Here is a 72,089-nt window from a genome sequence, read left to right as displayed (position 1 = left end):
TGGTGATTTCTCTGAGGGATTCTAGGAAACCAGTCTGATTCCTGCTCCTCAAAAGCTAAGTTTTCTGCTCTGCTTTTTGCATTTGTGTTTTGGTTTTGTTTTGCATTGTTTTTTTGGATTTCTGCCACTCCCTGCTGGGGTGAGCTGAATTCCTTTTTGCCTTTTTGCTCTGTCTTCAGAAAATACCTGAGTACTGATATAGTCTTTTTGAAGCCTAGCGTCTTCAGTGCTTTTTTTCCCTATCAGTCTGTTGGCTCATGTTTTGATAGGGTTTTTGTGCGGATTGCAGACAGCAGCTTTTCTATCCTGTCCTATTTAGTTAGCTTGGGCCCCATCATTTGCTCAGCCTATCTTTCTATCTGTGTTAGTGTTTTTTTCATCTTGCTTCACTGTCATTATATGTTGAGGGCTGCCTATTGCTTTGGGGTCTGCTCTGGGGCAGTTTAGATTTCCCTTTCTGTCTTTAGGCTATTTAGCTCTCTGGCTGTGATCGTGGGATCTAGGGCACAGTAGGAACCCCCCACGGCTACTGCTAGTTGTTGTTGATAGGTTCAGGGGTCTGCAATCCGATAGCTGCCAACTTCTCTGGTTTTCTAGACTTAGCTAGTATTTCTGTTTTTGCCTCCTACGGTTACTCATTCATAACACTTCCCGCTCTTTTATGTATTCTCAACTCCACCCGCCTCCCAGCACGTTTAGTGTTCCAAGCAGGGAGCCACCAAAGGTGCTCTGCTACACTCCAAGCAGGGAGCCACAATGTGGCTTTGCTGAACTACTCCGTTGTGTGGGAGGCAGATGTTGGAGCGTGGTCAGTATCCTCCAACTTACCTGGATGGTGGGGCACCACACCTCAGGAGGAGGTGCAGTACCTCTGTGGCAACTGAGCCTCAGGGGTGCCAGAGTACCGCCTATCGTGGCTCTCAGAGCTGTCAGACCATCCTGAAGTGGATGGTGTATGCCACCTAGCAGACCGAGACCTGTGGTGGTACCTATGTGTGCTGCGTCTGCGTCGCTGGGGGGAATATCGGGAATTAGAGGGACGGCGAACATGATTTCGGGAGTCTTCGGAGGAGGATAGGAACCGTCTGCGGCATATATGCCTGCGACTGTCGTGGTTAGGGAATGTGTCGGGGCGGTTATTTCGGGGCTTAGGGGGGGCGTCACGCTGGTCGTGGTGCGTGACAGGGGCTGTGAGGCGTGATGGCGATGTTGGCGCTGGAGCGGGGAGCCAGCCGTGTGGTATGCGATGGAGGGGACTGGGGAGGGCGTAAAGGTGTAGTCAATTTGAGACTGAGTGTTTGGGGGTGTTGGCGGAGCACCGTTTATTATTGGGGTATTTCTGTTGCGTGCGACCATGCACGTGCTTGCTTCGTACTGTATTGGTTGTGGAGCGCGATGGTCGGTCAGGTTGGACCGGTCATTGCGCTCCGCGACCGCGTTGGTGGATGTACGGCTTGACCCTGCTGCCCCCCGTGCAGGCGTTGTGGACACGTCTGCAGGGGGGATGTTGCGGGCTGAGTTGTGGACATCTAGCGGCCTGAGCTGGGGTGGAGACTGGGTGAGTGGGACCTGAGGCCTGCGGGACATGGTTGAGGGGGTCGTGGGACATGGCCTGTGCTGCACCATGCTGGGTGGGAAGGGCGGAGCCCCGCCAGCGCGCTGTGCCCTCAGGTTGGATGCTCTGGCCTGGGGGAGTGGGCCGTAAGATGATGGGCCGGGGTAAGGGGCTTAATAGCGCGGTCTGTGTACGGTCTGATGTAATGGAGTGAAAGTGAGCGGGGCTTCCCTGGCTCGCGCTGCGCTCTGGGTGGCAGCATGTGCCTGCGGGCCGGAAGTGGGGGGGGCCTTCCAGGCTCGCACTGAGCTCTGGGTGATGGTACGGGCCTGAATACCAGAAATGGGTGGGGCTTTCCCCGCACGTGCTGAACGCTGACCAGAAGTGACCGTGGCCCGCACGGCCGAGGAGGAGGGAGCCAGGCGCGAGCGGGCCCAACGGCCAGTAGCGGGGCCCGGCGTAGACCCCGCGGCGTCCGCTGTGTCCCCCAGAGCGGTGCGATGGGCGGCAGAAGGAACACGGCGACTTGGGAGCGCCGGCCCCCCGCCGACACCTAGGCGCTCGAGAGGGCGGGAGGAGCGCGCTGAGCGTCTGCCCGGTGGTAACGCTGCGCCGCTGGCAGTAGGCGCTTCGGTGGCCGAGGATGGGGGCCTCTGCGTGGCGGTGGAGGATCGGTTGCCCATCGCCTCTGCGGTGGATACAGGTGAGTACCCGGCCGGGGGAGGGAGGACTGGTAGTTCAGGAGAGGGGGCCGTGGGAGCAATGGAGATGCTGCCTGTGTGCCCAGAAAAAAAATTGGAGAGGACGGAGCCCCGGAGGACGACGGGGAGGCCCGAGAGGAGGCTAGGGGGTCACGAGAGGGCACAGGAGGGTGAGCATCCAGGCCACATAAGAGGTCTGTAACCCATTGCTCACCTTCCTGTGCTGCTCTCTGCCACAGGGCCGCGATCATGGCTTCGGACATGGTTGTCAGGAGGTCTGGGATGACAACTGCTTCCAAGGGGGGTCAGCCAGGGAGAATGAGGAAGATACAGACCCCGGCGGCTGGGTTTAACCTTTGCAAGCGTGGCCGGATGCCCCTTCCTCTTCCTTCCTGTTGGTCAGCTGGGCGTCCCACCTAAACATCACCTGGGGGAGTAATGGGAGGAGGGAATTGGCACTACCCGGTGTTTCCTCCTAGCTTTGCCATAGGGGCTCCGCAGTCCGAGGCCCGTTCCCTATGCGGAACCGTGCCTGCCAATACGTTAGCTTTAGAAGAGTGATATCTCATAGAGGAGTCCCACAGAAATGCTACACAGCAATACCACCTGAGTCATTTTAATCCTACGCTTGTTTGACCATATTAATTAATTACAATAAAAGTCAAGTTTCAATCATATTCTCCCTTAAGTTGGGTCCATTTACCCTCAGGGTAATCTGTTAGTGTGATTTCTCAGTTTTCTATTTTCTATCATATACTGTAAGCCTCTCAAAGTCACTTCAAAAGTGATGTGGTCCCTAAAAAAATTGGTTTTGTAAATTTTGTTTTAAAAAAATGAGAAGATGCTGATTAAATTTTTACCCTTCTATTTTCCTAACACAACTAAATTATGTTTCAAAAACAATCCTTGTGTAAAGTAGACATATGGGAAATGTTATTTGTTAACTATATTTTGTGATATAACTATAACTATTTTTCCCCAAAAAGGCAAAAAATAATGACCTAAATTTCCCACTAATATAAAGTAAAATGTGACACAAAAAACAGTCTTAGATTCAGTGGGATCAGTTGAACCGTTATCTAATATATAAAGCTCAATGTGGGTGTGTATGAATGTATGTTTGTCCGGGATTGGCATCCGCACCGTCGCAGCTACAGCCACAAAATTTGGCACAGTCACACGTCTGGACCACAAGAGCATCATAGGCTATGTTGTGAGGCGAAATTTTAACCCTGCATGTTCCAATTCACCAAACAATTTTGCCCCTATCTGCATAATGGGGAAAAAGTGAAAGGAAAAGTGTTGGAGGCAAATTGACAGCTGCCAGATGTGAACAAGGGGGACTTAAAGAATGAGAGCGATGGCGCCAAAGAGTATATACCGTACAGTTGCTAAGGTGGGGCCCTGACATGGGATACTCACCACACACGGGGATATGAACACACACACAAAATGCGCCACACACTACCACGTGCTTCAACACATATACCACCCTCAGCACACATTTCACCACACATACACCAACCTTGCTACATAAAAGTTGCCACTCAAAACTCTCCATGCTGTCCCAGAGCTGTTTAAAAGATGAATAATGAGCTGTGATTGGTTGCTATCAGCAACAGTTTTCTTTGTAGACTGTTGTGGTAACTGAGGCCTACTATTCTTATCATTTCTATGGTGTTATCCTCCTTCTGTAAAGCTGGAAATAACACAATTTATTACCGTGCCAACACAGACCATCCTTTGACACAGACTGCAGGGGGAGCTCAGTATCACACAGGATAGGATTAGATACACGGCTCAGCAGTCAGTATCACACAGGATAGGATTAGATACACAGCTCAGCAGTCAGTATCACACAGGAGAGGATTAGACACATGGCTCAGCAGGCAGTATCACACAGGATAGGATTAGATACACAGCTCAGCAGTCAGTATCACACAGAATAGGATTAGATACACGGCTCAGCAGTCAGTATCACACGGGATAGGATTAGATGCACAGTTTTTATGTGCAATATAATCATTATAATTTGCTATAACTAACCACAGTCGGTTACTATGCCCAGGCAACGCCGGGCTCTTCAGCTAGTTACCACATAAAGTGACACTAGTAGTCACAATTGTAAAATTTGGCCTGGTCAGGAAGGTGAAAAAAGGCCTGAGGGTAAAGGGGTTAAAACCATTTGAGAAAACCCCCCAATGCCACCAGGATACCACATAAGATAAAACCGGTCTGTTTCTCATGGATGGTAAAACTCACACACGGATGTGTGAATGTATAATATTTTTCATTAAGTCATGCAGAGTAAAGTTGTTGAAAATTACGCCGAAATGTATTCTTTGTGTTGGATGGACATTCGGTTAAAGGCAAAGTTATCTCTGCTGATGCAACAGAAGTTGAAAACAATGGCCTATTGTATTTTTCTCTGTATTTAGCGCTGTGTAGTAGGCCTGTAATGTATAATGGGGTGGCATCCCACTGAAATCACAAATGCTTTCTGTTCAAAGAATATATTTAGAAGTAAAGGCCAATTAATGGATACTGTCACTTTAAGTGGCACAACACACTCGGTGGTTACATTCACTAACAGGTGGAATTTTGTACTTCAGCAGTTGTGGAACATGAACTCTCACTTACCTTAGCTGTCAGGACTGGAGCCCAGCAGCTATTGTGCACCAGGCAGCAGCTCTTCCCTCCAAGCTGTTCAGCTTGCTGGACACTTCCTTGCTAAACCAGATACTAGTACCTGTGTTGCTCCTGATTTCTCCACCTCGAGTTCCTGATTGGCTCAAACCTGTGATCTCCTGATTAAACACCCTACTTAAACCTGGTACTGCACTTCCTTGTGAGATTATTGAGCATCTAACTTTTAGTCTAGCTTCTTTTCACTTGCTGCTTATCCTCAAAAATCTACTGCTGCTCCGTGTACTGACCGCTATCTATTTCCTGACTATGATATCTGCTTATTTTCCCAACTATCCTGCTACTCCGTGTAACGACCTCTGGCTATTTTGTGATGATGCTACCTGCTGGAGCTGCCCCTACTGTTTGCAATATCACTACTCCAACTCAGGTCAGTCCATAACATTAGCTATCTTAAGTATTAACTTAATTATTGAAACACCAACACATACTGTAAGAGCAACAGTAATAGCACCTTGCTTAAAGGGGTTGTCCTCTGCTGGACAATTTCTTACAAGTAGCCCCAAGGGGCTGCATAATTTAAAAGAAAATATCCATGCTTACCTCTCAGAGTGGTACCATTCCTCCACTCTCAAGCCTGTCTCCCGCCTGTCTCCTGACCTACACATTGTCACGTGACCGCTGCAGCCAATCAGGTGAAACCTTCTCAAATACATCTGAGCAGTAAAATCACTGTTCTACCATATGAAGCCTGCAACTGATCAGTAGTCGCTGACTGGCTGCAACAATCATGTGATATTACAACAGGAGACCAGTGGTGGACAAAGGGCTGCTAGCCAAGGAGCGGCGCCAGTCTGGGAGGTAAGTGTAAATTTTCTTTACTTTTACATTGTGTCATGGGGCTACTAATAAAGAGTTCATTGAATCAGAATGTTAGAGTTTGAAATAACCTCCAGGGTCATCGTGTCCAACCCCCTGCTCAATGCAGGATTCCCTAAATCATCCCAGATAGATGTCTGTCCTGCCTCTAAACACTTCCATTGGAGAGAGAAGTGTGTGAATCCTGATAATTTGCAGTCATCTAGTCCCACCAAAATTGAATATTTTAGCCAATTTTCATCCAATGTGCATGGGCCCCCTTTTGGGACGTGTGATGTATATGTTTTAATTGAACCAATTATTCTCTAGACCTAGAATCATTTCTATATACCTGTGCTATTCTTTTAGTCCATGAGCCAAGAGCCAATTTTGACGATATCGGTACCACCCGGAGTGACTAATTCTCTTTGGTGTTTTTAGGTAGATGCATGTCTGTAGTTTATGTTTTGATATGATAGCCCTTGCACATCAGTAGCTTAACCCCTTCAGGCCTATTTGTACCCAAATGCCTAGGCCATTTTTTGTAAATCTGACCTGTCACTTCATGCGGTAATAACTTTGGGACGCTATCACCTACCCACGCCATTCTGAGATTGTTTTCTCGTGACATATTGTACTTCATGGTAGTGCTAATTGTAAGTCAATAGATTTTACCTTTCTGCATAAAAAATTACAAAATACACGAAAATTTGGGAAAAATTCGCTATTTTTGAACTTTGAAATTCTCTTCTAATGAAATTTTATATTTTTCGGATGTGATAAGGCTCATAGTTTTATACGCAATTTTTATAGTTTACGACTAAATTTCCAAAACCCATTTTTCCAAGGACCAAGTCAGTTCGGACGTCACTTTATGGGTCTTGTATAACAGAACCCACCCATTACCCCATTTTGCAAACTACACCCCTCAAGGTGTCCAAAACGGATTTTCAAAACTTTGTTAACCCCTTAGGTGTTGCACAGGAATTCAAGCAAAATGACAGTGAAATATCAAAATTTCAATTTTTTGGCAGATATTCCATTGTAATCCAATTTTACCTGCAACCCAGCAAGGGTTAACAGCAAACCCAAACCCAAAATTGGTTACCCCAATTCCGCAGTTTATAGAAACACCCCACATGTACACGTAAACTAAATTATGGGCGCGCAAGAGGGCTCAGCACAGAAGGAGAGCTAGGCGGTTTTTGGGATAATAGATTACACTGGAAGAAATCCAGTGGGCCATGTCATATTGGAGAGACCCTGAGGTACCCCCAGAGTGGAAACCCCCAAAAGGTTACCGCATTTTGGAAACTACACCCCCTAAGGCTAGTTTCACACTAGCGTTTTGGAGCGCAGCGACGGCCTGCGCACGGCCGCCGCTAAGCCCCGCCCCCGCCGGTAGCTCCGCCCACCGGCGCATGACGCTGCATGCGCCCTGCGTCCCCTATCTTTATCACAGGGGGCGCAGGCCGTGCGCAGTATGCATTTGGCGGCGCATGCGCCTTTTTGACGGTGCGCCGACCTGCGCCAAACGCAACCTGCTGCATTTTGGTTGCGTCGGCGCACCGTCAAAAAGGCGCATGCGCCGCCAAACGCATACTGCGCATGGCCTGCGCCCCCTGTGATAAAGATAGGGGACGCAGGGCGCATGCAGCGTCATGTGCTGGTGGGCGGAGCTACCGGCGGGGGCGCGGCAGGGGCGGGGCTTAGCGGCGGCCGTGCGCAGGCCGTCGCTGCGCTCCAAAACGCTAGTGTGAAACTAGCCTAAGGAATGTTTTAGGGGGTATAGTAACCACTTTGACCCAACAAGCGCTCCATTGGAATTTCATGCACTTGGTTGAGGAAATTGAAAAGTACGTTTTTTTACCGGAAAAAGTCGCTTTAGTCCCACATTTTTCATTTTGAAAAGGGGGACCAGGAAAAAGTACACCCCACTTTTTATTCCCCATTGTCTCCCGAACACGGCAATACCACAAGTGTTGTCTAAAACCACAGTATTGGCGCATATGGGAGGGGGAGGGGGTGGATGTGTAGTGTAGTGTTTTTTTTTTTTTAACTTTCTTTTACACTTTTTGCCTGCCTGCCCAGACTTGCTGGGACTTGTGGTACCACAAGTTCCAGCGAGTGCAGGCAGGTCCGGCCAGCCTGCACAGTGCAGCGATCGTCCCTGTATGAGACCCTGTGCTGACAGGATCTCATACAGGCAGAGGCGACACTGTCGGCCCTGCTACATCGCTGCTATGGCTAGAACGATGTTCTAGCCAATCGCAGCACAGGGGGAGGAGATCAGACACTGACATCCTCCCCCTGGCCTGTGGAGTGACTGGTAAATGCACCAATCGCTCCACAGGCACGAACCCCTGCAGCGAATCATGCCATGTTTTACAAGGCATGCTGCGATTCGCTGGGCTATATAGCCCAGCGAATCACAGTGATTCTAGCTGCAGGGGGTCGGCACGATGGCCACACACGGCGAGGGGACAAGCCCTGCTGCCGGTAAGTGCGGCCATCTACCCCCGATCCCCGCGCGATTAGCAGCGGGGACGCTAAAGGGGTTGTGCCGTACTAGTACTGCTCTTGTCCTTTGGTCCAGGACGAGAGAGCAGTACTCGTACGGCGCTCGGTGCCAAGGGTTTTAATGTTTTTCTTTGTGTTTGCAGGTGTTTACTGACATATCTAATGGCATGATGGAAGTACCAGCGAGGAAGAAATCACGGATCGACTGTATCATACACTGCTCTAATGATGACAGTGATGATCTGGCATCCCTACAGGATTTGGACTCCTGGAAAACATTGCTTAGGGCTGCAGAGATCAGACAGCATGAATCCGTCCTGGAAGCAGCTAAGGGCCTTGAAGAACGAGAAATACCACACATACAATATCACCGTAAATGTCGTAGTCTCTTTACAATGAAGATGTCACTGGATTCTATCCTTGCCAAGGGTGTCAATGTCGAAACAGCAAGCGAAATCCCCAGGAGGAGGCTACCGAGGGGTACCCCCAGTGATAGCAGGGTGTATGCCAAAGTATGTATGTTCTGCGAGAAGTCAAGCAAGTATCTCAAAGGAGAAAAAACAAGGGAGCCAATCGTCCAGTGTGTTGAGCTACGAGCAGATGAGACGATCCGCAGAGCAGCGATAAGGAAAGGCACACAGAGAATCCTTGGTTTACTTAGCAGAGACCTTGTTGCTTCAGAGGGGCACTACCACAAGTCGTGCTACAAACTATTCACAAAAGATGATTCCCAAGTGGCCTGTAGGTCTGGTGCAGCAGAAAATCAGGAAGAAAGCAAGGAAGTACGCTACGGAGAGGCAGAGAGAGAAGCCCTTGAGGAACTCTTCTTGTATATAAGGACTGAATTGTTCCCAAACCCAGAAGTACTGCCTATGATAAACCTCACATCTAGGCTTCAGAGATGCATGATGTCCTGTGGTATCATCAAACTGAAACCATCGACAAAGAAACATGTTCGCCGAAAACTTGAAACAGAGTTTGGTGAATCACTCCGCTTTCTCTCCGATGAGAAAGGTAAGCTTCTAGTCTATCCATATAGCCTATCAATGGACGACCTTGCCCGGCAAGCACACAGCATGACAAAAGATCTGCAAGAAGCAAGAGCCGCTAACTCTGGAGATGTCGTAACCAAAGCAGCAATGCAGCTGAGGAATGAGATCAAGAAGCAAGATGTGAGTCAGCCATGGCCTCCCGATACAGATCAGAATGTCGTTCCTGCATTAGTCACTCAATTCCTGCAAACCCTGCTTACAGGAGATTGTGAGTGCCAAACTCCCTCTGAAAGAGCTCAACGTCTTGCCACATCCTTCGGCAGTCACTTGGTTTTTGCTGTTACCAATGGAAAGACAAAGCCACCCAAGCACGTACTGCTGTCCTTTGCAATTAAGTCTTTGACCGGCAATACAGAACTGGTTCGAACTCTGAATCGTCTTGGCCACTGTGTGTCATATACAGCCCTTTGTATCCAGAAGTTGGAATGTTCAACGGATGACATCCCAATGCCAGCAAATATCTACCCTGGTGTGTTCACAACCTTGGCCTGGGATAACATTGACAGACTTGAGGAGACACTAAGTGGAGCAGGTACATCTCATAGAGTCAATGGCATCGCTGTTCAGTCCAATGTTGCATGCTCTGTGACAAAAGTCCTGCCAGATGTAACCAAGTCGAAGAAAAGAAGCATAATTCCGACAGAATTAATGCTACCAATATACAATGTTGGGCGGCGGGGAGGACCACCCAGGATTGAGACTGCGAATGTTAACACTACCGAGGAGGTCCAGGATTCAAAAACCAAGAACCATATCTGGCTTCTGGCTAGAATGTCAGACCATGAGGATCAGACCATTAGCAGTTGGACTGGGTTCAACATCCAAATCCGCAGCGACATTGTAGTGGCCCAGGACACTGTAAGCTACCTGCCCACTATCAATGCTCCTGCAACAGCCATGTCCACTGTGAATGAAGTCTTGGAGCAAACACATGCCATCATGCAGACCCTGAAGCTTAACAGAATTGTGTGCGTGTTTGATCAAGCACTCTATGCCAAAGCTGCCGAGGTTATCTGGAAACAGGAGAAGTTCAAGAACATTATAATTAGAATGGGTGTCTTCCACACAATCTGTAGTCTCCGCTCCATCATAGGTAAGAGATTTCAGGATGCAGGCCTTAGAGCTCTGTGTGTTGAATCCGGTGTCATCGCTGAAGGATCAGTGTCTGGAGTGATGGACGGCCGGAGGTACAACAGAGCAGTGAGACTACACAAGCTGGTCTATGAAGCACTTATGAGGCTTGCATGGAAAACTTCCTTCCATGGCTAGAAGAAAACCATGCAAGGGACCTTCACCATCTGGATGAAACACTGAAGAACATCACAAACTTTCGCATCAGTGTGTCGCAGGGATCCTTCAAAAAGTTCTTGGATAATGAATCTTGCACACTTACCCTGAAGCTCTTTCAAGTTTATCTTGAGACCTTCAGAAATGAACAACTCTCAGCATTCTGGATGTCATACTTGGACATGGTCGAGACCATGCTGGCCCTGGTTCGAGCTTCAAGAGAAGGCAACTGGATGCTTCACCTAGGAACAATCCGACAGATGATACCGTGGTGTTTTGCCTATGACAAGGTCAACTATGCCCGATACCTAACCTATTACTATGCTACGATGTCTCGGCTGCCCATAGACCACCCAGAGGTCCATGAATACTTCATGAAAGGTGGCTTTTCGGTCCAGATCGGTAGCAAGAATCCTTTTGGACGGATTCCTGTGGACCAGACCATCGAAGAAACAATCAACAAAGACACCCAGACACCAGGGGGCACAAAAGGCTTCAGCCTCAAAGTTGGAGCTGTCGCCAGATTCTACCTGACATCGGAGTACCGCAGCATGTACTTGAGGCAGCTGAGGGCCCTAGTAGGCCAACAATATACTGACTTCAGTCATTCAGACCTACAGGTGTCCAGGATTAGAAGAGATGAAGCCGATGTCCGATCTTTTGTTGAACTGCTGGAGACTGGTTGGTTGAACCCCTTCAACAAAGAGCATAATGGTGAACTTATCAGTTTATCAACAGCGACTGCAGCACCACCAGATGTAGCCAAAGACCTTCTAGGGGCATACAGTATAGGAGAGGATGCATATCACACATTCAAGGATGAGCGTTTGGGTACCGATACGCCAACTACACTGTTTCATGACAAGATGACGAAAAACAATCTTAAAACGTTCTCTAACATCAGAATGAAGACACACAGACAAGGCCTTGGCAAGGAGGTAATTTTGAAGGCTGACAGGAACCTATTTGGCCAGATGATACTTGTAGCTGAGGACAGAAAGCTACAAATGAGTGATGTCTTGACTCATCCCCTGGGGCCATTGCCATGGGCACTTGCCAACGGTGATGGGTCTATCCGCAAGACCAACAAGGCTGCCCTAGCAAGGGAGTTGGAGAGGAATGCTCCTCCTGCAGAGGTGATCCCTGAGCCCTCTGCAACCATCATTGATGGGATGAGCCTGGTTCAGAAACTGAAGGGAAACGATGCAACATTTGCCCAGCTAGCAGGCACAGCAATGAGTCGCGCTATCCATGAGGGTGCTAAGAGCAAGCGCATTGATATTGTCTTTGACGTCTACGAGGAGACATCCATCAAAGATACAGAAAGAGTCAACAGATATGAAGGCACAGGGATCCATTTCAAGAACATTCCACATGGGCACAACATCCAGCAGTGGAGAAAGCTACTAAGTAATTCCTCCAACAAGGCAAGTCTCATAAAGTTTCTGGTAGAAGAATGGAAGGCGAAACACCACAGGGAGAAGCTTGAGGAGGAGATGTATGTCACATGTGAGCAGCTCTGCTTTAAGATCACCAAAGAACAGTGGGAAGAGGCTGCTGACCTTAAGTCAAGTCAAGAAGAAGCAGACACACGCCTCCTTCTCCATGCTCTTCATGCAGCAGAATCTGGTTACAAGTCTGTCATCATCACTTCAGAGGATACTGATGTCATGGTCCTGTGTCTGGGCATGTGCCACAAAATCCCATCCCACCTGTTCCAGAAATATGGTACACAGAATCGGACAAGATTCCTGGATATCACCACTCTGAGCAGAACATTGGGAGGCAGCGTGTGTGATTCATTGATTGGTATGCATGCATTTACAGGCTGTGACACAGTCAGTGCATTCGCTGGCCGTGGAAGATGATGACACTCAAGCAGTTGAAGATGAACAAGACATACCAGGATGCCTTTCAGGAAGTTGGTCGTTCATGGGAAGTGTCTCCGAACTCTTTGAGAAGTTACAGGAAATCACCTGCCACATGTACCTGCCAACTACCCAAACAACTGAGGTAAACAGGCTTCGGTATCAGCTGTTCTGTGCCAGACGTGGAGTGGTAGAGTCAAGTCAACTCCCTCCTTGCCAAGATTGCCTTTTCATGCATGCACTGCGTGCAAACTACCAGGCTGCGATCTGGAGGAGAAGTCTGCAGAGCCAGCCATTTGTTGTAAACCCAACAGACTGCGGTTGGATGATAGATAATGACGGAAAGCTTGTTGTCAAGTGGATGCGAGGGGCACCAGCACCAGAAGCTATTATCCAGCTACTGTCCTGCAAGTGTGTGCGGTCATGCAAACTTCCTCAGTGTACTTGCCTCAGCAATGGCCTGAAGTGCACGGACATGTGCAGGTTACAGACATGCCAGAACAAGGGTATTGAAGACGAGCCAGTAGAACAACAGTCAGATTCAGAGTCTGATGTTGAAGATATTATGGAGTAACGTTATATAATTATACATACACACACAATATATATATATATATACATACATACAGTTGTGGCCAAAAGTATTGACACCCCTGCAATTTTGTCAGATAATACTCAGTTTCTTCCTGAAAATGATTGCAAACACAAATTCTTTGGTATTATTATCTTCATTTAATTTGTCTTAAATGAAAAAACACAAAAGAGAATGAAGCAAAAAGCAAACCATTGATCATTTCACACAAAACTCCAAAAATGGGCCAGACAAAAGTATTGGCACCCTCAGCCTAATACTTGGCTGCACAACCTTTAGCCAAATTAACTGCGACCAACCGCTTCCGGTAACCATCAATGAGTTTCTTACAATGCTCTGCTGGAATTTTAGACCATTCTTCTTTGGCAAACTGCTCCAGGTCCCTGATATTTGAAGGGTGCCTTCTCCAAACTGCCATTTTTAGATCTCTCCACAGGTGTTCTATGGGATTCAGGTCTGGACTCATTGCTGGCCACCTTAGAAGTCTCCAGTGCTTTCTCTCAAACCATTTTCTAGTGCTTTTTGAAGTGTGTTTTGGGTCATTGTCCTGCTGGAAGACCCATGACCTCTGAGGGAGACCCAGCTTTCTCACACTGGGCCCTACATTATGCTGCAAAATTTGTTGGTAGTCTTCAGACTTCATAATGCTATGCACATGGTCAAGCAGTCCAGTGCCAGAGGCAGCAAAGCAACCCCAAAACATCAGGGAACCTCCGCCATGTTTGTGACTTCAAATGTGATGTGGTCCGTAAAAATAAAATGGTGTTGCAAAAATGAGAAATCGCTGGTCAAATTTTAACCCTTATAACTTCCTAACAAAAAAAAAATTTGGTTCCAAAATTGTGCTGATGTAAAGTAAACATATGTGAAATGTTATTTATTAAGTATTTTGTGTGCCATATCTCTGTGATTTAAGGGCATAAAAATTCAAAATTGGAAAACTGTGAAATTTTCAAAATTTTCGCCTTATATCCGTTTTTTTCACAAATAAACACAAGTTATTTGAATGAAATTTTACACAAACATGAAGTACAATATATCACGAGAAAACAATGTCAGAATCACCGGGATCCATAGAAGCGTTTAAGAATTATCACCTCATAAAGGGACAGTGGTCAGAATTGTAAAAATTGGCCTGGTCATGAACGTGCAAACCACCCTTGGGGGTTAAGGGGTTAAAATGGTATCACTTTTGGGGGTTTCCAATATATAGGACCCCAAAGTCACTTAAAACCTGGATAGGTCCCTAAAACAATACATTTAGTAAATTTCCTTGGAAAAATTATTGCTACATTTTCAAACCTCCTAAAATGCAACCAAATAAAAGAACATTTTATAAATGGTGCTAATTTATACAGAACAAGAGGGAAAAGTTATTTATTAATGTTTTGCTGTGGTATGACTATCTGGATTAAAGGGCTAATCATTCAAAGTTTGAAAATTACAAAAAAAAATTAATTCTTGTCAAATTTCTGATTTTTTTTACATAAACACAAAACATATCGACGAAAATTTGTCATTATCATTAGTATAATGTGTCACGAAAAAAAAACAGTCTCCAAATCAATGGGATGTGTGTGTTGAAGCGTTCCAAAGTTATTACCACATAAATTGACACTGGTCAGATTTAAAAAATTTAAGGGGTTAATGTTGCTTCAATAATATAGATAAAGGGAATTGGAAAATGTCAATCGGTTCATGACACCCAAACCTGAACCTGGCTGCACAATTACAGCCAGGTTTTTTCTTTTTTAAAACACCACCACGTTTCAGAAAAAATACCATTTGAAGATCTACCCATGGCAAGCTTCCCCATATGACACTTCAGATGATTGCTATGTCTCTCCTTATGAACACACATCAAAGAGACCTGTCAATCAACTAAAGTGGTGCGAGGTGAAGCCAGCCAGGGCTGTGCGGGACGAGTCTGGTCTCCACTTATGGCCCTGGATGGATCTTTTATTTATGCTTTTACTTTTCATTCTTGAATGAAAAGTTTCTTTCATGGGTTAAATCCTCTATGAAAGAAAATCACAAGGACAAACGACAACAAAATGCCCTTATTTTACTGTAATCCAAGAACTCTATTGCCTAGCTGTGAAATCTTTAGCATTCATATCATGTGAAATTTCTTTTACGAGGTGAAGAGCATTTTAGAAGCAAAGTTTTATTTTTATTTCAAGACTAATCATTAGGATTGTATTTTGCTTGCACATAGATAGATTGAACATTGCTTGAAAGTACAGTGCTTCACAGTAGTATTTGTAGCCACCAGCGAGCAAACATCTCTATACAGCAGCACATGCCATATTTAATCTGCAATGTGAAGAGCATTATAAGGATTCAATAGTGAAGATCTTGAAGAATTAAAATGTATGAGATCTTGTAAATCATAGAGAGCTGAAGATTGAATTGGTTGTCACGTCAAATGCTACAAGTATTAATGTTTCACGGATTTATTGCTGTTTGTTCTAAAAAGCTATTTGAAATGTCTCAATCCACTAAAAAGTAGAAGAAAAGTTCTATTCTTCTAGCAAGCAATGTAGACTAATCATTAGGATTGTATTTCGCTTGCTCATAAATTGATTCATCTTTGCTTGAATGTACTGTGCTGCACAGTCTCTGATCCAGAGAGCAAACATCTCTATACAGTACTTTTAATTACCGTATATACTCGAGTATAAGGCTAGTTTCACACTTGCTTTTTTTTGCAGCGCGTTTTTCCAGCAAAAAAACGCATTAAAAAAACGCATACAAATGCATACAAACGCTGCGTTTTTTTCAAGCATTTTTATGCGCATGCAGGAAAAAAACGCAGCGTTTTTGCGCGTTTGTATGCGTTTTTTGTGCGTTTGCGTTTTTTTACAGATTTTGGAAAAACCCCACAAAAATGAAAAAACAACCATTCAACAACACACAAGACCAATGGGACTTCATTGTGGGTGTGGTATGTTAATATATAGACCCTGTCTACAGTATTCTTCACATTTGCTTGATTCTTCTCGTGACCATGGATCTGCGCTGGAAGAGTTTTCACTTCAACTTGGATTTGGACATCGCGATGGCTCAGGCGTATGCAGTTGCTTGCCATGAACAAAGGAAGAGAGAGAGGCAGCGAAGACGGCGGCGTATGTGGATACATCCGATTGTTGAACTCCGGGAGAGCCGTGGGGCATACCACACCCTCTACAGCGAGCTACAGGCAAACCCGGAGAAATTTACAGATTATATCAGGATGTCCCACGAAAGTTTCATGGATTTGCTTGCTCGTGTCCAACAATCCATCCGGAGACAGGACACACAGCTCCGTCGTGCGATTCCTCCTGAGGAACGGCTACTGGTGACATTACGGTATGTTTTAAAAACCAAGGGGTGCGGTCTGATGTTTTTTTTTAAATTTAGTATTCAAAACCTTGGGTAATTAGTTTTCGTGAATGTACTAATATTTTATTTTATAGTTTTTTAAAATAATATACATAAATATTAATTTTACTTCTTTGTCTGTTCACAGATTCCTGGCGACTGGAGAAACCCTATCTTCACTACACTTCCAGTACCGTATTGGAATATCTACCTTGTCTGGAATTGTTGCTGACACCTGCCGGGCTCTCTGGAATGTTCTTTGCCCAGAATTTATGCCCCTGCCCACCGCTGAAAAGTGGATGGAAATTGCTGACAAATTCTGGACAGTATGCAATTTTCCCAACTGTTTGGGAGCTGTTGATGGTAAACACATACGGATCATCAAACCCCAAAGAACGGGATCTGAGTACTATAATTACAAAAAGTACTTTTCAATAGTACTCATTGCGATTGCGGATGCCGGATGTATGTTTGTAGCAGTGGACATTGGAGCATTTGGCCGTGGTAATGACTCACAGGCTTTTAAAAACTCAGACATGGGCCGGAGGTTGTATGGCAACCAATTTAATTTCCCTATGCCACGGCCTCTTCCTCACACCGAAGCTCCGCCACTGCCCTTTGTAATGGTTGGCGATGAGGCTTTTCAAATGTGCGGAAACTTACTGAAACCCTACTCCAGCCGGGACTTGGACCACACCAAAAAATATTTAATTACAGGCTGACCAGGGCCAGAAGAACTGTCGAGTGTGCTTTTGGGATTCTTGTTTCCAGATGGCGAATTCTGGGCACGGCCATTAATCTTAAACTTGAAACAGTCGATGAGGTGGTGAAGGCCTGTGTGGTTCTACATAACTTTATGATGGCTAAAGAGCACCCGACCTTTGAACTGGACGATGATGCTCCTAACCCATTGCCTGAATTCACTCAGCACACTCTCAGGTCATCCGTTGAAGTTGGCCAAATGAGGGACCAATTTGCGGCCTACTTTATTTCTGATGTAGGACGGGTGCACTGGCAAGATGAAATGGTGTAATGTTTTTGTTTGTTTATGGTAATAAAAAACCTTATTTGATACCATTACTGAGTGCACTATATTTTTTAAACTCCAATTAAATAAAAAACTTCCCATGTATAATTGAATTTTTTGATGTTCACACACCTGGGCAGGTAAATACACATATGAGTTAAAATGCAGCATTGCTAGTCTGCGTGAAATATATTGGAACGAGCAAAGCTGCAGGCCATGAATCAGGAAACCATTTTTTTTCAAGAGAAAATTGTGCAACTAGTTGAAAACAAAGTATGAGATTTTCTCAAAACACAACCCTCAAAACCCAACCCCAATGAAAGTCCATGGGGAATACAAGTCAGCATTGAGTGGATGAATTTAATCTGCTCCATTCCAACTTACAAGTTATTACACTAATCCTTGGAATGACTATACTAGGCCGTGGTATTTCAAATATGAGTATAGTAGGCCTTGGGCCTACTAGTATAGTCATATGTGAAATACCACGGCCTAGTTTAGTCATAACAAGGCCTACTCGATTTTTGCCAACTAGGATCTTGTTTCACGAAAAACAAACGGGTGAAACTTGACAAGTTTCAACAGTTTGTTTTTCATGAAACCAGATTCTAGTTGGTAAAACTAGAGTTATTACACTAGGCCTTGGAATGACTATACTAGGCCGTGGTATTTCAAATATGAGTATAGTAGGCCTTGGGCCTACTAGTATAGTCATATGTGAAATACCACGGCCTAGTATAGTCATAACAAGGCATACTCGATTTTTGCCAACTAGGATCTTGTTTCACGAAAAACAAACAGGTGAAACTTGACAAGTTTCAACAGTTTGTTTTTCATGAAACCAGATTCTAGTTGGTAAAACTAGAGTTATTACACTAGGCCTTGGAATGACTATACTAGGCCGTGGTATTTCAAATATGAGTATAGTAGGCCTTGGGCCTACTAGTATAGTCATATGTGAAATACCACGGCCTAGTATAGTCATAACAAGGCATACTCGATTTTTGCCAACTAGGATCTTGTTTCACGAAAAACAAACGGGTGAAACTTGACAAGTTTCAACAGTTTGTTTTTCATGAAACCAGATTCTAGTTGGTAAAAATAGAGTTATTACACTTGTAATGACTACACTAGGCCGTGGTATTTCAAATATGAGTATAGTAGGCCTTGGGGCTAGTAGTATAGTCATATGTGAAATACCACGGCCTAGTATAGTCATAACAAGGCCTACTCGATTTTTGCCAACTAGGATCTTGTTTCACGAAAAACAAACGGGTGAAACTTGACAAGTTTCAACAGTTTGTTTTTCATGAAACCAGATTCTAGTTGGTAAAACTAGAGTTATTACACTAGGCCTTGGAATGACTATACTAGGCCGTGGTATTTCAAATATGAGTATAGTAGGCCTTGGGCCTACTAGTATAGTCATATGTGAAATACCACGGCCTAGTATAGTCATAACAAGGCATACTCGATTTTTGCCAACTAGGATCTTGTTTCACGAAAAACAAACAGGTGAAACTTGACAAGTTTCAACAGTTTGTTTTTCATGAAACCAGATTCTAGTTGGTAAAACTAGAGTTATTACACTAGGCCTTGGAATGACTATACTAGGCCGTGGTATTTCAAATATGAGTATAGTAGGCCTTGGGCCTACTAGTATAGTCATATGTGAAATACCACGGCCTAGTATAGTCATAACAAGGCATACTCGATTTTTGCCAACTAGGATCTTGTTTCACGAAAAACAAACGGGTGAAACTTGACAAGTTTCAACAGTTTGTTTTTCATGAAACCAGAATCTAGTTGGTAAAAATAGAGTTATTACACTTGTAATGACTACACTAGGCCGTGGTATTTCAAATATGAGTATAGTAGGCCTTGGGGCTAGTAGTATAGTAATATGTGAAATACCACGGCCTAGTATAGTCATACCAAGGCCTACTGTAATAACTCGATTTTTAACAACTAGCATCTTGTTTCACAAAAAACAAACTGGTGAAACTAGAAAGAAACTTATTTTTAAGACAAGTTTCAACAGTTTGTTTTTCATGAAAACAGATCCAAGTTGGTAAAACTCGAGTTATTACACTAGGCCTTGGTATGACTATACTAGTCCGTGTTATTTCACATATGACTATACTAGGCCTTGGGTTGGTTTTTAACATGTATTTACCCATCAGTGTGTGTGAGCGGCGCAAACAACATTAATGAAACTTAGTAATGGTGAACCACAAATGTAAATTTATTTTTTATCACAAAAATAAACCAAAAAATTATTTTTTCCGGCGTTTGGGGGCAGATGGTTTCAATTTGGGGGTGTGCAGGGAATATGCAACACTTGCAGTTGAAGACGGTGTTTGAGGGGAAGGGGCAACAAAACTTGTGGGGGAAGGTAGTCCAGTTAAGGGAATTAAACTAGGAACACTTGGAGGAGAGGAAATCTGTTCAGGTACATTAGTTGTAATGGCATGTCGCCGTAGGCTTGTGTGCCTGGACCGACTTTGGCCCAATGCCCGCCTTGATAGATTTCGCCTTGAACTAGGGGCAAATATTGAATGTAGGTCCCCCGTCTGCTGGTATGGCTGCTGCTGCTGCTGAGGTGGCGGCTGCTGCTGCTGAGGTGGCGGCTGCTGCTGAGGTGGCGGCTGCTGCTGAGGTGGCTGCTGCTGCTGAGGTGGTTGCTGCTGCTGAGGTGGTTGCTGCTGCTGCTGAGGTGGCTGCTGCTGCTGAGGTGGCTGCTGCTGCTGCTGAGGTGGCTGCTGCTGAGGTGGCTGCTGCTGCTGCTCTTCGTTGTCAGTGCTCGTCCTTGCAGGAGGACTGGTGGCGGCAGTGATGGTCCAGGTTTGCAGAGTGGTGGTGGCAGGGCTACTACATGTTGTTGTAGCGGCAGGGCTGTTCCATGTTTGCCTAGTGGTGGCTGAGCTCCACGCATGCATGGGAGTGGCGGTGGTGCTCCAGACAGGAGCAGCGCTTGCCATGGTGGTGTCGGTGAAGTGACCAGCTGCACTCAGACTTGTGGTGGTGTAACGGTGGGTGTCCTGGCTTTGAATAGAGGTGTCCGTGCAGTGGTATGCAGCACAAGTCGGTAGTGAGGTGAAGCGAGTCAATGGTGGCACAGGTGGAAAGGACACCACTGACTGCTGACCGTACCGATTATGCTGCATAGCCTGCAAGAAAGCATTGTTGCAGGCCTGCAGCACATTCAGCTGTTGATCAGGACTAAGGTGTTCCGCCATGCCCTTTTCAATCTTACTAAAAAAATGGTGTGCTGGTCTGTTGAGGTCGGCCTCCAGACGGTCAAGGCGCTGTTCTACAGAATTGAAGCGGTGTTCAAAGTGGTTAAAACCACGTTCCATGAGTGCAAAACCGCTTTCAACTCTGTCGGACAGTGACTTGAGGCTGGAATTAAATGTCTCGCTCAAATGCATAAACTCGGGCAAGACATTCCTGTCCAAGGCCCTCTGCCGCTGGCGGGTAGTGCCCGCATAACCAGTGGCAGAGACCTGGGACAGGGGAACACCTGATGGCCCAGCTTCCTGGTCACCAGCTGTGTGTGTGGTTGACCTGCAAGGTGCTTCCTGGCTGTCGGATGGCTGGGACGGGTCAGAGGACGTCCGAGGAAGGACCGCTCCAGGGCCAGGTTGCAGGGTGCTGCTCCAGGTGCTGTGGAAGAAAGGAAAATCATTACTACCATGCCTTTACAAGAAGCATCAGCTGTGGATTAGAAAAACACAGATTAATAAAAATAAAAACCCAAAATTTATAATACTTACGATCTCGTGGCAAGGACCGGTCTTAGGAACTGCAACGCGTGATAGTGACGGTATCTAGAATCATAGAATCATAGAATCATAGAATCGTAGAGTTGGAAGGGACCTCCTGGGCCATCTGGTCCAACCCCCTGCTCAAAGCAGGATTCGCTAAATCATCCCAGTCAGATGTCTGTCCAGCCTCTGTTTGAAGACTTCCATTGAAGGAGAACTCACCACTTCTCATGGCAGCCTGTTCCACTCATTGATCACTCTAACTGTCAAAAAAGTTTTTTCTAATATCTAATCTGTGTCTCTTCCCATTCAGTTTCATCCCATTGCTTCTAGTCTTTCCTTGTGCAAATGAGAATAAAGTTGATCCTTCTACAATGTGACAGCCCTTTAGATATTTGTAGACAGCTATTAAGTCTCCTCTCAGTCTTCTCTTTTGCAAACTAAACATTCCCAAATCCTGCAACCTTTCCTCATAAGACAGGGTTTGCAGACCGGTCACCATTCTGGTCGCTCTTTTCTGAACTTGCTCCAGTTTGTTGATGTCTTTTTTAAAATGTGGTGCCCAAAACTGGACACAATATTCCAGATGAGGTCTGACCAAAGAGGAGTAGAGGGAAATAATGACTTCACGTGATCTAGACTGTATGCTTCTGTTAATACATCCTAGAATTGCATTTGCCTTTTTTGCTGCTGCATCACACTGTTGACTCATATTCAGTCTGTGATCTATTAGTATACCCAAGTCTTTTTCACATGTGCTGTCACTTAGCCCTATTCCTCCCATTCTATATATGCTTTTTTCATTTTTATTGCCCAGATGTAGTACTTTGCATTTCTCCCTGTTAAAAACCATTCTGTTAGTTGCTGCCCACTTCTCCAGTTTATTTAAATCTTTTTGAATCCTCTCTCTCTCTTCTCTAGTATTAGCTATCCCTCCTAGCTTTGTGTCATCAGCAAATTTAATCAGTTTACCCTCAATTCCTTCATCTAAATCGTTGATAAAGATGTTGAACAATACAGGGCCCAGGACAGAGCCCTGTGGTACCCCACTTGAGACATTCTTCCAACTGGATGTACAGCCATTTACGACCACTCTTTGGGTCCGATCACTAAGCCAGTTATGAATCCACCTAACAGTTGCCTTGTCCATTCCATACTTAGTCATTTTTTCAATAAGGATTGTATGAGAGACTTTGTCAAATGCTTTGCTGAAGTCAAGATATACTATATCTACAGCATTTCCTTGATCCACCCAATCAGTGATACCGTCATAGAAGGAAATTAAGTTAGTCTGACATGACTTATTAATTAGAAACCCATGCTGACTCTGTTTAATCACTTCATTCTTATCCAGGTATTGACATACATGTTGTTTAATAATTTGTTCAAAGATCTTTCCTGGTATAGAAGTCAGACTCACCGGCCTATAGTTGCCTGGGTCCACCTTCTTCCCCTTTTTGAAGATAGGAACAACATTTGCTCTTCTCCAGTCTTCTGGCACTTCTCCTGTTCTCCAAGAATTTTCAAAGATTTTGGAGAGGGGTTCAAAAATTTCTTCTGCTATCTCCTTCAGTACTCTGGGGTGTAATTCATCTGGACCTGGAGACTTGAATTCATTTAGGTTAGCTAAGTGTTTCCTCACTATCTTTCTGTTTATAGATATCCTGGATTCTAGTTCTAGTTCTGGTCCTTGACGCAGATCCACTGCGAACCTGGCCCTCAGTACGAACATCACTGTTGAAGCGGTCCTTGATCGAACGCCAACGTGTTCGGACTTTGTCCACTGTTGATAAAAAAAAACAGTGCCGTCAAGGACAACAGTCACTGCGGCACAATGTAGCAATACAATACTCAAAGCAGTCACTGTAGACCCCGATGACACTGTTGGGTTTCCTGCTAGAATACACCTAGCACGAAACCCAACAGTGCCGTCAAGGACAACAGTCACTGCGGCACAATGTAGCAATACAATACTCAAAGCAGTCACTGTAGACCCCGATGACACTGTTGTGTTTCCTGCTAGAATACGCCTAGCACGAAACCCAACAGTGCCGTCAAGGACAACAGTCACTGCGGCACAATGTAGCAATACAATACTCAAAGCAGTCACTGTAGACCCCGATGACACTGTTGGGTTTCCTGCTAGAATACGCCTAGCACGAAACCCAACAGTGCCGTCAAGGACAACAGTCACTGCGGCACAATGTAGCAATACAATACTCAAAGCAGTCACTGTAGACCCCGATGACACTGTTGGGTTTCCTGCTAGAATACGCCTAGCACGAAACCCAACAGTGCCGTCAAGGACAACAGTCACTGCGGCACAATGTAGCAATACAATACTCAAAGCAGTCACTGTAGACCCCGATGACACTGTTGGGTTTCCTGCTAGAATACACCTAGCACGAAACCCAACAGTGCCGTCAAGGCCAACAGTCACTGCGGCACAATGTAGCAATACAATACTCAAAGCAGTCATTGTAGACCCCGATGACACTGTTGGGTTTCCTGCTAGAATACGCCTAGCACGAAACCCAACAGTGCCGTCAAGGACAACAGTCACTGCGGCACAATGTAGCAATACAATACTCAAAGCAGTCACTGTAGACCCCGATGACACTGTTGGGTTTCCTGCTAGAATACACCTAGCACGAAACCCAACAGTGCCGTCAAGGACAACAGTCACTGCGGCACAATACAGAGCAGGGAAATACTCACTAAACGCCTTTTTGGAGGATGCTGTGGCCCTGTCCCAGCCATCCATCAACGCTGCGGCCACCTCATTCCATAGCCGCCGGGTCACCACAATGTCCTTGTGCAGCCGGTCACGGCTGTCCCACAACGGCGAACGCTCCTGGACCAGGCTGATGAGCTGCTCATTATCCAGGTAGACGTCTTCATCCCATTGTGGAACCTAGACAAAACACATTCATTAGAATAATCAAATTTAAATTGAATAAAAAGTTACAAAAAAAGAAACATAAAAAAGAGTAAAAATAGAAGATAAAAAATAAAGAACATTACAAATCATTTGATACTTACATTCCGTATCACCACCGGGACTTGGCTTCGCTGCTCCTGCTCTTCGCCCTCACTAGTCCCGTCCGCAGAAGATGATGATGACGATGTCTTAAAAAAGTTGAAAAAAACGTAAGAGATTTGGAGAAGCAGCAGATATACTTACCAGATGCACGAAAATAATCACCTCACGGTCTGCTTGCGCCAATTCCTGCCGCGATGGGGAATACTCGGATTCTGAAGACATACTGCATGTAAAAATAATAAAAATCATTAGTACATACATAATTTAAAAGGACAGGCATATAATGTAATATACTCACATTCTTCGCTGATATAATGGGTTCTTGGTTGACTGTCTGCTCTTCAATCTGTCAGTGTAGTAGTGGCAGTGTTTTGGCAGGCACCTCCTTTATATAGACTTTTTTTTTTTTTACTTTAGAAGATTATAACTAGGACAACAAGTGGACACCACCAAAAAAACGCAGCGCTAAAAAAACGCATACCTGCGCATGCCAGTGCGCACGTATGCGCATCCATAGGCTATAATGGCCATTTTTAGCGCAAAACGTGCGCATACGTGTGCATGCGCTTTTTTCCAGGGCCAAAAAATGCAACATGCTGCGTCTGGAAAATACCAACGCACACCCCAAAAAAACGCAGCGCATGAAAATCGCATACATGCGTTTACCAGCGAGCAGGTATGCGCACCCATGTTAAATATAGGGGAAAAAACGCATGCGCAGGTATGCGTTTTTTTCCAGCGCTAAAAAACGCAAATGTGAAACCAGCCTAAGTCGAGTTTTTCAGCCCCCTTTTGGGGCTGAAAAAGACCCCCCTCGACTTATATTCGGGTCACGGTGCCAACTTACCTGGTCCCCGTCGTCTACGCGGTCCCAGTCGTCTCCGCGGTCCCCGGTGTTCGTCTGCGGTCCCCTGCAGCATCCTGGCGGCGGCGGCGGGTGATGATATGGCCGCTGCGGCGTTCAAAATCTCTGCGCGCCGCTCTCTCCCGTCCTCCGGCAGTGACGTGCAGGGGGCGCGATGACGTGGAAAGCACGCGCCCTCTGCCTGAGTCACTGAAGAGCCGGCGACGCTCAGGAGCAGCTGTCATCAACGTAGGTGAGTATATAGTGTTTTTTTTTTTTTAAATTTCAGCAGGGGCAGCGGCAGCGGCAGCAACATGATAGGATTACCAGTAATCCTATCACTTTGGGGGCAGCATTACGGTATTTGGGCCACCATTCACTATGCAGCATTTATGGGGGCATATATTGTGCAGCGTTATTTGGGCCACCATTCACTGTGCAGCATTTTGGGGGCATACTGTATGTTGTGCAGCATTAAATTTACCAGTATCTTCAGCAATTCCCACCCTAGACTTATACTCGAGTCAATAAGTTTTCCCAGGTTTTTCAGGCAAATTTAGGGGGGTCGACTTATACTCAGATCGACTTATACTCGAGTATATACGGTACTGTGTTTATAGAACAGCAATTTGACTAATTTAAGGAAATTATAGAATTATGCAATTCTTACCTAAATCTAAGGTCAAGTTTTATTATTGTGCATTTAACTGTTGTGCATGTTTCTGCAGTTGCAAAAAAAATTGATGGGCACTTCCTGAAGGAAATACATGGTGCTTGAACAGCGCTGCCAGCTTTATAGCAGTATATCAGGTGTCGACTGTAAGAAAGTAAAGTTAGAATATGAAAGCATTACACATCCCCGTTCTAGTGATTTGGGGCTGTTTTTAAGTAATTTTTTACACAGTCAGCCTTTGGGGGGTGCCCTGATCCTAATGCACAGACTTAAAATTAAATCTGTGACGAAAAAGTCACTCTGACCCCGGTTTTCGGGGTATTTTGGCATCGCAGTGCAATTTTCATGTGTGCAGTAGCATCAGCTAAGGATTCCTCAGATTTTCCCGTAAAAAATGCATGCAGTTTTTTAAAAAACGCATGCGGTTTTTAAATAACGAATGCGTTTTTTGCGGGAAAATCTGAGGAATCCTTAGCTGATGCTACTGCACATAATTAAAATTAAATCTGTGACGAAAAAGTCACTCAGACCCCGTTTTTCGGGGTATTTTTTCATCGCAGTCGAATGTTAATGTGTGCAGTAGCATCAGCTAAGGATTCCTCAGATTTTCCCGCAAAAAACGCATGCGTTATTTAAAAACCCCGTGCGTTTTTTTAAAAACTGCATGCATTTTTTGCGGGAAAATCTGAGGAATCCTTAGCTGATGCTACTGCACACATGAAAATTGCACTGCGATGCCAAAATACCCCGAAAACCGGGGTCAGAGTGACGTTTTCTTCACAGATCGCCTCTGACAACCCGCCCCAGGCTCTTACAGCCTCTGACAACCTGCCCCAGGCACTTCCAGCCTCTGAAAACCTGCCTCAGGCTCCAGCAGCCTCTGGCAACCTGCCCCAGGCTCCGACAGCCTCTGACAACCTGCCCCAGGCTCTTCCAGCCTCTAGCAACCTGCCCCCAGCCTCTGACAACCTGCCCCCAGGCTCCGACAGCCTCTGACAACCTGCTCCAGGCTCTGACAGCGTCTGACAACCTGCCTCCAGCCTCTGACAACCTGCCTCCAGCCTCTGACAACCTGCCCCAGGCACTTCCAGCCTCTAACAACCTGCCCCAGGCACTTCCAGCCTCTGACAACCTGCCCTAGGCTCTTCCAGCCTCTGACAACCTGCCTCAAGCATTTCCAGCCTCTGACAACCTGCCTCCAGGCTCCAACAGCCTCTGACAACCTGCCTCCAGCCTCTGACAACCTGCCCTAGGCTCTTCCAGCCTCTGACAACCTGCCCCCAGCCTCTGACAACTTGGTAGCCGCTTTGGCTATTAGCTATTAGCTCATTCGGGTCATGTGTGGAAGCTGCATTTGCCTAGCTGCCAACTTTGTAAGGTCACTGCACCTGCGCTGTGGCTTCAATCCATGTCAGTTGGGGGTCATGGAAAGGTCACCATTAATTCCAATGGGAAAATTTTTGCTTAAAATGTGATTTTTTATTTTTAAAAACTACAAATCGGATTGACTCCAAAAATACATAGAACACCTGTCCCCACCGAGTACTCAAACTTTCTGCTATTTGCAATAAACCAGTGAAGCAAGAACAATTTAAATAGCTCAACACAAGTGATATAAGAAGTGGTTTCTCCAAATTGAACACAAAATTCCCAATTTACTGACTATAGCAGACTCAGGTTTATTCATCCCCTTCATGACAAGCGTCTTTACTACTTTATAGCGCTCCTTTGACTCTTATGACCTGCTGCAAATGTGATTCAAAGCTGTACACCAGCTTCTGCCATTCTGACAGCGTTCCTGAGGAATCATAGCTCATTGCTCATAAACTGTTTCCTCCTGTTTATTAATATTTTTTGGTTTCTGTGCTTCAATAGCCTTCTTAAAATCTCCCCAAAGATTTTCTATGGGGTTCAAGTCACGTGACTCCGGAATCTTCCTTCACTTCTTCTGAAATCCAACTTTGAAGGTGGCCACACATCTTAATGCACAAGCCAAAAAGTTTAGGACATTGTCCATTGGGAGTCATGGCCTCCTCCAAGGCTAGGCATCCGATTATCCACTATTTTTTTTAAAACAGACCAAAATATAATTTTATCCTATTCTTCCTCAGTACATTTGAAGTCCAGGCACATGGAGAGGTGAGTGTAGAATTAGGGTCTCATCTAATATGATGTTACCTTATTTTTGGTAGATAGTCTTACACGCTTTTTGTCAAAAATGTATAACAAGTGCATCATGTTTTTTAATTAGCAATAAGTAAAAATAGTGGAGTTCATGTGTTCATTAACTGCAGACCACTGCTGAGCATACTGTCAGTATATCTACGTATTTGTATATTGGCCACAGGGCACTTTTAACTGTATTGATTTAAACTATAAGAAGTGATGGCTTTGGCTTTGTCCTATATTTTTTTGCATTTTAATTGGTCTGGTGAGGTCCCAATAATAAAAGTTTGATAAACCCTGATTAATTTATTAATATTATTATAATTATTAGTACTATTGTCTTTTATTTGAAACATAATATTGAAGTAGAGTGATATTGAGAGGTGGAATAATTACAAGACCATAAGGTAATGATGTAAGGTGCACTTCAATTTTTGTTCCAAATCTCCTTGATCCTTTTTGCTCACAGAGGAATTTGGAACAACCTCACAGCTGGCATGGGCAGAAAGTATCAGACATTGGCTGTATGGTTTCAGCCAGGTATGTTTGAGAAAAGCATACCTTAAAATCCCCTTAGGACCAAGTCGCACTGGAGACAAGTTCTAAAGCCAGGCCCCCAGTGGCTTCTAACCAACTGCTTCTCTTGAGAGACAAGATTAAAAAAAATGGCCAAGCATGGATGTTTATAAGGGAAGTTGGAATAACGAGCTGTAGGCCTATTAAATAAACTGCCAACAGCTATCTAAAGCAAATGGCCATCTTTAGAGTTGTCAGCACTACAGAAGCAAGATATTACACTGTAACTATAGAGTTCAAAAAATACAGTGCAAGACTTATATACTGTGCTATAGCCATATTTGCCAACTTTCTTTCAAAGTTCAAGCGACTCCAAGAAAAAACGGTGACCTCCTAAGAGAAATTGTGAATCTCAAACTCGGCAAACACAGTTTTATATCAATATCCCTAAATACCTCTAAAGTCTGCTCCCATCACTTATGCTACACAAAGCAAATAAAAAGAGAACCTGTCATAAAAAGTGGTATTTATGTGCAGACATGGTGCTGCTAATCTATAGATAAATACCATATTAAATGAATGTCTGATTGAAAGTTTGGCTGCAGGGACATGATGTTCTTCTTGCAGCTTTTGGCTTCCAGTCATCCGGGGGCTGTGAGCAGTAAGCGGTGTGTATACATTTGGCGGAGAAAGATTTCAGTCAAAGAGCAGTGTAAGTCATTACAGCTCTCTCACTGTGTAGGGAGCGCTGACTGCTCACATCCTAGCGCTGCCCACTTTACTGGAAGGGAACGTCATTTCCTCCCTGCAGTCAAACTTCCAATTAGAAAGTGACATACTGTAATTTAAAACATTATTTACTGGCAGGTTGGCAATTTGGCTGCAGGTAAATATTGTATTTTTGATAACATCAGATCAGTGAGACCGATTTCTGACACCTCCATAGGTGAAGGGGTCACAGAATTCCAGTACTATGGAATCCTTCATAAAATGCAGAAAAATGACTTTCCTAATGTATGAAAATATAATAGATTTCAATGAAATGACCTTTTCACTTCGTATTGCAAAACAGTACGGTATACGTTACATATGGAACTGCTTTTCTATTTTTGTAATACTTCTATCCGAGAAGACTTTGTCTGGTTTTTGCTTTGTAAATGTCTCTCTACACCTGCCTGGAACTCAGACTAGTAATCATTTAAAGAAGCTCAGAAATTGAGAAATAAGCCTTATTGTAGCTTGGTATGAGCAGGACAAGTCCCTGGAGACGCAGCATGCTACAACCTTGTCTACTAATAGGTTTTATTCTTCTAAGATGTCATGTTTCCTAACTCTTCTGTCAAAATTCTTTTAGCATTGGCACCAGTTATCTAAACCAACATTTTCCAGATGATATTCTTCACATTCTTTCAGAAATTCAATTTCACTTGTAGCCCAAACACTAGAAGTGAGCAGGTGCAATGAAACCCAAACAAAGAAACAAGCTTAACCACCTGTACGTCTCTCTTGAACCCACGTCTCTGGAAGACGTAGCTCAGTTTTTAGAAGAGGAAGCCAACAAAGCTGCAGAGGAAAGGGTGAAATCCGTGCATGACAAACAAGGATGTTTGCCACTTGCACAGATACAGTTAACCCAAGAACTAATGATATTGATATGAAGCTCTATTATCTGGGATCTACAGAAATTCGGACTTTATTATTATTATTATTATTACCTATTATTATAGCACCATTTATTCCATGGCACTTTACATGTGAGGAGGGGTATACATAATACATACAAGTACAGTAATCTTAAACAATACAAGTCACGACTGGTACAGGATGAGAGAGGACCCTGCCCGTGAGGGCTCACAATCTATAAAGTGATGGGTGAGGATACAGTAGGCGAGGGTAGAGCTGGTCGTGCAGCGGATTGGTGGATCGGTGGTTACTGCAGGTTGTAGGCTTGTCGGAAGAGGTAGGTCTTCAGGTTCTTTTTGAAGGTTTCCATGGTAGGCGAGAGTCTGATATGTTGTGGTAGAGAGTTCCAGAGTAGGGGGGATGCGCGGGAGAAATCTTGTATGCGATTGTGGGAAGAGGAGATAAGAGGGGAGTATAGAAGGAGATCTTGTGAGGATCCGAGCTTTCGTGCAGGTAAGTACCGGGAGACGAGGTCACAGATGTATGGAGGACTCGGGTTGTGGATGGCTTTGTATGTCATGGTTAGAGTTTTGAACTGGAGTCTTTGGGTACTGGGAAGCCAGTGCAGAGATTGACAGAGGGAAGAGGCTGGGGAATAGCGGGTGGACAGGTGGATTAGTTGGGCAGCAGAGTTAAGAATAGATTGGAGGGGTGCGAGAGTGTTAGAGGGGAGGCCACATAGCAGGAGGTTGCAGTAGTCAGGACTTCTGGATTTATAATGCTGCCCAACTTTGCTGGGCCATTGTGACACTGAAGTAGTGATGAGATGACCGGACTGAAAGCCAGCAACAGCAGTATACCATACACACTTGGTGCAAGCCTTCACACATATGCACACCCTTGAGGGCCAAGGTTCCACTAAAGAGAGATGGACATTTGCAGAGTCATTCACAGATGCCAATAGTGGAGTAGCTGGTCATACTGGCCACAGTTTGCTCAAACACACCAATAAACTATACCTTTAAAGCAGGAACAAACTTGGAAAGTCAGGGAGCATAAAACAGGGACGTAGAAACCAGAGGGCACCATACACCAGATCCAGAGACAATCCAAAGAAACACCCACCAAAGAACTACCAACCGTACCAATGAAGTGCAACTGAATAATCAGAGGTGAACAAGAAGATATGGAGGATTTAAACAACCCTCTTATGGATCACCTGACACCGCTGAGGTAACGCCCAATCTCCATTCTCTACCCAAAGAGATAGAGGAAAGAGTGAGGAGGGTAGAGAAAAAGAAACCTCTCACCACACACCTGAACCAGGAGACAAAGCGTCTCAGGAGCTCAAATTTGTCTGGAAAAGATTGCGGATTCCATGTCACATTTGAAGAGCCCCTGTTACGCCAAAACAGCAGAAACCCCCCAGTTAGGAAGCTATACCTCTCAAGGAATTCATCTAGGGGTCTAGTGAGCATATAACTCTCAGGCGATACACAGAATTGAATAACAATAGGTTGACTAAATGGAAAGTTACATTTTTTACCACTAAAAGGAATAACAGTAGAAAATGAATGGTACAATTTGTTATGCAATTTCTGCTAAGGGTCCCGTTACACTAACCGACGCACCAGCGATCCCGACAACGATATGACCCGGTCAGGATCGCTGGTGTGTCGCTATATGATCACTGGTGAGCTGTCAAACAGGCAGATCTCACCAGCGATCAGGACCAGCTACAACGCGGGTAACTAAGCGCGCGCGTCGCTTAGTTACCCGCTGTTTACCTTGGATACCAGCTCCCAGCGTCAGCCTACAGCGCTGGGATCTCGCTGATTGAAGGTCTCCCGCTGTCACACGTAGCAATGCCTGCTTGCCAGCGGGAGGCCAATGATCAAAAAATGGCCCAGGACATTCCTGCACGATCAGCGATACCCAGCGGGGGGGGCGGTCGCTGATACGTGTCACACACAGCGAGATCCCTGGCGAGATCGCTGTTGCGTCACAAAATCGGTGACTCATCAGCGATCTCGCTAGCGATCTCGCTTAGTGTGAAGTACCCCTAAGTACGCCAATACCCCATATGTGATCAAAAATTACTTGTGAGGTACAGTGAAAAGATCAGAAGGGAAGGAGCATCATATTGGAGATCAGATGTTGCTGGAATGGTTTGAGATGCCATGTCAGATTGGCAGAGCCCTTGAGATACCAGAACAGCAGAAGCCCACATAAGTGAACCCATTTTACAAACTAAACCCCACAATTAATTCATATAAGGGTGCAGTGAGTATGTTGACAACACATGTGCCTCATAGGATTTTATACCATTGGGCAGCGAAGAAAAAAAATCACATTTTTACCATTAAAATGTTTTTTAGGCCCAAGTTTTACATTTTTATAAGGCCTAATAGAAGAAAAAGGATCTCACAGTTTGTCATGCAATTTTTCATGAATGCACCAATATCCTACATGTAATCTGGAAATACCATGCTTTTCAGACATAGTAGAAAGCTCAGAAGGAAAGGAGCACTATATTATGCTGCAGATTTTGTTGTTATGGTTTGCAGGTGCCATGAACCACTGAAAGGGCCCCTGAGGTGCCAAAACAGCAGAACTCCTCATAAGTGACCTCATTTTACAAATTACACCTCTCAATGCATTCATATAGGGGTGCAGTGATCATATTGACACCATGGATGTGGCACAGATTTTTATACCATTGGGCAGTGAAGAAAAAATAATTACATTTTTACCACAAAAAATTGTTCCAAATTTTACCTTTTCACATGGGGAAAGTGTTATAAATAATACAAAATTTGTCCCACAATTTCTGTTGAATGTGGAAATACCCGACAGTACTACTTATCCATACAGAGAGACTCGGGAGCAAAGGAGCACTATTTGCCTCCTGGAGTGCAGATTTTCCTAGAACAGTTTGCAGACTTCATATACAGAGCCTATAATTGCTAGAAGAGCAGAATTCCCCCTTAAGTGACCCCATTTTGGAAACTATACCCTTAGGTGAATTTATCTTCAGGTGTTGTAACTATTTTGACTCCATGGGTGTTTTCCAGAAACAAGCAGCAGTGGATGTTGCTGAGTGAATATTACAAATCTGCCAGTATAGTACCCAGTACATTGTAGAGCCCATATATTGTAGTGTCCGAACATTATGCCCAGATGGTGCTTTGGAGACAAGTACCTGTAAATTAAGTGGGATCTCATCGCTACAGAAATACCAAACATGTTAATAACAAAAATTCCATATAAAGAGCTGAAATGCCCAGGGATGATATCAAAACCATTTGTTCACCCCGGGCAACAGCCACATCTGCTCCAATAATCAATAGAACAACGGAGAAGAAAAGGAGCGAAACAATGATTGCAAAAACATCATAATTTATTAACTAAATTATGTTTTTGCAATCATCGATTCGCTCCTTTTCTTCTCCGTTGATCTAGAAATACCAAACATGTGGACTTTAAATCTGGTTTAGGCACCTTGTGGGGCACGTCAATAGGAGCTGAGCTACAGTAGCTGAAAACAGCTACAATAGAGCAGTGATGTTCCCGCTCTGTACATTGTGTATATCCAGCCACCAAAGTAGCTATAAAAAGCTTATCGGTGGGAATTGAACCTCCCTCGACCTGACACTGATAATCAATCCTGAATTTAGGTCATCAGTATCTAAGTTGTGAAAAACCCTATAACTTACTTAGTACTGGTCTGGAGTTCTATCATGTCTAGTAGTCTAGTGGTGGTCAACAGATTATGACCTACAGGTAGATTATGAGTTAGTGGATCACTACTACATTTTTACCCATACATTTTGTATAACACTATAATTAACTTTTGACAATCTTTTCATCCCCAATTACTGAACCCTTGTCAGAAAGGATGTAATAAGAAATTACTCAATGCAAGAATATGTACAGTAAAGACAGCAAAGCACTGCAGCAGGCCGTAGTATGAGAGTGACTTTTAAGATTGGCAAAAGACATGTAATTGTAATTCAAATCCAGTAAAATAAATATTCAAAAATAAAAAATCAAAGGAAAAAGTCAGCCATACTTACCAACACCATGTCCAGACACAAATGCACTATAGGATTCAGCAGCCCCCGTGATAAAGGTGGGGGCAGCACATGTGCAAAATACTAGCAAAACAGCAACTTGCACAGCCACCATACATTAAGGGGGGCTCCCAAGTACCATATGTACACCCCATAGTAGAGACACCCCAATTTACCCAGCCAACACTGAAAAATAGGAAAAAGGGGATCTGAATGAGGCCTAAAGTACAGGGGCCTTCTGAGAACTGAAAAGTTATTTTCTGAGCTACCGTTTCAATTTTTCTTGGACTTTGTTTTCTTTCAGTACTGTAGTAAACCACGCAGATCAATGGCTTTTAGGTCTCTTTTCACCATCTATACATTTTATGATAATTACCATTTGATATGACCTCTTTATTTGCATTTTATACCTTTGCATTTTATACAAAACATCTCTATTTCTCTCTAGAGCGTCTTCTGGGCTAGGTTCCTATAGTATTTCATGTTCAGTGCCCTCAATAAATTATTCTCCGATTTCATTTTACACCGCGCACTGCATTTCAATTTTCCTCTGCATATTGCATGTCAGATTCATAGCATTTTACTTTCATTTCAACCTCAACTTTACTACTGATAAATTGAAAATGAAAAAGAGCATTAGAGAGCAGTGATGTTTTTATGGGGACTGGGGAAATTGTGCACAAAAATGAATGACTACAATATTACTACCTTGTCCGTGTTTATTCTGAGCACATACAAACTAAAGTGAAATGCATGAAGAGATAAGTGGTACTTGAGCACTAAATGTATACATATACACTATATATATATATATATATATATATATATATATATATACATATATATAAAGCAAGAAAAAAGGGCAGCACTACCAAAATAATACAGCAGGTGCAAAACCTATTCAGCAGTGTCCAAACAGCCAAAATGACAAAAAGGAAAAAAAATAGGCAGCACTCAAATTAAATGTGAAAAAAGTGGATACTTTACTGATCCTCAGATGGCAACGTTTCAACGGTGACCCGTCTTTGTCAAAGACGGGTCACCGTTGAAACGTTGCCATCTGAGGATCAGTAAAGTATCCACTTTTTTCACATTTAATTTGAGTGCTGCCTATTTTTTTTCCTTTTATATATATATATATATATATATACAATGGCATGTAAAAGCTTGAGCACCCCTGGTCAAAATGTTATTGTGTACACTTAGGGGGAATGTGTCACCCCCTGGACACTTTCAAGGTATTACTATGGGCGTACAGGTAATAGAATGGTTAGAGTAGTCTTACCTGTATTCCTCATAGCTGTGGTCTAATTGTGGAGAAATAGAGCTTTATTGTTTTATATTATGGAGAGCGTATTAAATTATATGGAGGTCTATGGGCAGTGCATTATACTATATGGAGGACTATGGAGAGTGTATTATAGGATATGAAGGACTATGTGGCACATTTTACTATATGTAGGACTATGGGGTGTTCATTATACTATATGGAGGACTATGTGGTGCATTATACAATGTGGAAGACTATGAGGGGCATTATACTTAGCAAGCAAAATGCTTCCTATTCATTGAGAGAAAACTGCAGATATGGTGGTAAAATTAATGATGTCACCACTGTCACAAGCAGCCATGTTCTCAAGCACAGCTCAGTGTGATCTGATGTCATCATTCAGCAATGCAACCAGATGTAGCAGAGTTGGGGCTCATCACGGGACATCAGCATTATGGATTATCGGCAGACAAGTGAGAATTACTTTGATTTTTTTATTGTTATGTTAATAAATGGGAAAAAATGGGGATTTGCCAGGGAGTGTTTTGTTCAATTACAGGACTTTTTTCTCTGTGTGTCTTTATTAATTTTCAATACGGGGTTAATGATAGACACCTCTCAATTACTAACGCTTGGGCTTGATGTCAGCTGACATTACAAAGCTGGCATCAACACCAAAATATTACCCTGCTTGCCAATGCACCAGGGCAAGAAGGAAGATTCAGGCAAAGCGCCAGAAATGGGGCACCTATTGGATACGCCTGTTCTAGAGCATCTATAGGCTGCTATTTTCAGGCTGGGGAGGGGGAAATATCCATGGAGCTTCCCAGCCTGAAAATACCATCACTTAGCTGTCTGCTTTATTTTGGCTGGTTATTAAAAATGGTGTTTAAATACTTTAAAAAAAAAAACAGCGTGGGAACCCCTCTATTTTTGATAACCAGCCAAGATAAATCTGACTGCTAACTGCTGCAGCCTGCAACTGTCAACTTTACCTGCGCTTGTTATCAAGAATAGAGGAGATACCACATATTTTTATTATCATTTTTTACACAGTGCACTGTCCAATGACAGCCATGCCAATACCTGCCATGGGTGTGATGGGGCTGGAAGTGCTCACACAGGAAAAGCTTTTTGATTGGCTGCACTGCAGCCTTTCAGCAAGCTTTGTTTTGGCTGCAGAACCCGAATAGTAACCATGACTTCTGGAAGAAGATCATGTTCACGGTCCGTGCATGGACACTATGTGCTCCATACAGACCCTGAACTTTTCCATTCAGGTTCACCCATTTATACTCATGACCTCTGTGGCAGTCAAAGTCACCTTGTTTGTGGTTCAAGGCTTGATTACTCCATCACAGATCTATTATGTTGCTATTAAAGCAAAGCTGCAAAACTGGAACTTTAGGAGGAATTTTATGTCAGTCCATTTAATTTCATGAGTAAATCTTAGGCCCATTTTATCTCTCTTTGCACATCTAAAGGGCCTGTCACACTAAGCGATATCGCTAGCAATATCGCTGTAACGTCACTGTTTTTTGTGACGTAGCAGCGATATTGCTAGCGATATTGCTATGTCTGATACTTACCTCCGACCGGCTCCCCCGCTGGTTATCGCTGATCGCGCGAGAACGTCCTGGGCCATTTCTCGTCGTCAGCTTCCTGCTGGGCTTCCTGTGGCGCCGACGAGCGACGCGTGGACGCGGGCAGGAGGAAGTCAGGATCGCCTCGTCTGACAGGTAAGTAGCGACCCCCGACCCCTGCTATGTCGATGGAGAGATCTGCCTGTGTGGCAGCTCACTAGTGACCACTTAGCGATGCACCAGAGATCCTGACCGCGTCATATCGCTGGTCGGGATCGCTGGTGCATCGCTAAGTGTGACAGTACCTTTACACCTAAACATCTGTAATTTCTATTCTGCAATCTATTCCAGTACATGTCACACGGATGTCACACACATTCACATGGACTCACACATACAGATAACACTGATATTGGTTTTTACAGTACCGGAAATAGTGAAGTAAGCCTTAGTGGGTGGAATGGTGCACCAAGGCTTTACTGAGCACCATCGGTTGCTTATTAAAATAAAGTTGTTTTGGGGGGGCAACAGAGGAACAGATTTAAAAACAAAAAGAAGGAATTTAATTGCTGATCTATTTCCTATAATATCAGTTTGAATTGTAAATTTGGAGTGACTGACTAAAATGGAGAAAATTCCTAGAAAAAAAAAATTCAAGTTAAGAGAGTGACACCTAGTGGCGGACATAAAGAAGTGTAACTTGTCTACAGAAAAGTTGCATACCAGTGGCTCGATTTGTACAAAAGTGATAGATTACTGCTCATCTAAAAGTATATGCTTTAATACTTTGAAATCTTATCTTATATCCATTTATCTAAGCCTTTCTTTTTGTCTGTCTATATTTACATTTATCTATGTTTTTAAAAGTCTTGAAAATGCACTAAACTTAGAAATGAGTGCAAAAACTTAGCAGGAAATGATCACATCTCCACTGTATGTCAGTCTGGCCAAATACTGATCATGTGAACATGGCCTTATACAGTGCTCTGTCAGGATATCAGCAACTGTCGGCTTCCTTTCTGTAAATGGCTTAGTTGGGGTTATGTAGGGGTTTCAACTAGAATATTGTTTTTTGGTGATTCCAACATATATCCCAATAAAGTGCTCAGTGGCGAGAACTGTATTACTGTGAACCCCACCCTTAAATTTTGTTAATCTATTCCATAAGTCAGCTGGGGTCTGGTTAAAGGGATGGGGCATAATGGGGTTGTCCTCTTTTAGAAACTTTCTTCCATATGCAAATATACAGTAGTTATAAAAAAAATAAGTGCTACTTGCCTTCCTAGTGCTGTTTCTCTGTCACTGCCCTATTCTCTGTTGTTTGGTTGCAGCAGTGAAGTCACGTTAACAGAGCTGTATACAGTTGTGCCGTCTACACAGGCTGAGCCGCTAACATCAGTGATTGGCTGCAGCGCTATCAATGTGATGTCACCATTGCAATCAAACAGAGACCAAGGCAGTGCCAGAGACACATCACTAGACCTGTGGAGGGTAAGTAATTTTCAGTTTGTTTGTTTTTTATAACTATATCAGCATTTGGAAGAAAACTTCTGAAAGAGAACAACCATTTTAACAATGTTTTTATTCTACTGTAGGAAAGATAACAGTCATTATATTTAAAAAAAAGAGCCCGTCTGCCCAAACTGACAGTATAAACTAAGCACGTATTTTTCCTGACACGGGTCGCAGCTTTTGTATTCTAATCACTGCCTACGTTCTGCTGAAACTCAAGTTTAATCAAATATGTTAATTAGGGTGTTCGGTGCACCCTTGGTGTGCCCAATTGACTCCGTGCACGGTTCCGCTCACTGGCTTTGTAGGCTCTTTGCTCTCTCATTAGAGAGTGACAGCGTTGGTGTGCCTGGAATAAGCACTGTCTGCAAAACGCTCAGAAAGCTAGTCCTGTCTATCACCAATGGGGGAGATGTGGGTATTCAAAACCAGTAGACAGAAAGGTGAAATAAGCCTCTTGGCCACACCAAGGGTGCACCAAGGACCATGATCAGCATATTTCATTACACTTCAGTTTTTGAAGATGGTGACAGCAACTAAAGCACTAATGGTGAACTTTTAATAGGGACTACAACTCCTGCAAGGCTATGTGCTTAGTTTATACCAGAGGCGTATCTAGGCTTTCTGGCACCCGGGGCAAGAATTTGGTTCGGCGCCCCCCCCGCCAAGTACATATGCGACTTGCACAGTTAGTCATGTACCCACGAGCCGCTCTCCCTAATGCTCTCAATGTTCAGTAAAAAACTGAAAGCAGGAAGAGAAGCTCGTTGTCACAGGACCTGTCAAAGAAATGGTTAATCTTAGTTTCTATAGAACAGAAAAATAACTGAAAAACAACTTGTAACCCATGACACTATTTTAATTGTTATCATCTGTCTACGTGGTTAGACAATTCTGCCAAGTGGTCAGTTCCAAAATTCTCTCTTTTCTTAGAATAATGTCTAAAATGTCAAGGCCAAGTATTCTGGCCTATTAGTATTACCGGATGCAGTTCCACGAATTGTTAAATTGATATCAAGGAAGTGCCATATTCCCGTCATCCCCAATTAGACACATAATATATCATTTTGTCATATCTGTTATATAACTATTGTTTTTGCCAATTATCCATCATTTCGCAATTGTTACATAATATTACGGAAATTGTCTATATTTGTCTATTTCCTCTTTTGTGATCCTATAAAAGAAGTACCCATCTTAATAAAGGGGAGAGATTAACTTGAAAGACAAGCCTCCTGTGTCTCTCTTTTTACGTCTCCATTCCTAGGATCCTAGGTAAGAGAAGCTCTAAATGAGCTTTACCCGAGGTTGGTGATTAGAGAAAAAATCCCGGCGCTGACAAACTTGGAGGCCCCAGCGAGATTGAATTCCCCTTTAACTATCAATTTGGACTGAAAAGGATTGCCTTGCTCTGTCGGGGGGAGAACAGAAAGGAGACCCGGGTACGTGAGCCATTTTGGCTCGCATCCTTTCTTGTCTCCCTAAGACAGGGTAGGTAGGTCAGTCTGTCTGGATCTTTGAATGGGAATCCCCTCGGGTAACAAAAATTAAGGTTTGTTTTATTTTTTTTATTTTAAGTTTTTTAATTTTTTTTGCTTGTTTTGTTTCTTTTGTTCCTTGGCTTTAATCTTTTGTCTCTTGACTTTAATGTAGTATGTATTGTTTGTGGTTGTATATTTATATTTGTTTATCTGTCTAAAAATACTAACCATCCTAACATTCTAATTTTGTGTGCTGGATATTGCATTGCCTGTATAAGACCGGGCAACAGATCAAAAGTGCTGCTAAAAATTTTTATTTTTTTTCTCATGAATGATCTTAAATCTTGAAAGGGGTGTGAGTTGAATGGGTGTTATATGTAGAAGGCAGAACTGAAAATAGAAAGTAATGTTGTGTTATACATGTTCCACCCTTCTCACTTTGATTGCTATTCTGGTTTTTCTTTGGTTGGTGGATTATGTTATTATGTGTTTTTGTTGCTCTGCTAGTTGCTAAGTAGTAGAAAGAATAAGCTAAGTAGTAAAAGGATAAGAATTGGTTGATAAATGTCCTGTGATCAGTGTGTTCAAAGTATAGTTATAAAGAGTTTGCAGACAGATGCGACCCCACGTTACTGGAAGACTGAGGGGAAAATCACGGGAGGAGTTGGCTGGTGGGCTGCCATAACCTGGCTTGGATCTGTGAGAGTGTATATTTTGACTATAAATATTCATTTTAGAGTGCCTCGAGATACCCCGGTCAATTGTGAGATAGCAGAGGTATTGCGAAGATTTGGAAGTACAGGAGCCAGTTACTGTCCGGTGGCTTTGAGACACTTTGAGATGAATACTAGTTTGTGAAGTGTACGTGTTACTTGTACATGCCGTGTGGAAGTTGTTTGTGTTCAGTTCCGATTTGTCAAAAAAGGGTGAGAAGAGTAAGGTCTGATTGGTTTTTGGAAAGAGTACATTTAACGCCAGTTGTTCCTCATCAGTACAGAAGAGCAAATAAATTGTACCGAGTATTTTCCTGTCATATAGTGCCACACCTTCATGCATTATTGAAAAGTTGGTCATACATCTTAGAGACTAGATGGTACATGCCAAGGTGGCAAGATATAGTCTCACATGAATACTATTTTGATCTCTCTGAAATAGACTCAGGAATAGATTTGACATGCTCAGAGTCTAGTGAAAACTCAGGATCTGATTCTGATGTACACTCACTGGCCACTTTATTAGGTACACCATGCTAGTAAGGGGTTGGACCCCCTTTTGCCTTCAGAACTGCCTCAATTCTTCGTGGCAGAGATTCAACAAGGTGCTGGAAGCATTCCTCAGAGATTTTGGACCATATTGACATGATGGCATCACACAGTTGGCGCAGATTTGTCGGCTGCACATCCCTGATGCGAATCTCCCGTTCCACCACATCCCAAAGATGCTCTATTGGATTGAGATCTGGTGACTGAGGAGGCCATTTGAGTACAGTAAACTCATTGTCATGTTCAAGAAACCAATCTGAGATGATTCGAGCTTTATGACATGGCGCATTATCCTGCTGAAAGTAGCCATCAGATGTTGGGTACATTGTGGTCATAAAGGGATGGACATGGTCAGCAACAATACTCAGGTAGGCTGTGGCGTTGCAACGATGCTCAATTGGTACCAAGGGGCCCAAAGAGTGCCCAGAAAAAATTCCCCACACCATGACACCACCACCACCAGCCTGAACCGTTGATACAAGGCAGGATGGATCCATGCTTTCATGTTGTTTACGCCAAATTATGACCCTACCATCCGAATGTCGCAGCAGAAATCGAGACTCATCAGACCAGGCAACGTTTTTCCAATCTTCTACTGTCCAATTTCGATGAGCTTGTGCAAATTGTAGCCTCAGTTTCCTGTTCTTAGCTGAGAGGAGTGGTACCCAGTGTGGTCTTCTGCTGCTGTAGCCCATCTGCCTCAAAGTTCGACGCACTGTGCGTTCAGAGATGCTCTTCTGCCTACCTTGGTTGTAACGGGTGGCAATTTGAGTCACTGTTGCCTTTCTATCAGCTCGAACCAGTCTGCCCATTCTCCTCTGACCTCTGGCATCAACATGGCATTTCCGGCCACACAACTGCCGCTCACTGGATTTTTTTTCTTTTTCGGACCATTCTCTGTAAACCCTAGAGATGGTTGTGCGTGAAAATCCCAGTAGATCAGCAGTTTCTGAAATTCTCAGACCAGCCCTTCTGGCACCAACAATCATGCCACGTTCAAAGGCACTCAAATCACCTTTCTTCCCCATACTGATGCTCGGTTTGAACTGCAGGAGATTGTCTTGACCATGTCTACATGCCTAAATGCACTGAGTTGCCGCCATGTGATTGGCTGATTAGAAATTAAGTCTTAACACACAGTTGGACAGGTGTACCTAATAAAGTGGCCAGTGAGTGTATAAGGAATATGTAGGGCTTGCTTTTGGAATAATATTGTTTGTAGCAACTTATAGTTACCTGTTCTACAAGGTGTGTAGTAGAATCAGGGCAGAACAGAAAGTACAAGTTCAGCTTGTTACTTTAGAAGCAGAGACTGCTGGACATCATAATCGACCAGTGGGATCCTGCTAGATATCGGAACTGAAGATAGGAGTAGCTGACCGTGACGGTTTCCGATATAGATAGTCAGAACTGAAGATAGGAGTAGCCGACCGTGACAGTTTCTGAAACAGACAGACAGAGCTGAAGATAGGAGGTGGCTGACCTTGACAGCTTCTGATTCAGATAGCTTTTTGCTATGGGTACTAAGTTTACCAGGCCAGGACGAAACACAGATCCAAGATATAAAATGAGGGACCTGGTGCGCTTGGAACATGGGCAAAAAGCGGTTAAAAATGCTACAAAAATTTTAAAGCAAGCAGGGATGCCGGAGAATGGGTGTTTAGACGTTGAGAGATGGAAACGATTTAGCAAAGAGCATGATAAGTGGATCGAGAGGCATGGTTATGAGGAACAAGTGGCTGCTTGGATAAGAACGGCTGAGCAGCATGATCCATATTTTAATACTGATAATGATGATGACGAGAGTGAGTTCGCCCAGAATAGAAGAGGGAGAAATCTAATAGCGCAGGGACAAGCAACAGCCCCTCCTTTACAACGACAGCCTGTGTCCACGGCTCCCTCCGCCCCTTTGAGTGAGAGAGAGGAAGTCTTAGTCAGTGATTCAAAAGTTACAAGTAGTTGTAGCCCTATAAGGGAAAGAATCATTAGTGGAAAGGACATAGAATCTATGTCCACTGAAGCAGCGACGGCTAGTACTGTGCCTTATTTTTCTTCACCATCATTTTTGTCTCCACCAGATTTTCATATGTCAGGACTCCGTTCTGGTCAGATACCAGTGATTTATCAGACACCAGGGACCCCATTTATTCAGTATATGGGGGAGAGAATGATTCCTCCTGCATCTCCAATGCAGAGGCAAAAGAGCCCCTTTACTTTTGAATCTTCTCCTCCTACATATTCGGTTACAAATCAATACCCTGCACTTCCAAGGGAATCCCTAGATAGTTTTTCCACCCCAATAAAAAGTTCTGGACAGGGAGGACGGGAGGTTTCAGGGGGAAGTGGGGATGATTTTAGATTGCAAATGACACCCAGTCCCTCTCAAGGTAGTTCACAGGTGGCTAAGCTAAAGTTGATTAGGGAAAATAATGAGTGGAGATGTGAGGACAAACACCAGCAAAGTGAGGATACTCAGGGTTATTCAAATAGAGCTATGAGATCCCTTACTTGGATTTGTAATAGGTGTAATAAGCCACAGGAGAAAGGGAAGATAGAATGTGATTTTTGCAGTAGGGCTGAGAGAAAAGCCACAGTCAGCAGCTTCCCTGTGATAACTCAGACTACAAGCAGACCAACAGATGACGGAGAGGATGAGGGAAAAGTAGATACCACTACGTGGTATAAGCCATGGAGTAGATCTGAACAGTTAGCCATGGCAACCAGCTTCCCCGATCCCTACAAGAATCCCTTAGGATTCTATAGAGCAGTAGAAGGGGTAGCTGATAATTATGACGCAGCTTGGAATGATCTGGAACCACTGTGTCGAATATCGGCTGGAGTACCTTTGCTTGAGAAGGTGAGGGCAGTCCCGGCAGATGTTAATACGATACGTGAAGTTCCAGAGGATAAGAAAACTAGAGAATCAGGGCGACAGTTTATAGCAAGGTTACACGTAGTAGCCAAGCAGCTAACAGAAGAGTTGACCTCAGGGTTGCCTGAAGTATTTCAAGAACCAGATGAACCTATTGACAAATTTCATGCAAGGTGTGCAGCAGCGTTCACAGACCATGACTATGACCTGAAAAATCCTAGGGAAGCTAGGTTTCTGAAAAGCATGTTTATAACTGGATTAAGAGAGGACTTGAGAGCTGAAGTGATGAAAGTAAGACCTGAATGTGTATTTGCTACCTTGGAGAATTCTCTTCCTGTATTCCGGGGGATAGAAGCCCAAATTAATAATCGCAAAGTAAAAAAACAGCAGAAGCCGGTGCCTGTCGTGGTAAATATACTATTATAAGAAAACAAGATATGCCACAACGATTCATGACAGGGAAAACGGTGAAGGGAATAGGAGCAGAGGGAGTGGTTCATCCTTTGTATGAGACAGAACCTATGAATGTACGAATAGCTCAAACTACTGACTTATGTGCCCAATTGTTAGTATCAGAAAAATGCCCCCTGAATTTGATAGGAGCTGATATTTTAAATGCTGTCAATGCAATCATTAAATTTGGAAAAAAGGGAATTACTGTTTCAGGCCCTTTATCGGAAGAAGCAATGTCCACGGTGATGTCCATGATGCGGTTAGAAGAACAGGAAAAACAACAGGTTGAGCAAGATGAGGAGATACTGCAGATGCTTGAGCAAATGCCAGCTGCACTATGGGTAAAAGATAAAACAGATGTGGGTTTGTTAAAAATAACACCTGTTTCTATTAAGTTGAAACTAGGAGCTGTACCAGTACGTATTCGACAATACCCGCTGAGTAAAGAACAAACTGAGGCTATTTCTGCACAGGTATCCACCTATCTGAAGGCAGGTATACTAAAGGAGAAAAAAATCCATTTTTAATACACCTCTTTTTCCGATAAAGAAGAAGCAGACTGTGGCAGGGCAACCTGCGGTGTACCGGATGGTACATGATTTAAGGGAAATTAACAAACTAATGATAGTGGACATACCTATTGTGCCAAATCCTCATACCTTGTTGAATCAGATTCCAAGTAATGCAAAATGTTTTACTGTTATTGATCTAAGCAATGCCTTTTTCTCGGTGCCAATTGACGAAGAAAGCCAAATGCTGTTTGCTTTTACACATGCTGGCAAGCAGTACTGTTGGACACGACTGCCTCAAGGGGGAGCTACTTCCCCTTCTGTATTTTCCGAGGCAATGGCAGGAATCCTTCTTTCTTGGCACCCTGAAAGGGAAGATGTGCAGTTGATACAGTACGTGGATGACTTACTTCTTTGTACCCCAGATAGGCAAGTGTGTCTAAAGGAAACTGCTTCATTACTGATATTCTTGTATCATGAAGGATGCAAGGTGTCAAAAGACAAATTACAGATAGCGAAGGAAAAGGTCATTTTCTTGGGACATTGCATTTCATTCCAATTAAAACATATAACTTTACAGAGGAAAAAGGCTATAAGCCAAGCCATTGAGCCTACCTCAAATACTGCACTGAGAACATTTTTGGGATTGATTGGTTACTGCAGAGAATGGATTCCTGCTGCATCGCAAATGATGCAGCCTCTCTTTGACGTGTTATCCGCATGTAATAAAGGGCAGCCGTACCAGCTGACCTCGGAAGCCAAAGAGGGGTTCCAAAATCTGAAGGAAGCCATCGTCTCTGCACCGGCCCTAGGAATCCCAAACTATGGCCTGCCTTTCCGTTTGTACTGTCATGAATCAGGGGGACATGCTAAAGGGGTGCTTACACAACAACATGGAGGGAAGCATCGCCCCCTAGGATATTATTCAGCCAAACTTGACACAGTAGCACAAGGAGCACCAACATGCATCAGAGCAGTCGCAGCTTGTGCAATACTGAAGGAAAAAGTTGCAGACTTGGTGCTAGATAATGCCTTGGAAATTCTGGTACCACACTCTGTGCAGGAGCTACTGCTCCAGGCAAGGACAAAACATTTGTCCATGAACAGATTAACAAAGTATGAAGTGGCTTTACTTACACCCCCAAATGTGACTATAAAAAGGTGTACAGTTTTGAACCCCGCTACTTTGCTGCCAGATACTGATGATTCAGAATTAATTGAAGCTCAGCATGACTGCTTTGAGCTTATGGAGGCAGAAACACAACCACTTGCCAATGTGCAGGAGACACCAATTTCTAATGCAGATTTAGAGTTGTATGTAGACGGATCACGGTATTATCAAAATGGTGTACCTTATACAGGATATGCAATTGTAGATCAGCATGAGGTGGTAAAGAGTGAAGCACTGCCAGCCGAAATGTCTGCACAGGAAGCTGAATTGAAAGCACTCGCTGAGGCGTGTGTAATCGCTGAACATTTGACAGCAAATATCTTCACAGATAGCCGCTATGCATTTGGCATATGCCATGATTATGGTCCCATATGGAAGAGCAGAAAGTTTGTTGGTTCCTCTGGTAAACCCATTAAAAATGCAGAATTGGTGGCTCAGCTCCTTAGAGCATTGGAGCTGCCTAAGAAAGTTGCTGTAGTAAAAGTGCAAGCTCACACAAAGGAGCGCACTAAGGAAGCTGAAGGTAATAACCGAGCTGATATTGCAGCCAAGACTGCTGCTTTATTCCCTCTTCCCGCAGGAACATACACTGTACAGGTGTCGGGGGAGGTGGATCTACAATTACTTCAGAACCTGCAAGATCAGGCCTCTGCACCAGAAAATTAGGGATGGCAAAGGCACTCAGGTGCGAAGGAAGAAGATGGATTGTGGAGAGCGGATGATAGGTATTGTTTGCCCAGGGCATTGTACCCTATGGTGTGCTCCCTCTCCCACGGAATAACCCATCAATCCAAGGATGGAATGGTAAGTCAGGTAAAAGCAAGTTGGGTCGCACCAGGGTTCCATTATGCTGCTGCAAAATTCGTACAGGGATGTGTAATCTGCGCATGCCACAATGTGGGAAAAACAGTAAAGGTGCCACTAAAGTGCACCCCGAGGCCATTGTACCCTTTTCAGCGACTGCAGATTGATTTCATTCAGCTTCCAAGGGTAGGCAACTATGAATATGTGCTGGTATGTGTGGATCTTTTCTCAAATTGGCCAGAAGCATGGCCTTGTGCTCATGCAAATGCACGTACTGTGGTTAAAAAGTTGATATCAGAAGTTGTTTGCAGATTTGGAGTACCAGAGGTAATCGAAAGTGACCGAGGTAGTCACTTTACTTCACAGGTGTGCCAAGGAATCACTCGAGCCTTAGGGATAGAACAATCTTTTCATACTCCCTATCACCCTCAGAGTAGTGGCAGGGTGGAAAGGTTAAATGGTACACTGAAATTGAAAATTCAAAAGGCAATGGCAGAGACAGGTAAACCATGGACTGAGTGTCTTCCCATTGCATTGTACACTGTTAGGGTAACTCCCAACCGAAAGACAAGTTTAAGTCCATATGAAGTGTTGTTTGGGAGCCCTCCCAAGACAGGATTGTACTTTCCCCAGCAGATGCAGGCCTCTCATTCAAATATGACGGCCTATGTAGGCGCGTTACAACAGGTGCTACAGCAAATTCATGCGCGTGTTTTCAGTTCCCTTCCAGATCCGTCCTCCTTATCAGGCTCACATGATCTTAAGCCTGGAGATTGGGTGGTGATGCGAAAGCATCTAAGGAAAAGTCTGGATCCTCGCTTTGAAGGACCCTACCAGGTCCAGCTGACCACGCCTACATCTGTTAAGCTGGAGGGAAAAACCACCTGGATTCACGCTTCTCACTGCAAGAAGTTCCACAGAAACTAAGAAGGATGGAATTTGGGAAGTACTATCCATTCTTGCTTCTCACTGTGATGTCGTCTATGCAATGTAAAAAAGATAATGATGTTTTTGAACCATGGGATAGTGATGTATCAAAACAGTGGGCTAATAAATTTGTCCAGTACCATAGCTATATTGCTCAGGTCCAAAATTTATCCAATTGTTGGATTTGTTCTCATGCCCCCATTGCTGCAAAAACTATGCCATATTTCGTAACTCCACTAACAGAGGAGGAGCTGTTCAGGGGAGGGTGTTGGGAAATGCGGGCCCTTAATCTGGCTGAACAACAGAGTCAGACCTCTGCTGCCTTGCCTATTACAGGTTGGACAAGGCAGCCATGGTTTCAAATAAATCTCACTAGGAGACAGGAACCTGTAGATAAACGACCGATCAATCTATTCGAATTTAAGGAATATGATGGAAACTGGGGAAACAAGGCTACTGATAAAAATTATATAGGGAAAGTGCCCGATCAGGAGCTAAAACTTAGCTTTGCAGTAAAAACTCCCTTTTCTCTGGGAGATAAACAAATTTGCAGTGACCAGGTGTGTTTGGAACGATTCCTACATGATACTAATTGGACAAGGAATCATTCATTCCTTTATGGCAATACAACACAGTGCACTGCAAGAGAGGCGGTTCATGTAGATGAAGAAACCAGAGAAGGTCAGTATGGAGATGGAGCAGCTGAAATGTCTATAAGCCTCAATACAGAACCGGAATGCCAACCATTACGATATTATAGGGCAGTTACTACAGATTTAGATGATTCTTGGTGCCTTTATACTGACACTATTCGGTTGGTTTCAATAGCGATAACTTTCCTTAATGAATTTCAGTTTGAATTACCAAAAGGAGTTTATGTAGTCTGTAGAAGTAATGCATATAGATGGATTCCTAAAGGAGCCGAAGGTGCATGTACACTAGCTAAATTAGAGCCAGCCACCTGGGTATGGAATGAGAATGACTTTCCTTATAAAAAGGTTCCTGGTCACATGATAGCGAAACGCAGTGCACCCTCACCCCAGCCACCTAAGCATCTAATGCATACCCCATGGTACCTTAAGACAGGGATGGTTCTTACTGGTCCTTTGGGAGTTATGTTCGGAACTTTAAGAAATGCTCAGATGATAGAAGAATTGGGTGATATTTTTGATAATGTGACAGAGTATCTATTTGATGCCATTAATGTAGAATCTGCTTATATGAGACAGCTCATTGTTATAACTAATCAACATTCTATGGTGCTTGACTATCTTACGGCATCTCAAGGGGGATTCTGTCAGGTAGTGGGACCCGCATGCTGTCACTATATCGATCCATCTGGATTGATGAGAGTTACTCATGATATAGAACAAGCCAGGCTGATCAAGGAAGGAATACGAAAGGTTAATGCCTTAGAAGATTTGCCCTTTCCTGAATGGCTCGCATGGTTAAATCCTTTAAATCTGTTTAAGGGGATAGGCGGATGGATATCAGGAATAATTCATTTTTTAATTCAAGCAGTTTTTGTAATATTGGTTATTGCTGTAATGATAAGACTATTTGTTCTGCTCATAAGGAAAATTCTTGGTTCTAATTGTAAATGTTTTCCAGGAAAAGGTAGTGCCAAAATTGAGGCCAATTCAGGAATCAATCAGACACAAGTGATGACAACCTATATAACCACCGTTCAGCGTAAATGTATATTCTGCAACAAGCAAACGTCTGTGGACTTGGCTGATTGTATGCATTGTGGAAAACCACTGGTTTGAACAAAGATAAAGAGAAGAACTTCAGGAAGAACTACAACGATGAAGATTACATGCATTATGGACTTCAAAGGATTAAATGATTAACAATTACTAATGAATAAAGATATAAAATATATATATACATATCAATATATCAAACTATATGTTACAATATATTACCATAATTATGAATTTACTATGTCTCGTTAACACGTTACTCACAAAATAGACATAACTTCCCTCAATAAAATCTGTATTCCTCTGAGATAGGGCAATAAGTAGAACAGAGGTAGGGAAAGAAGGTCTGATTTCCAGGTATAACCTGAATGGATACGCAGCAGGACTGGTATCCCATGATATACATAGGACAAGCCATGTATTTTGTGAAGTAGGGTTATCTTGCAGGCCTCGGATAAAGGCAAGGATAGATAGAGGTAGGTAGACAGAATGATTAAAAGAGGGGAGTTGTCAAAGAAATGGTTAATCTTAGTTTCTATAGAACAGAAAAATAACTGAAAAACAACTTGTAACCCATGACACTATTTTAATTGTTATCATCTGTCTACGTGGTTAGACAATTCTGCCAAGTGGTCAGTTCCAAAATTCTCTCTTTTCTTAGAATAATGTCTAAAATGTCAAGGCCAAGTATTCTTTCCTATTAGTATTACCGGATGCAGTTCCACGAATTGTTAAATTGATATCAAGGAAGTGCCATATTCCCGTCATCCCCAATTAGACACATAATATATCATTTTGTCATATCTGTTATATAACTATTGTTTTTGCCAATTATCCATCATTTCGCAATTGTTACATAATATTACGGAAATTGTCTATATTTGTCTATTTCCTCTTTTGTGATCCTATAAAAGAAGTACCCATCTTAATAAAGGGGAGAGATTAACTTGAAAGACAAGCCTCCTGTGTCTCTCTTTTTACGTCTCCATTCCTAGGATCCTAGGTAAGAGAAGCTCTAAATGAGCTTTACCCGAGGTTGGTGATTAGAGAAAAAATCCCGGCGCTGACAGACCATAACTATGAAAATCGCATATGAGTGAAGTGTCCATGTGATGAGTACTGGAACCTGCAGAGCTGAATCCTGACATTGCAGCTTCTGAATTCTCACAATGAATGCACTGCACACTTTTAGGATTCTCCCTTGCTGATATACAGTCATGTCAGCACAAGTATGTGATTTGTATACTTCTGGCCACATTCCGACTAGACGTGCCCGGCCTCGCTCCGTTCACTTTCATTGAGTGAGGCCACACATGTCTAGTCAGCATGTGACCGTATGTATGTAAATTACCGGCACAAGAGAATCCTGACAGCGTTCAGTGAGCACTGAGAATTCAGAAGTCTGCAGTCACATAGAATGTCTGCAGACTCAGCACAAGCCTGGACAACCCCTTTAATGTTCCTAACAAATAAAAACATGAGAATTAGTCAGTATCACAAATAATATTTACATCCAGTTACCTTATAGATGACGTCGTCTCTGAAGTCGTTCTTCTTTTCTTCTTCTTGTCCAGACCCCATGATGAGTTTTCTCATCCACAGCCGTCTCTGCAGACTTCCATCTTCTCCGGTCTTCTGCAGCAAATCCCCACACGATGCCCTTAAAGATAGAAGTGTCATTATAATGCCCCTAAATACAAATATCTGCAATATACTGTCACCTCACACTATTCCCCTCCCTCCTCATACTGTCTCCTCATATATTTACCCCCTCACTCTCTATACTGTCTGCTCACACATATCCCCGACTCCCCATACTGTGTCCACATGCATTCACCCGTTCGCACCCCTTACTGTCTGCACCCATCCTCCATACTGTTTCCTCATACATACTCTTCATTTTGTGTCCTCAAATCTCCCCACACACATTAAATACCATCCCCACTCCAAATCCCCCCATCCCCAATACCCCACACACATTAAGTACCCCCCATCCCCACTCAATAACCCCTCGTCCCTACTCCCAAATCCCCCCATGCATTATGTACCCCCACTCCAAATCCCCCCACACATTATGTACCCCCCACTCCAAATCCCCCCATCCCCTATCCCCCACACACATTAAGTACACCCATCCCCACTCAATAACCCCTCGTCCCTACTCCCAAATCCCCCCACACATTATGTACCCCCACTCCAAATCCCCCCACACATTATGTACCCCCCACTCCAAATCCCCCCATCCCCAATCCCCCACACACATTAAGTACACCCATCCCCACTCAATACCCCTCGTCCCTACTCCCAAATCCCCCCACACATTATGTACCCCCACTCCAAATCCCCCCACACATTAACCCCCATTTCCACTCATTAATCCCCCATCTCCACTCATGAATCCCCATCTCCACTCATGAATCCCCCATCTCCACTCATTAATCCCCATCTCCACTCATTAACCCCCACACTCATTAACCCCAATCCCCACATAAACCCCCCACTCATTAACCCCCATCCCCACATTAATCCCATCTCCACTCATTAACCCCCACACATTAACCCCCATCTCCACACATTAACCCCCCACTCATTAACCCCCATCTCCACACATTAACCCCCCACTCATTAACCCCATCCCCACATTAATCCCAATCTCCACTCATTAACCCCCATCTCCACTCATTAACCCCCACACATTAACCCCCATCTCCACTCATTAACCCCCACACATTAACCCCCATCCCCACATTAACCCCCATCTCCACTAATTAACCCCCATCCCCACATTAACCCCCATGTCCACTCATTAACCCCCTTGTCCACTCATTAACCCCCATCTCCACTCATTAACCCCCATCCCCATACATTAAACCCCATGTCCACTCATTAACCCCCATCTCCACTCATTAACCCCCATCTCCACTCATTAACCCCATCCCCATACATTAACCCCCATCCCCATACATTAACCCCCATCTCCACTCATTAACCCCCATCCCCATACATTAACCCCCATCCCCACAGTAACCCCCATCTCCACTCATTAACCCCCATCTCCACTCATTAACCCCCATCCCCATACATTAACCCCCATCCCCACATTAACCCCCATGTCCACTCATTAACCCCCATCTCCACTCATTAACCCCCATTCCCACATTAAGCCCCATCTCCGCTCATTAACCCCCATCCCCATACATTAACCCCATCCCCATACATTAACCCCCATCCCCACATTAACCCCCATGTCCACTCATTAACCCCCATCTCCACTCATTAACCCCCATCCCCACATTAACCCCCATGTCCACTCATTAACCCCCATCTCCACTCATTAACCCCCATCTCCACTCATTAACCCCCATCCCCACATTAACCCCCATGTCCACTCATTAACCCCATCTCCACTCATTAACCCCCATCTCCACTCATTAACCCCCATCCCCACATTAACCCCCATCTCCACTCATGAACACCCCCATCTCCCATCTTCGGTGGTTCTTCAGCTCCACAGAGGAGCACACTTACCACCAGCATTTGCTCTGGGCGCCGGGAGTGACGTCAGCAGCGTGATCACATGACCTGATCACGCTGCTGACGTCGCTCTGACCCGGCGGTCAGAGCTTCAATTGTACTGGCGTCTGTATAGACGCCAAGTACAATTGCTGCCTGGGAGTCGGCGCGGCCTCCTCTGCGTTGGCTGTCAGCTTGACAGCCGACACAGAGAACCGCCGACTCCCAGGACTGTTAGCGGCAGAACGCAGCCGCGGGGGGGGGAGATACTGCGGACCGCTGCATTAGGCGGCCGGGCGGCCCGACTGCGCCCCCCTGCTGCCTGCGCCCAGGGCAACTGCCCCGGCTGCCCCCCCTGGATACGCCTCTGGTTTATACTGTCAGTTTGTGTTGACAAACCCCCCCTCAAATCTGTTTTTACCATAGAGATATCAATAAACTGTAACAGGTTGCCTATACTGTAACATATAGCAGAATATATCTACACACAGTCTCTATAAAATGAGCAATATTCGTTGACGAGCTAGTGCTCAACCTCTTTGTTCAGTCCAAATGTGACTGCGGATTCTGACAATTACTTGCCGCTGTGTACGTACGTCTTATATAGTGAGATGTGACTTTTCTTTGCTTTGTTTTTTATTTTTTTTGTGTGTCTTTTTATATCAGATATTAGCTGTAGAGCCCAGCGTTGCCTGGGCATAGTAACCAACTGTGGTTAGTTATAACAAATTATAATGATTATATTGCACATAAAAACCGTGCATCTAATCCTATCCTGTGTGATACTGTCTGCTGAGCCGTGTATCTAATCCTATTCTGTGTAATACTGTCTGCTGAGCTGTGTATCTAATCCTATCCTGTGTGATACTGACTGTTGAGCTGCGTATCTAATCCTATCTTGTGTGATACTGACTGCTGAGCCGTGTATCTAATCCTATCCTGTGTGATACTGTCTGCTGAGCCGTGTATCTAATCCTATTCTGTGTAATACTGTCTGCTGAGCCGTGTATCTAATCCTATCCTGTGTGATACTGACTGTTGAGCTGCGTATCTAATCCTATCTTGTGTGATACTGACTGCTGAGCCATGTATCTAATCCTATCCTGTGTGATACTGACTGCTGAGCCGTGTATCTAATCCTATCCTGTGTGATACTGGGCTCCCCCTGCAGTCTGTGTCAGAGGGTGGTCTGTGTTGGCACGGTAATAAATTGTGTTATTTCCAGCTTTACAGAAGGACGATAACACCATAGAAATGATAAGAATAATAGGCCTCAGTTACCACAACTGTCTACAAAGAAAACTGTTGCTGGTAGCAACCAATCACAGCTCATTTTTCATCTTTTAAACAGCTCTGGGACAGCGTGGAGAGTTTTGAGTGGCGACTTTTGTGTTTCAACTTTTGTGTGGTGAGGTTGGTGTATGTGTGGTGAAATGTGTGCTGATACAAATCTGGTTAATGTAAAAAACACATATGGTCACAGGAGAAAAGCCACAAAGGGCTAATAATAAATGGATAGCCAGCGTGAAAATATGTAAAAGGAAAAATCCCAGGCTAAACACCAAGGTAGATAATATAATTATAAAGTACCCATGAAACCAACAGGTTAAATCAAATGCATACCAGGATGAAGGAGACCCCGTACACCACACTCTGCAACCCCAATGCAACCCCAAAATGTGTTTTTTTACATGAACCTGATTTGTATCATACTTATGATGTTACCCTTTTAGGAGCCCTGTTCACCATCACCCTGCTGTGCTTTCATGTGTCACTTTTTAGCCTCATTTTCACTTTTTACCTGGAACTTAAATAAAGATTTGTGATTTTTAACCACAATATATTCTTGACTTCTTTGCACTGCTTTTTCGTTTTGGTTTATATATACATACATACACACCCACATTGAGCTTTATATATTAGATTAGTAGGTCTCGTCCTATATTCCACATTTGTGCCGGATTTGCTTTGTTCCTAATTAAACATGATTCATACACAATAGTCTACTGGAGCAAGGTATTAACCAATTTCAGAGACTGTCAGTCAGTGAATAGACTGTAGTACAGTGGTGTGAGTAGAACAAATTAGCACTTTAAAATTATATAAAGTAATTCAATGGGTTCTCATGAAAGTAAATTGTATGTCTGTTGTCATGGCACAAAGACACATTGAAAAATGTGATTATACACAATAGCTGAATAAAGACGAAGCATAATGTAGACAGAGCAAAGAAATTCTATTCACATGCCACTTCTTAATAGATCACATTTATTCCCAAACTGATGTAATGACTGACAACAAATGCCTTAAAATAAGCAATTTAGATCTATTATGTGGGAGAGAAGTATTGCAAGGAGTCTCATAAGAATTTCATGAACATAAATAGTGGAGCAGTCGTAGAGAAGAACATTACAAATTAATTGAAATGAAAGTCGCATCAGAACAAAACAACTTTCCACTTTAAAAATATTTTTATATGTAGTTATGCCTGCTGAGTACAAGAAGGAGAGAGCGATACAAAACCTTCATACATATTGCGATGGGACTAGCCAACCATCGACAAAACCAGCCAACCAGGAAGAAGTTTTAATACGAAATGTGCGTTGAGGAGGTGGGGACCTGTCTCATTTTTATACATGTAAGTGTTGCTGTCTTGCTTTTTTTTAACTATTTATGCCTTTTAATGTATGGGAAATGCAATACCTAAATATTTGTAATATGTAGTTTCTGGCTATAACTTGCTAGATTAGGCTTGAAAACACTACTGAATCCTATATATGATGTTGGTCCCCTCATTTGTATAATGCCCAGTAGTATTTATGCACTGTAAAAAACTTTTAAATATTTATTGATTACAATAAAAATATTTTTATGGGTTATACTTTTTAGTGGTTATTTCATTTTATAACCAATCCTTGTTTTTAAGTTTTTTCGAGTTAAAAACCCATTTTATTTCATTGGGATTATTGTGTGTTTAATAGCTCGTATCACTGAAGCTAACAACCTCAGTGATACATATCTCCCCTCCAGTATTTTACCAGTGACCTTGTCAGTATTCCCCCGTCTGCCCAAAGCATAGAGGTGGTGGTTTTGGCACCTTCAGTCACTAAACAGAGAAGTCTAGACAGGGTATCCGCGTTAATATGTAGTTTCCCAGGCCTGTGCTCCACAGGAAACCTGAAGTCCTAGAGCCCTAGAAACCACCTAGCCACCCAGGCATTCTTCCCCTTCCTTTTCCTCATCCATCTCAGGGGCACAAGATCTGACACTAGCCTTAACTTATGACCTAACAGGTAATACCTAAGTGTGTCAGTTACTCATTTGATGGCAAAGCATTTTTTTCTCTACGATGGCATAGTTCTTATCACAGGAGGAGAGTTTCCTAGTCAGATATAGGACTGGATTTTGTCCCCATTTATTTCCTTTGCCAACATGGCTCTCAAGCTGACCTGGGATGTGTTTGTCTGGACCACAAACTCCTTTCTGAAGTCAGGTGCAACCAAGGCCGGCTGTTTGCATAGGGCGAGCTTCAACTTCTGGAACACCATCTCTGCTTCAGAAGACCACTTGGCCTTCAATGTCTTCGTTCATTTAAGAATGTCAGTCAGGGGTGCGGTTATCATGATGAAATTCAGGATTGATCACCGATAGTATCCCACAGTTCCCAGAAGCACCCTAGCCTGTTTCTTGGAGATTGCATTCTTTTTGGGATTGCCTCTACCTTATTCACTTGCGGCTTTATTTAGCACCTTACGACGATATAGCCCAAGTAATTTGCTTCTTCTTTCCCCTTGGCGCACTTCGTCAGATCATTTAGTACTGTTTGGACCTTCTGCAAATGACTTCCCCAATCCAGGCTGAAGATCACAATATCGTCGAGGTAAGTGCATACTTTTTATGAGAGGCTTTTTGATCCATGGCCCTCTAGGAGGTAGCTGGGTCTTCTTGCAACCCAAACAGTATTCTGGTATACTGGAAACAACAGTCAGGTGTAATGAAGGCAATCTTGTCTTTGGCACTTTTGGACAATAGGATTTGCCACTACCGTTTTGTTAGGTCCAGGGTTTTGATGCATCTGGCTAACCTCAACCTCTTAATGAGTCTATCAACATGAGACATCAGATATGTCTAGAAATTGGAAACCTCATTTAGTTTCCTGTATTGATTACAAAAACTCCATTCTCCATCAGGCTTCGGCACAAGGACAATGGGGCTGAACCAGCTGCTCTTTGATTCCTCAAAGATGCCCAGGCTCAACATTCTGCTCACCCACTTTGAAATCACTTCATAGTGAGCTTTGAGAATTTGATAAGGCTTTTCATACATCCGCACATGCGGTTCCATCAGGATTTCATTCTCAACAGTCTGCATACATCCTGGCAACTCCAAAAACGGGTCCTGGTTCCACTGAAATAGTTCTCAGCACTATTGTACAGTATGTGCCACTGTGACATCCTCGACTTTGGCTTCAGGATTGGTCCCCACATAACTTCAACCGGTTCCCTGTCTCTCCACAGTTTAAACAGGCTGATGTTGTACACTGTCTTCTCCCTGGCTGGTGGACCTTGCAGTTGTCGCTTTTTGACCACCTCATATGACCTTTGCCACTTGACCAGAAATAAACTTTTGACTGTGGAGACCAACACCAATACCCTGTCTCCAGGGCCAAACTGTCATTGCCTCGCTGACCTATTGCAGACCCTTGAGGGCCTCTTGTGCTTGAAGGAGGCTCTCCTTCACAATCGGCATCACCCTTGCAATCCTATCCTGCATCTGGCCCACATGCTTGATGATGTTCCAGTGAGGTGTAACCTCTGCTTCCCAGGTCTTCTTCACAACGTCCAGAGGTCCCCGAGGGTGTCGTCTGTATAACAGCTCGGTCAGTGAGAATGCCGTAGAGGCCTGTGACCCTAATTCTCTTATATAGAACAGCAGGTACTGGAGTAGGCAATTCCAGTCTCAACCATCCTTCTCCACAACATTCTTAAGCATGGACTTCAAGGTCTTATTGAAGCTCTTCACCAGGCCATCCATCTGAGGATGGTACACTGATGTTCTGAGTTGTGTATGTAATCTGGAGTGCCTTACACAAGCCTCTCTTTACTTTGGACATGAAAGGAGTTCCTTGGTCAATCAGGATCTCCTTTGGCCGACCCGTCCGGAAGAAAATATGAACTAGCTCTCGGGCTATACTCTTGGAAGAGGAGTTTCTTAGTGGTATTGTCTCCAGGTACTGTGTTGCATAGTCCATGACAAACAGGATATATTGGTGCCATTTGGCAGACTTAACCAGGGGTCCGACAAGATCCATGGCAATCCGGTCAAATGAGACCTCTATAATGTGTAACAGCACTAGGGTACTGTGGAGGTGGGAGACAGGAGAAGTTAACTGACAAGTAGAGCAGGACCAACAACTAACAATTTCCAAGTGACATCCAGATCAATAGAACCTCTGAAGGACACACTCTTGGGTTTTGCCCGCTCCTAGATGACCACCAAAGACATGAGAATGGGCCAGGTCTAGTATCCTATGCCTATCGGGACCCTGAACTAACAGGTGCCCTATTACTTCCCCTCACTTTAGTGACCGCTATAGCAAATTCTCATTTACCGCAAAATATGGAAACCTGGTATCGGCCCACGGCTCTTGGGCAAACCCATTTATCACAGTAACATTTGTCATATATTTAATGTAAGATCCATAATTTGAGCAGTCACAAAATTCCCCCCCAGAAATCCCCAACTCAGGAATATCGGCATCATGGGTCACTGTCTCATCCTTGTCACCAACAAGGTCACACAGGGGGAATTCCAACTGCTATGGGGATTCTTCATGGTTGACCTAGCTTCTGTCTGAGTAACTTGGCACCCTCACCTTTTCCATAAGTCCCAGAGTCCCGCCTTATCACTGGTGTAGCAGGTCTTTAACTACTCTGACCTCATGAGACTTAGCACCACAGTTCATTTTTTATAGTCACTCTGGCAACGGGGTAGTCTTGGCATCCCTGTGAATACAGCGAATGCCCATGATTTTTCTGGGGATCAATTGGTGGGGGAGTGTGGCCAAGTCTAAGAGTCCAAACACCAGTACCCCATTTATTGTCATGGAATATGCCTGTGGCCCCTCACTGGGTTGATAGTCCACACTGCTTGCTGTATAGGCATAATATGAACAGTCAGCACTACTGATTGTAGGCTGGCTGTTTCATTTGGTATTTATGCACCTGTTCAGCTGTCATTTTACTTGGGTCCGCTGCACCCTGTATTAGTGCAGATGCATTTAGGCCTGTCTGGTTTGTATCTGAATTTTTTGGAGGATTTTTTCCTCTTTTTGAGGTTTTCATGTTAGAGTAGGACTGGCAAGTGTAAGGAACTTTGACGCAGTTTGCCAGCTTCCGTATTAAGGCCTTAATATCAACCAATACCTTACGTATATTGATATGTTTTTTGTGCACTTTTTATATTTCTTTCAGGGTGCAGTTGGGCCCAAATGGTTCTGCAAACTTGTGGCCTCTGTTCACACAGGATGCATTCTAGTTGGCACTGGGCAGCCCCCCTATATGGTGTTACTAAGGGGTTGTGAACCAGAAGCCCTGCATTCCGTGTGAACACTGCCACATGCGGATTATTTCTTCTACACTGGTGTACCACACGGCCAATCCCTGATTGTAGGCTGGCTGTTTCATTTGGTATTTATGCACCTGTGCAGCTGCCATTTTACTTGGGTCTGCTGCACCCTGTATTAGTGCAGATGCATTTAGGCCTGTCTGGTTTGTATCTGAATTTTTTGGAGGATTTTTTCCTCTTTTTGAGGTTTTCATGTTAGAGTAGGACTGGCAAGTGTAAGGAACTTTGACACAGTTTGCCAGCTTCGTATTAAGGTCTTAATATCAACCAATACCTTACGTATATTGATATGTTTTTTGTGCACTTTTTATATTTCTTTCAGGGTGCAGTTGGGCCCAAATGGTTCTGCAAACTTGTGGCCTCTGTTCACACGGGATGCATTCTAGTTGGCGCTGGGCAGCCCCCCTATATGGTGTTACTAAGGGGTTGTGAACCAGAAGCCCTGCATTCCCTGTGTGAACACTGTCACATGCGGATTATTTCTTCTGCACTGGTGTACCACACGGCCAATCCCTGATTGTAGGCTGGTTGTTTCATTTGGTATTTATGCACCTGTGCAGCTGCCATTTTACTTGGGTCCGCTGCACCCTGTATTAGTGCAGATGCTTTTAGGCCTCTCTGGTTTGTATTTGAATTTTTTGGAGGATTTTTTCCTCATTCTGAGGTTTTCATGTTAGAGTAGGACTGGCAAGTGTAAGGAACCATAATATGAACAGTGCTTCCTTATACTGCAGGCCTTCTGTTCAGTGTACATAGGACGAATGGCTATGTGCTCAGAACATTGATATCTCCAACAAATTAAGTCCTTACCAGCGGCCTTTGGCAACCGTTAAGCGACCCCTTGGGACCTTGGAATTCCTCCCAGTTGTTGGTCTACTACCCTTCTTTTGAGAGAAGGGCTTATTCTGGGTATACCAGTACTGGGATGCAACAATGCCCAGCTTCCATAGGGACTTCTCAACCACCTGGCACCTTTTCATTAGACAAACCAGGTTGTCCGCATATCTCCTTGGGCAGACCAGGTCTCACCGTCCTAGGAAGGGAGTGGATGAATCTGTCCATAACAACTCACTCGACCATCTGGGCTGGAGTGGAGGACTCTGGTTGCAACCACTTCTGTACCAGATGCAGAAGGCGAACATTTGGGAGAGAGGGGGTTTGTCACCGCAATACGCCCAATGGTGGATCGTTTGAGCTCTAACAAACATAGTCACTCGTGAGCTTGCCAATATCTCAGTTTTTAACTTGGCATATTCCTATGCCTCCGGTAAAGCCAGCTCATAATAAAACTTTTGGTGTTCACCAGTTAAATAGGGGGCCGATAACTCATTGGAAAGCATGTTCTTCGGTAACTCTGCATAGTGCATTTCATCATGGTTTAGGGCATGTTTGCCATATATAGAAATGAATGGGTACATGTATTATTTTTCTTTTTCATCATAACTACTGTGTCTATTACTTTAAACACTATACAATTGACATTCATTGTACCTTTCTTATGTTATATGCACTGCATTGTTTTGTCTTCTTTCACATTTTTGGCCTACTTGCTATTTTTTATACACGTAATACTTAATAAAACAAAACTTATGGCTAAGAAATATGCCTTTTTGCTTCTGTGTCTAAAATTATTGTGGCGTTACTAATGTTTACTACCATTAACAGCGTTTTCAGGTTGAAACAGCCTAATCTATAATTTAATTATGCCCCCAGTGGACTTAATATTTCTGATCTCTTATTAGTGTGGAATTTTAAAAGCAGCCGTAACAAATGAAAATTATAGCTATTACAGGTTTCATAAAAGAACTAAAAAAGCAGAATTAAAAGAAAGCATAATAAATTATTTTACCAAAGAACTAAAAATACGCCCATTAATTTAGTGTAAATTATACTCAAATTAACTGTCACAGGAGCCTTCTTAATCTTTAGTATTCAAAATAGAGAAATAGTCCATGAGCCGGGCCAGATATCGGTACTACCTGGAGTGACTAATTCTCTTTGGTGTTTTTAGGTAGATGCATGTCTGTAGTTTATGTTTTGATATGATAGCCCTTGCACATCAGTAGCTTAACCCCTTCAGGCCTATTTGTACCCAAATGCCTAGGCCATTTTTTGTAAATCTGACCTGTCACTTCATGCGGTAATAACTTTGGGACGCTATCACCTACCCACGCCATTCTGAGACTGTTTTCTCATGACATATTGTACTTCATGGTAGTGCTAATTGTGAGTCAATAGATTTTACTTTTCTGCATAAAAAATTACAAAATACACGAAAATTTGGGAAAAATTCACTATTTTTGAAATTTGAAATTCTCTACTTTTTACAAAAATGCTGATACCCCCCATAACAGTTATTAGTTTACATTCTCCACATGTCTACTTCACATTGGCATCATTTTGGAAATGAAATTTTATATTTTTCGGATGTGATAAGGCTCATAGTTTTATACGCAATTTTTAAAGTTTATGACTAAATTTCCAAAACCCATTTTTCCAAGGACCAAGTCAGTTCGGACGTCACTTTATGGGTCTTGTATAACAGAACCCACCAATACATTACCCCATTTTGCAAACTATAACCCTCAAGGTGTCCAAAACGGATTTTCAAAACTTTGTTAACCCCTTAGGTGTTGCACAGGAATTCAAGCAAAATGACAGTGAAATATCAAAATTTCAATTTTTTGGCAGATATTCCATTGTAATCCAATTTTACCTGCAACCCAGCAAGGGTTAACAGCAAACCCAAACCCAAAATTGGTTACCCCAATTCCGCAGTTTATAGAAACACCCCACATGTACACGTAAACTAAATTATGGGCACGCAAGAGGGCTCAGCACAGAAGGAGAGCTAGGCGGTTTTTGGGATAATAGATTACACTGGAAGAAATCCAGTGGGCCATGTCGTATTGGAGAGACCCTGAGGTACCCCCAGAGTGGAAACCCCCAAAAGGTTACCGCATTTTGGAAACTACACCCCCTAAGGAATGTTTTAGGGGGTATAGTAACCACTTTGACCCAACAAGCGCTCCATTGGAGTTTCATGCACTTGGTTGAGGAAATTGAAAAGTACGTTTTTTACCGAAAAATGTCGCTTTAGGCCCACATTTTTCATTTTGAAAAGGGGGACCAGGAAAAAGTACACCACACTTTTTATTCCCCATTGTCTCCCGAACACGGCAATACCACAAGTGTTGTCTAAAACCACAGTATTGGCGCACAGCAGGCTTCGTAAGCGAAGCTGCGGCAAAATTCACTGTAAGAAATCTATGGGGCCATGTCACATTTGGAGACACCCTGAGGTCCCGCACAGTGGAAACCCCAAAAAAGTGACCCCATTTTTGAAACTACACCCCCTAAGGAATGTTTTAGGAGGTACAATAACCACTTTGCACCGGGAACCGGCTCCCGACCCGCGGCGATCGCCCGGTATATGATCCCGGTACGATTCGCCGTACCGCTACGGCAGCCGGCGCGAAGGGGTTAATGGTATTTTTCACCTTTTGAATAGATCCTACCTATATTTCCAAAAAATAATGATTAAAGGTCGATTTAGGGGAAATGCCAAAATGTCAATACAATGCATGTAGTATTTGTAACAAAATTTAATCCAAGTTATGTAAATACACACTGAACATGTCATGGGCTTGTCCATACTAATGTGTGTGTGTGTAGGTGTGTGTGTGTGTGTGTGTGTGTATGTGTGTGTGTATATATATAGTTGTGGCCAAAAGTATTGACACCCCTGCAATTTTGTCAGATAATACTCAGTTTCTTCCTGAAAATGATTACAAACACAAATTCTTTGGTATTATTATCTTCATTTAATTTGTCTTAAATGAAAAAACACAAAAAGAATTGTCCTAAAGCCAAATTGGATATAATTCCACACCAAACATAAAAAAGAGGGTGGACAAAAGTATTGGCACTGTTCGAAAAATCATGTGATGCTTCTCTAATTTGTGTAATTAACAGCACCTGTAACTTACCTGCGGCACCTAACAGGTGTTGGCAATGACTAAATCACACTTGCAGCCAGCTGACATGGATTAAAGTTGACTCAACCTCTGTTCTGTGGCCTTGTGTGTACCACATTGAGCATGGAGAAAAGAAAGAAGACCAAAGAACTGTCTGAGGACTTGAGAAACCAAATTGTGAGGAAGCATGAGCAATCTCAAGGCTTCAAGTCCATCTCCAAAGACCTGAATGTTCCTGTGTCTACCGTGCGCAGTGTCATCAATAAGTTTAAAACCCATGGCACTGTGGCTAACCTCCCTAGATGTGGATGGAAAAGAAAAATTGACAAGAGATTTCAAAGCAAGATTGTGCGGATGTTGAATAAAGAACCTTGACTAACATCCAAACAAGTTCAAGCTGCCCTGCAGAGCGAGGGTACAACAGTGTCAACCCGTACTATCCGTCAGCGTCTGAATGAAAAGGGACTGTATGGTAGGAGACCCAGGAAGACCCCACTTCTTACCCCGAGACATAAAAAAACCAGGCTGGAGTTTGCCAAAACTTACCTGAAAAAGCCTAAAACATTTTGGAAGAATGTTCTCTGGTCAGATGAGACAAAAGTAGAGCTTTTTGGGCAAAGGCATCAACATAGAGTTTACAGGAGAAAAAAAGAGGCATTGAAAGAAAAAAACACGGTCCCTACAGGCTTTGAGGAGTCTATATGATAGAAAATACCCAAAAATGACACAATTCTAAAAACTGCACCCCTCAAGGTGCTCAAAACCATATTCAAGAAGTTTATTAACCCTTCAGGTGCTTCACAGGAATTTTTTGAATGTTTAAAAAAAATGAACATTTAACTTTTTTTCACAAAAAAATTACTTCAGGTCCTATTTTTTTTATTTTACCAAGGGTAACAGGAAAAATTGGACTGCAATAGTTATTGTGCAATTTCTCCTGAGTACGCTGATACCTGATATATGGGGAGAACCACTGTTTTGGCACATGGCAGAGCTCAGAAGGGAAGGAGCGCCGTTTGACTTTTTCAATGCAAAATTGGCTGGAATTCAGATCGGACGCCATGTCACGTTTGGAGAGCCCCTGATGTACCTAAACAGAGGAAACCCCCCACAAGTTACCCATTTTGGAAACTAGACCCCCCAAGGAACTTATCTAGATGTGTTGTGAGAACTTTGAACCCACAAGGGCTTCACAGAAGTTTATAACGTCCAGCCATACAATTAAAAAATCATATTTTTTCCAAAAAAATGATCTTTTCACCCCCAATTTTTATTTTCCCAAGGGTAACAGGACCCTAAAAGTTATTGTGCAATTTGTCCTGAGTATGCTGATACCCCATATGTGTGTGTAAATGACTATTTGGGCGCATGGCAGAGCTCGGAAGGGAATCAGCGCCATTTGACTTTTTTGGCTGGAATTGAGATCGGACACCATGTTGCGTTTGGAAAGCCCCTGATGTACCAAAACAGTGGAAACCCCCCACAAATGACACCATTTTGGAAACTAGACCCCCCAAGGAACTTACCTAGATGTCTGGTGAGAACTTTGAACCCCCAAGGGCTTCACAGAAGCTTATAACGTACAGCCGTACAATTAAAAAATCATATTTTTTCCACAAAAACGATCTTTTCACCCTCAATTTTTATTTTTCCAAGGGTAACAGGACCCCAAAAGTTATTGTGCAATTTGTCCTGAGTACGCTGATACCCCATATGTGGGGGTAAACGACTATTTGGGCGCATGGCAGAGCTCGGAAGGGAAACAGCGCCATTTGACTTTTTTGGCTGGAATTGAGATTGGACACCATGTCGTGTTTGGAAAGCCCCTGATGTACCAAAACAGTGGAAACCCCCCCCACAAATGACACCATTTTGGAAACTAGACCCCCCAAGGAACTTACCTAGATGTCTGGTGAGAACTTTGAACCCCCCAAGGGCTTCACAGAAGCTTATAACGTACAGCCGTACAATTAAAAAATCATATTTTTTCCACAAAAACGATCTTTTCACCCTCACTTTTTATTTTTCCAAGGGTAACAGGACCCCAAAAGTTATTGTGCAATTTGTCCTGAGTACGCTGATACCCTATATGTGGCGGTAAACGACTATTTGGGCGCATGGCAGAGCTCAGAAGGGAAACAGCGCCATTTGACTTTTTTGGCTGGAATTGAGATTGGACACCATGTAGCGTTTGGAAAGCCCCTGATGTACCAAAACAGTGGAAACCCCCCACAAATGACACCATTTTGGAAACTAGACCCCCCAAGGAACTTATCTAGATGTGTGGTGAGAACTTTGAACCCCCAAGGGCTTCACAGAAGTTTATAACGTACAGCCGTACAATTAAAAAATCATATTTTTTCCACAAAAATGATCTTTTCACCCTCAACTTTTATTTTTCCAAGGGTAACAGGACCCCAAAAGTTATTGCGCAATTTATCCTGAGTATGCTGATACCCCATATGTTGGTGTAAACGACTATTTGGGCACATGGCAGAGCTCAGAAGGGAAGCAGCGCCATTTGACTTTTTTGGCTGGAATTGAGATCGGACACCATGTCGCGATTAGAAAGCCCCTGATGTGCCTAAACAGTGGAAACCCCCCACAAATGACACCATTTTGAAACTAGACCCCCCAAGGAACTTATCTAGATGTGTGGTGAGCACTTTGAACCCCCAAGGGCTTCACAGAAGTTTATAATGCCCGGGCATGAAAATAAAAAAATCATATTTTTTCCACAAACATGATCTTTTAGTCCCCAATTTTTTTATTTTCCCAATGGTAACAGGAGAAATTGGACCCTAAATGTTATTGTCCAATTTGTCCTGAGTACGCTGATACCCCATATGTGGGAGAAAACTACTGTATGGGCACACGTCAGGGCTCGGAAGGGAAGTAGTGACGTTTTGGAATGCAGACTTTGATGGAATGGTATGCGGGTGTCATGTTGCCTTTGGAGAGCCCCTGATGTACCTAAACAGTGGAAACCCCCCACAAGTGACCCCATTTTGGAAACTAGACCCCCTAAGGAACTTATCTAGATGTGTGGTGAGCACTTTGAACCCCCCAGTGCTCCACAGAAGTATATAATGCCCGGGCGTGAAAATAAAAAAATCATATTTTTTCCACAAACATGATCTTTTAGTCCCCAATTTTTTTATTTTCCCAAGGATAACAGGATAAATTGGACCCCAAAAGTTGTTTTGCAATTTGTCCTGAGTAGGCTGATACCCCATATGTGGGAGTAAAACACTGTTTGGGCACATGGCAGAGCTTGGAAAGGAAGGAGCACCATTTGACTTTTTCAACGCAGAATTGGCTGGAATTGAGATCAGACGCCATGTTGCGTTTGGAGAGCACCTGATGTGCCCAAACAGTGGAAACCCCACAATTCTAACTCCATCCCTAACCCCAACACACCCCTAACCCTAGCCCTAGCCCTAACTGTTGTGAATTCGCTTTCTGGCCTACCTCTGGTTATTAGTGAAGGTAGTGGAGCTGGTTATATTGACAGAGGGGTCGCGAGTTCTCTTTCCGGGCTCCCTCTGGTGGTTACTGGAGGTAATGGAGCTGATCTATTTAACAGAGGCCTGCCACCTGATAATGAGGAGGATGACTGGAGATCTGGAGTTTCTGACTGGATTTAAGACAGCCGACTCCCTCTATCCCTGCTGGTGAGTTTTTCCTGCCTCCTGAGGTCTTAGTTTCCAGCTCAGTCCCTGCATGCTCAGCTAAGTGTTCTTTTGCTATTGTTCACATTTGATCTGGTTTTGTTTATTTCAGTTTTGTGTGTTCAGACAGCTCCGGCTGGGGCTGTGCTGAATTTCCATCCTTATGTTACTGCTTGTGCCAGTTTGTTTTTGTCCCTTATTAGATTGGCCTCTTTTTGCTCTGCTTTCAGAATATACCAGAGTGCTGATATAGTGGGCGAAGTCTAGTGATTTCAGTATTTTTCTATCAGACATGTTGGGCATTTTTTGCAGGGTTTTTTGTGTAATTGCAGACAGAGTCTTCCCTTTTCTGTCCTGTCTAGTTAGTGTGGGACCCATTGTTTGCTCAGTCTATTTTCCTACCTGCCTTTGTGCTTTCATCTTGTCTCACCGACAATATATGTTTGGGGGCTATCTATTCCTTTGGGGTCTTCTCTGGGGCAGTTTAGATTTCCCCTTTCTTGCTTTAGGCTTATTTACTTCTCCGGCTGTGTCGAGTCATCTAGGATCATCGTAGGTACACTCCACGGCTACTGCTAGTTGTGTGGATAGGATCAGGGGTCTGCAATCTGCTTAGTTACCAACCTCTCTGGTTTTCTGTGGCTTAGCTTGGTCTTGCTTTCCTCCTCAGTGACCCAATCATAACACCTAACCCTAGCCCTAACCCTAATGGGAAAATGGAAATAAATACATTTTTTTAATTTTATTATTTTTCCCTAACTAACGGGGTGATAAAGGGGGGTTTGATTTACTATTTATGGTGGGTTTTTATGTTTGGCAGCTGTCATACGCTAAAAGACGCTTCTTATTGTAAAAATAGTTTTGGCATCACTTCATTTTGAGAGCTATAATTTTTCCGTATTTTGACCCACCGAGTCATGTGAGGTCTTATTTTTTGTGGGACGAGTTGACGTTTTTATTGGCACCATTTTCTAGCACGTGACATTTTTTGATCGCTTTTTATTCCAATTTTTTGTACACAGAATGAACAAAAACCAGCATTTCAAGAATTTCTTTTGGGGGGTGCGTTTACACTGTTCTGCGTGCGGCAAAATTGATAAGGCAGTTTTATTCTTCAGGTCAGTACGGTTACAGCGATACTTCATTTATGTCTGTTTTTATGTTTTGGCGCTTTTATGCAATGAAAAAAATTTTATATAAAAAATAATTATTTTTGAATCGTTTTATTCTGCGAGTTATAACTTTTTTATTTTTTCACTGATGATGCTGTATGGCAGCTCGTTTTTTGCGGGACAAGATGTCGTTTTCAGAGGTACCATGGATATTTATATCCGTCTTTTTGATCGCGCGTTATTGCACTTTTTGTTCGGCGGTATGATGACAAAGCTTTATTTTTTGCATCGTTTTTATTTTTATGTTTTAAGGGGTTCAATAAAGGGGTTAACTAATGGGACAGTTTTATAGGGCGGGTCGTTACGGACGCGGCAATACTAAATATGTGTACTTTTATTGCTTTTTTTTATTTCCAAAAAATGAATTTATTAGGGAATATTTTTTTTAAAATTTATCAAGCGATTTTTTTTTAGAAATTATTTTTACACTTTTTTTTTTTAACTTTATTACAATGTCCCAGGGGGGGACATAACTGTCATGTGACAGATCGCTGATCTGTCACATCACAGATTGCTGTGACAGATCATCGATCTGTCACAGGCAGTGCAGAAGGCTTCCTCATGCCTGTGCTTTGCAGGCACTGAGGAAGCCGGCTCCCTGCAGGCCCCCGAAGGTCCCCGCCGCCATTTTGGATCCGGGGAACAGCAGGGAAGGAGACCCCTGCAGCAGCGCTGCACATTGCCTTGCTGCGGGGGTCTCAGGGAAGCAAGGAGGGAGCCCCCTCCCTGCCGATGCTTCCCTAAACCCCGGTACACTGCGATCGTGTTTGATCGCAGTGTGCCAGGGGTTAACGTGTTGGGGGCGGTCCGTGACCGCCCCTGACACATAGTGCCGGGTGTCAGCTGTGATAATCAGCTGACACCCGGCAACGATCAGCGGTGCTCACTATGTGAGCGCCGCTGATCGCTATGACGTATTATCCCGTCCCTGGGAATTAAGTCCCAGGGCTCATGGATGGGATAGTACGTCATATGGCAGAAAGGGGTTAAAAACAGCACCCCCTGACATATTGAAAACTGCTGTCAGCTAGTTTATTAATCCTTCAGGTAATTTTCAGTAATTAATGCAAAGTAACATAATAGGAATGAAAAAGTATATTTTTACCACCTAAATGTCGATAACTTCTGAACAGACCGCTATAGCCGGCAGACTCTAAGGCCATTATTTGCCCATGAATTGCCATGCCGTACATCAGCACCACAAAATCATGATCTTGGGGGGGCCGATGGGGATAAAGAGGAAGCCCCAAGAGTCTGTTAACCATTTATATGATGTAGTCACTATTGACAGCAGCACCTAAGGGGTTAATTATAGAATCATAGAATGGTAGAGTTGGAAGGGACCTCCTGGGTCATCTGGTCCAACCCCCTGCTCAAAGCAGGATTCACTAAATCATCTTAGATGGATGTATGTCCAGCCCCTGAAGACTTCCATTAATGCAGAACTCACCGCCGCCTCTCGTGGCAGCCTGTTCCACTCATTGATGACCCTCTCTGTCAAAAAGTTTTTTCTAATATCTAATCTGTCTCCTCCCATTCAGTTTCATCCCATTGATTCTAGTATTTCCTTCTGCAAATGAGAATAAAGATGATCCTTCTATAATGTGACAGCCCTTGAGATATTTGTAGACAGCTATTAAGTCTATTCTCAGTCGTCTTTTTTGCAAGCTAAACATTCCCAAGTCCTGTAACCGTTCCTCATAGATTACAGGATTTGGGAATGTTTGGGTTAAACAGATATGGACGGTGCCAAAACTAATCGTGGCTGATACAGCAAGTTGGCAGCTATAGTGTACAGCTGACAGCTGCTGGATTGTCACCTGTAAGGGGATGTTAGTATCTTATATCTCAGGTCAGTAAAGAGATGTATTTGTGGTCATAAAGAGTTTAAGTGCAAAATAGGTAATGTCATGACCATGACCATGTATTCAGGACCAGACACAAACAGAAAAGGGCCTGATCGCAAGCCTAATGGGCAAGATAGCTGTAGTCAAGAGTTGCATCTCTTCCTCGCTGCGCTACAGGAAAATAGGGACCCTGGCTGGGTGTGCGTGCTTTTATCTTAGCAGTACACCTCTGTAGACTCCATTCTGCTGCTTGACATGGCATGCCTGGACCAGGTGGAATAAAGCTGAATGAGGGTGACCAAAGTCCAAAATTAAACTTTTCTTTACTAAACAACTTGATAAGAAGTATATACATCAGATGGTCAGATTGCAGGCATAACACTTTACAAATATTTCTTCTTCGCAATCCAGAGGCGGGAAGTTCACGGTTACACGTGGAAGTACATCACTTCCATTACATGTTACACAAGTCCAACAAAGACCGTACAGGTCGAGGTGTATCGCTACGGCCGCTCACAGCTAGTGTTATGATTGTGTAAGGCTGTGTTCACACACAGCGTTTTTTTTAGCATTTTTTACCGCGGTTTTCACTATAAAACCGCTAAAAATATGCTTCCCAGTCATTTCCATGCATTTTGCACTTTTTGTGCACATTGATGCGTTTTTTTACCGCGAACAAACCGCATCGCGGTAAAAAACGCAGCATGCACATTAATTTTGCGGATTTTTCTGTGGTTTTGGCTTCTTCCATGCGTTTTGAAACTGCTGCGGAAGAAAAAACGCATCAAAAACGCATCAAAACCGCGCAAAAAACGCCACGGAAAAATAGGTGCGGTTTCTGGGAAGGGAGTCAGGTTTTCAAGCAGAAATTTTCTGCTACGTGTGCACTTAGCCTAACAACTCACACTGAAATATAGGTAGAACACTAGAAACTGCAAATGATGCAGCCGGTTCCTGTGCAAACTAGAGATTCTGACCCCACAGTCCCTAGAGGTTATTTTCATGATTTGTTTTTCATAAGACATTCTTAAACCATTGACTGGAGTAAGGTGCACTAGTTTTGACTGTGAGCATTGAGATGATGCAATAGCCTACTTATATAGTACCTTACATTGTTTAATTTGTATTGCACTTTAAAGAAGCACTCCCACAAAATCTTTGGTTCTTCGACCTGCCTAAATGTGTATGTAATGTAGTATGTAGGGAGCGCTTCTTTATAAGGAACCTGACTGGTAATACATGCTGCCCAAACTATGGGCAGCATGTATCAGCCACTGTCTGTATGTTCACAGTCATGTATGATTGTCTCTGAAACTACCCACCTGTATGAGTAGTGTGCAGTGCGTTTTCTCCCCACCCACGGAGAGTGACTGACAAACCTCTGCTTGTACTCTCACCTGCAGGTCAAGAAAGTACAGCACACTGCCAAAAAAGGGTGTAAAACCTGAATCCGGTTTGGAATGCTAAACTGGAAGGCACTCAAGGTTTAGATACCCTCAAGAAACATCCTCTACTAGCTAGGTCTACACAGAAACTTTAGCCATGACAGCTATTGTGA

The 72,089-nt window shown here is 43.5% G+C and overlaps 2 protein-coding genes across 3 annotated transcripts; both read left to right on the top strand.

Moving 5' to 3' along the window:
• Window positions 1-39,326: 39,326 nt before the first annotated feature.
• LOC141095532 (endogenous retrovirus group PABLB member 1 Env polyprotein-like) lies at window positions 39,327-50,682 on the top strand. 2 transcript variants are annotated; one of them, XM_073581577.1, is made up of 3 exons: window positions 39,327-39,814; window positions 47,811-47,857; window positions 47,976-50,682. In XM_073581577.1, exons 2-3 carry the CDS (start codon window positions 47,846-47,848, stop codon window positions 49,785-49,787), a joined length of 1,824 nt encoding a protein of 607 aa, XP_073437678.1. In that variant the 5' UTR covers window positions 39,327-39,814; window positions 47,811-47,845; the 3' UTR covers window positions 49,788-50,682. The 2 variants fall into 2 exon arrangements, with proteins under 2 accessions (XP_073437678.1, XP_073437677.1); XM_073581576.1 differs by lacking the exon at window positions 39,327-39,814 and having other exon boundaries at window positions 46,833-47,857.
• Window positions 45,718-46,953, top strand: LOC141095534 (uncharacterized). The gene has a single exon (XM_073581578.1). The coding sequence runs from the start codon at window positions 45,805-45,807 to the stop codon at window positions 46,951-46,953; it is 1,149 nt and encodes a 382-aa protein (XP_073437679.1). The 5' UTR covers window positions 45,718-45,804.
• Window positions 50,683-72,089: the final 21,407 nt, after the last annotated feature.

Source organism: Dendrobates tinctorius, unplaced genomic scaffold, assembly GCF_039654945.1.
Source record: "Dendrobates tinctorius isolate UK_male_01 unplaced genomic scaffold, ASM3965494v1 ptg000070l, whole genome shotgun sequence".
NCBI classification, from domain to species: Eukaryota; Metazoa; Chordata; class Amphibia; order Anura; family Dendrobatidae; genus Dendrobates; species Dendrobates tinctorius.
Note: the sequence above shows the minus strand (reverse complement) of the source record. Positions and strands in the feature narration are given on the sequence as shown.

Coding starts and splice junctions, on each gene's coding strand:
- LOC141095532 (XM_073581576.1), top strand. CDS start 47,795: ATGCGCGTGTTTTCAGTTCCCTTCCAGATCCGTCCTCCTTATCAGGCT. Junction 47,858..47,975: donor AGGCTCACATGATCTTAAGC/CTGGAGATTGGG, acceptor GGGAAAAACCAC/CTGGATTCACGCTTCTCACT.
- LOC141095534 (XM_073581578.1), top strand. CDS start 45,805: ATGATGCAGCCTCTCTTTGACGTGTTATCCGCATGTAATAAAGGGCAG.